General features: G+C 42.7%; 1 protein-coding gene across 1 annotated transcript; it reads right to left on the minus strand.

The window, feature by feature from the left end:
* Nucleotides 1–11,464: 11,464 nt before the first annotated feature.
* LOC126260682 (transcriptional regulator ATRX homolog) lies at nucleotides 11,465–44,253 on the minus strand. The gene is made up of 6 exons (XM_049958017.1): nucleotides 44,167–44,253; nucleotides 18,331–18,431; nucleotides 17,516–18,236; nucleotides 15,999–17,419; nucleotides 11,562–11,668; nucleotides 11,465–11,511 (listed from the first exon to the last, which is right to left on the minus strand). The coding sequence occupies exons 1-6, from the start codon at nucleotides 44,251–44,253 to the stop codon at nucleotides 11,465–11,467; spliced, it is 2,484 nt and encodes an 827-aa protein (XP_049813974.1).
* Between the last annotated feature and the right edge of the window lie 27,836 nt (nucleotides 44,254–72,089).

Consider the following 72,089-nt stretch of genomic DNA (forward strand, 5'->3'; position numbering starts at 1 on the left):
AACCCTGTTGAATGCAAAAACACATTGCACCGGGACACTAAGGGTAAATAGGAAAAATACCCCTAAAGACGTGGTATGCGCCAAGCTGGGGAAAGGGGACACCATAGCACGATATTCGGACGGGGTAATGATCGGCAAATGGAAGGATAGACGAGAGATCTCCTATATTTCCACAGAATACCCCAATACAATGGAACGTGTGCAGAATGCACGCCAGCAAATAGTCGCGAAACCACTGCCAATTATCAGATATAATAGTTGTATGTCTGGGACCGATAGGCAGGACCAGATGTTGTCTTATTATTTATGTGAACGAAAGACAATCCGCTGGCCAAAGAAACTGTTCTTCCATGTAGTTGACATGCTAATGTTCAATGCACATTACCTATATAATAAATACTCAGGGCATAATATGACTTTGTATGATTATAGAATACAAATAATAAAGGGACTACTTCCACCAATGGACGTTACAAAAGGTGTGCGTAACAAATGTAAAGACACACATGTTGTGCAAAAGCGGGACGCAACGGAAGGGACGAAGCAAGTTATGCGGAAGCGATGTAAAACGTGCGCGGCACGGGGCAAGCGTACGGATACACCATACGTGTGTATAACGTGTCCAAACCAACCTGGATTCTGTTTGAACTGCTGCACAATTACACATCCATAATGTAATGGGACGTCGTATCTACAGAGGAAGATCTGTTTGTGTTTGATTTGTAAAGTGTTTGTTTTATTTGATAGCCATGTAAATATAGTTACATTGGTTGCTCAGAATATGATGTTTCTGTACAGTACCGTATGTGGACTTATTTGTGGTTTGCTATAAAAACATCACCTCTACACCTTGAAAACGTATTTGTTGCTAGCTGCAGTGCCCGGCGTTGCCCGGGTGTGTATTCATTCCTGTCTTATTTTAGTCCATCTGCTTCTTCTCTCTCTGTCCATCGCCTCCTGTTCTATCGCTATCTATTTTCCATTCATCTCAGTTCCGTTTTCACACAGGTCAATCTTCATGACATAATATTTCCTGTACTATGTGTCCCACAAGAATATAATTTTCCATGTTCCCCGGGAAGAATATTAGGAAACTGCAAAATGAGTTGCGAATGGAGTTGGTATTACAGACGTAATACATTACAACCACATGCATAGTGGGACGGATTTTCGTGCGTTTCATAGCTTTGACGTCATATCTCCTGTACTACGTGTCATACTATGATATAATTTCAAAGCTACATTTAGTGGTATATATGCATATCCTCTGCAAAATTCGTCGCGAATAGCTTTAGTAGTAATGACATAATAAATAGAAATTACAAACCTGATGTTGCGGTTATTCAAGAACAGAATTGTTTATGACGTCATATCTCCTGAACTATATATCGTAAGTAGTTTTTGCTACCATAGCAAATGATTCATTACCTTAGAGAAGATTTGTACCACATTTGATTGAAATCGGTGTACTAGTTTAGGAGCAGATGTGGAATATCGTCACATGATGCGGCCGTTTTTGACGAATTACATTGTTCATGACGTCATATCTCCTGACGTATGTGTCGTATGTGGTTCTTACCCCTACAGTGATAGTTTTCCGATAATAGGAATATGTGTACCAAGTTTCGTTGAAATCGGTCCAGTAGGAGGAGATGTGGAACATACATACATACACATACAGTCATTTTTATAATATGTATATATTTGTGATTGGGTTTCCATAGCACCACATTGCAGACGAGTCCTGTTTCTTTTTCTTCGTTTTATAAATCTTTTGGTGTTTTCCGACTAATTCTTTTTCAATGGAGTGGATTTGTCACTTGTGTGAATTGCATTTTCTGTCCAGTTAGCAATACAATAAATAAATAAGGGGCTTTGTTAGAATTGTTTGCAATAAATGCATGTAACGCTTATAAGCGACAGACAGCAGGCAGCATTTATCACATGATCGGCATGCAGCTAAAGTGTACTTGTATTTCTATATCTAGCACCTCTTCCGCAGACGTTATATTCGTTGCCAATATTACGTTCGTGCACAACATGAATTTGTCGCAAAACTAGACATTAGTCTTGCGATCAAAATTTAGGCGTGTTCATAATTTGTATTCAGCCAGGTATGGATTACGAAATATAAATTCCAGCAGTATCTTATTATAACTTGAAACTCCTGACTTCCCTTGCAGAACAAAGTTTTATTCATCCATAAGAATTATGAAAAGATACAGTGGCGAGCTAAGTCGGTAACTATGTAAAGTTATTTCCTCGAAATAAAAATCATAGAAGGCCGTGCGGCTGCAAAGAGAAGTGATTGCAGCGCTCCTGGCAGCTAGCCCCGAACTGTTTTGACTGAGTGGAACGCTGCGCCTCTGGTAGCCAGCGTACGAACTCCAAACGAATCAGCTGGCGGCATCTAGTTTATTCGCCACAAACTTACAGGTTTCGCAGGGCTATGATTTCAGCTCTCAGCGCACGTGCGCTTACAAGCGTCTGCCTCGCGCGTTAGCGGCTCGCACTGGCGACCGCAGCGAACGTGTTAATCTTTCTTCTAAGATAAGTCGTAAGGTTAGTATTGCCTCACGTGTTCCAACATTTCTACGGAATCCAAACTGATCTTCCCCGAGGTCCGCTTCTACCAGTTTTTCCATTCGTCTGTAAAGAATTCGCGTTAGTATTTTGCAGCTGTGACTTATTAAACTGATAGTTCGGTAATTTTCACATCTGTCAACACCTGCTTTCTTTGGTATTGGAATTATTATATTCTTCTTGAAGTCTGTGGGTATTTCGTCTGTCTCATACATCTTGCTCACCAGATGGTAGAGTTTTGTCATGACTGGCTCTCCCAAGGCCATCAGTAGTTCTAATGGAATGTTGTCTACTCCTGGGGCCTTGTTTCGACTCAGGTCTTTCAGTGCTCTGTCAAACTCTTCACGCAGTATCTTATCTCCCATTTCATCTTCATCTACATCCTCTTCCATTTCCACAATATTGTCCTCAAGTACATCGCCCTTGTATAAACCCTCTATATACTCCTTCCACCTTTCTGCCTTCCCTTCTTTGCTTAGAACTGGGTTGCCATCTGAGCTCTTTATATTCATACAAGTGGTTTTCTTCTCTCCAAAGGTCTCTTTAATTTTCGTGTAGGCAGTATCTATCTTACCCCTCGTGAGACAAGCCTCTACATCCTTACATTTGTCCTCTAGCCATCCCTGCTTAGCCATTTTGCACTTTCTGTCGATCTCATTTTTGAGACGTTTGTATTCCCTTTTGCCTGCTTCATTTACTGCATTTTTATATTTTCTCCTTTCATCAATTAAATTCAATATTTCTTCTGTTACCCAAGGATTTCTATTAGCCCTCGTCTTTTTACCTACTTGATCGTCTGCTGCCTTCACTACTTCATCCCTCAGAGCTACCCATTCTTCTTCTACTGTATTTCTTTCCCCCATTCCTGTCAATTGTTCCCTTATGCTCTCCCTGAAACTCTCTACAACCTCTGGTTGTTTCAGTTTATCCAGGTCCCATCTCCTTAAATTCCCACCATTTTGCAGTTTCTTCAGTTTCAATCTGCAGTTCATAACCAATAGATTGTGGTCAGAATCCACATCTGCCCCTGGAAATGTCTTACAATTTAAAACCTGGTTCCTAAATCTCTGTCTTACCATTATATAATCTGTCTGATACCTATTAGTATCTCCAGGATTCTTCCAGGTATACAACCTTCTTTTATGATTCTTGAACCAAGTGTTAGCTATGATTAAGTTTTGCTCTGTGCAAAATTCTACAAGGCGGCTTCCTCTTTCATTTCTTCCCCCCAATCCATATTCACCTACCATGTTTCCTTCTCTCCCTTTTCCTACTGACGAATTCCAGTCACCCATGACTATTAAATTTTCGTCTCCTTTCACTACCTGAATAATTTCTTTTATCTCGTCATACATTTCATCTATTTCTTCATCATCTGCAGAGCTAGTTGGCATATAAACTTGTACTACTGTAGTAGGCATGGGCTTTGTGTCTATCTTGGCCACAATAATGCGTTCACTATGCTGTTTGTAGTAGCTAACCCGCACTCCTATTTTTTTATTCATTATTAAACCTACTCCTGCATTACCCCTATTTGATTTTGTATTTATAACCCTGTAATCACCTGACCAAAAGTCTTGTTCCTCCTGCCACCGAACTTCACTAACTCCCACTATATCTAACTTTAACCTATCCATTTCCCTTTTTAAATTTTCTAACCTACCTGCCCGATTAAGGGATCTGACATTCCACGCTCCAATCCGTAGAATGCCAGTTTTCTTTCTCCTGATAACGACGTCCTCTTGAGTAGTCCCCGCCCGGAGATCCGAATGGGGGACTATTTTACCTCCGGAATGTTTTACCCAAGAGGACGCCATCATCATTTAATCATACAGTAAAGCTGCATGTCCTTGGGAAAAATTACGGCTGTAGTTTCCCCTTGCTTTCAGCCGTTCGCAGGATACGTTCATGAAAGAATTACTTTCGAAGTTTTGAGCATCTGCAGAGCCAACAATGTCAACCGAGAAGCTGATGCAAGAGGGCTCCCAACATCGAGTCAAGACCCCTATGACCCTGAACCAACTGTCGAACGCCATCACCAGAATCATCTGACACTAATAGCAGGAAGTACTTAATAGTGTTACAACATATCAAGAAAACTTTGTAAAATTCATTTAGTCTTTGTTAATATGTCCTTACACTGGTGTACTTCACCAAACCAAATTTTAAGACAGTTGTCATAGAAAACTTGGTTGTATCGAAATTGAACAATTTTAAAGTTACCATGGGATTAAATTGTTATAATTCCATCCATAGCGCAATACAGTTGGAACTGTAAGGGGTTATTATAACATCATGGCTATGTTATTGGTAGATTCAATAAAACTTTCAAACTTATCTTTACAATCTGTTCAAACCGTTCACACAATATCTCGACAGATAACATCTGTAGACACCCTAGAAGTTGTATAAACAAGAAATACAATATGGATTTACAGCATACCGAAAATTACTTTCAGTGTAGGTTTACAACCAAATTTGCAACTACACAATTATCAAGAAAACATACATTTTGAAAAAGACAAAACGCATAATACATGTAAACAAACCTCTGCCCACTAACATCGTAGAAGTAGCTATTTTAATTTCAGTAACAAACCAAAAGACGAAAATTACAAATTGTTCAATTATGTTAAAATATTAATTAAACTATCTTCTGGAACTTTATGTCTCAACTGAAAAAATTAGGAGACACAAGACACTGAAATGCTTCATAGTCTTTGTCAATTCCATCCCAAAACAGAAAACAGATGAATTTGAAATATGAAAACTGTTTAATAATTTTGAACTCGAAAGTGTAGTTGATTCTCAAAACTGTTCACACCAAAATGATTTTTATTATTTGTAAAGCCTCGTACAGAACATAAAATGGATGTAACCAATTTGCAGTAAAACACAGAACTGCAAAAATCTGTTTGACAATCAGAGTGGAAAACACACGCAAATCAAGTGAAGTATACCATTGTCAACACAATATATACATCACCTTTCTATAAATAGTTACCTATAGTTACTATAAGAATTATTCCCAACCTGTACATTTCACATTAATCTACTTTCTTAACCTGTGTCAAAATCGTGTGAACAAAACCCAGAATAACAACTCCAGCCTCAACCTGGAGGTTTTGTAAGGTCTTTGATGTATCGATGCAGATGACGCACTTGGTTGTCAGGGATGCTAGGAAGTGGACATATGTTGAGTGTAGCTCTATAAACTATTGTCATCACCAACATATGTTACTGTATCAGAATCTGGAATTAAAACTTTTGGTAGGAAATGACATCATGGCCAAGACTATTTATGTACAGATGAATGTCAACTTAAAACCTACTACAAGAACCTACTTTTACAAGCTTGCACTAGAAGAAGAAGCAGTAGCCTAGGAGACTACCATCAAAACTTCAACATCAAAAATCTAAGTTATATTAATTCAGCTTCGCCGTATTTATTTCATCCAAATTCAGCTACTTTAGGGTAGAAGACAAGATCTAGAATTTGGTCACACTCAAAAAGTATTAGGATAGTTATATGAAGTGACGCTAGAAACTATGAAAGAAAAATAGTGTAAGTCATATAATGTTACAGATATGTGCATACTATAGCGTCTTGAACAGTATTGCCCAAGAGGTAAGGACAATTGTTATCCCTTCAGTAATAGTATTTACTAAGGAATTAAAATAGTTACCACCATATGTCATTGTTCTGAGGGTGGGATCTGGGATGACACAGGGTTTTTTTATAGCATCAGTTAGTGCAGCAACAACATATGGGAAGTGTCTGCCTGAATTTGTTATGTTAAGTACGATATAATACAGACAATGTTTGTATAAATTACGTTAATTTTTGTTTTTAAAATTACAAATGTGCTTGTTGTTTCTTATGTCTCATGAGTGGCGCAGCAACAAAGTGGCAGTGGAATGGATATTCCACCTGGACCATAATACTGAAGTCGGCGGATGTACACGTCAGAGACTAGATGTCCGTGTGCAGGATGATGATGCCGGAAGCTTCCTTAGATGTTGTGGCTTATGTTTTTAACAATGAAATTATGTTTTGTGAACGTAACTAGAATATTGTAACTTCAGTCCTATGTCAGAGTTCGATGTTAGCCGATCTGAAAGAGCCACACTTGATGGAAGATATACACTGAAATACTCATGTAGCAGTAATCTGTGTTTGGTGTTATGAAAAAAAGTTTTGTCTCTTCTAAAAAGAAAAGTGTCAAATAATTAATTATTTTGGAAACTGATGACTCCTGTTTACTTACAAGTGTGTGAAGATCAGGAAGAGTGGTGACTTTTACTGAACGAAAATTTATTTACCTTGGACACTAAATGAAAGTGGTGTTTAATTTCTGACTTATGAAGTTTACAAGAAATGATATACACTGTGAATCTAGGAATGATTTTCAAAGCATAGTGATCTGATAGTGTATGTCAGGGAAACATTTTTAGTTTTATTATTCAGGAGGTGTCTAAACTGAACACAAGTTACAAAATTAAAGATTTCCTGGATTTGAGAATTTTAATACTTTAACCAGAGACAATTGTGCACACGGATCTTTGTCTTAACAGTAATCCTTCGTTCACATAGTAATGGATAAACGAATAGAATTACTCACGTAATTACGCTAAAAGGTAATTTTTCTGAAGCACTTATGCTATTCAGAGCCCACAATTCGACCGCAAAAGTGCAGTGAACATGTCTAAATAGTAATTTTACTAATAGAGGTGTGGTTAGGTAGGATCTCTGTGAATAAGGTAGTGGAACTGACTTGGCCTACGAGTTATGTAAGATGAGCTCAGCCACAAGAGTCTTTAAGCTTCTGTCACTAATATACCTATAGAGAGAGTGCGATACGACCTATCCTGTAATAGTAACATCTCAAGCTGCTGAGACAAGCCCCAGATTAATGTATCACAGAAGTGACACGAAAGTTGATGGCGAGTCGCTACAAAAACCAGGTACAGCCTCTTCACTTTCTTTTATGAATGATATTAACAATTACTACGCACAACACGTTGCACGGATCAATACTACAATCACAAAGGCTTCTTATTGTTATGGCGCACAATACTGTTACATAGCTAACGTGGGCAGCGACCCTAAACATTTCGGAGTGGCACGAAGTGAGCTGACTTCCTCCTATCACAGAGGGGTCAAGTAAAAGTGCACGATCAGTAATTTAACTTTACAGCCACTACGGACGAGAACGTGTGAAAATTGGTGACTAATCTAAAAAACTTTATTTTAATAACTTCAATTCTGAAATTAAGTAATATAGGAACAAAGAGGCTCCAGTTCTCATAATGTGTAAAGAGCCACTTACATTTAATCATCTGTTTTTCTGAGAGAAGAAAGACATTATTTTTGAAACTCGTTTCATGGCTCACAAAACTGAAAAACTAGACGCAGTAAATACGAACTGTTCAGACAGGCTACTGAATTCTGGGCGAGCCGTCTAACAATGATAGCGATGGCAACAAAGGGGCAAAACAGTTAGTGTCGTACGGACGACACGAAGTACACACTGTTGTCGCGGACTGGGAAGCCATGATATTTGGTTGCATACAGGTCTAGAGCCGAGCTGGAGGGGGAGTATATAACACTGGTACAGGGCACACAAAGTGTGGTGGCGTCAGGAATATGGAACAAACTGAAGCTACTGACCTGGGCTATAAATTTGTGCACAGATTACAAAAAAAAAATTGCATTTTGATTTTAATTTAGTTACACCTCTCTGGGAGGCTGATACCCCCCCCCCCCTCTTCCTGTATTCCATACTTGACACTGACTTCCTGCAGCTTTGATAGTGTGACGACTAGGGCAGGAGTGGAGGTCACTGCAGCCAGCTGGTTTGAAGGTGACATCACATTAGTGATAATATCGCGGTCGTCAGCCACAATCTAGGCCACAGCAGCGGCCTGTGTTGTCATATTATGTCTACCACATTTAGCTGAATTGCTCCAAATGTTGAAGAAGTAACATGTGAACACACACACACACACACACACACACACACAGTGTTCTTCATAATGACCCCGGGGTTCCCAAAGAAGATGCATGCAAACAACAAGACGTACAGAAAAAGATGCATATCAGTGGATAGAGCATGTCTCGAAGTTTTGAATCAGATTGTCACATCAGCCAGAAAATTATGACCACCGGCGTATTACTGATATAAACTGTCCAGGCGATAGCATAGACACATGCTGAGGAATGACTGCTAGTCAGACACACACACAGTGCATGTAGTATCAATGAGTGTTGTCCATGTGCAGAATGGGGAAAGGGCTCGATCTAACTGTGTTTGATCAAGGGTAGATTGTGATCGCCCAGAGGCTTGGCACAAGCATTTCGGAAACTGCTTGACTTATCAGGTGTTCGAGGAGTGCTATGGTGAGTGTCTTAAACACATGCAAAACCAAGATGAAACCATTCCCAGACGTTGTGGGGTTAGGCGGCCAACCCTGATTACAGATGTCAGGCGTTGTAGGCGGGGCAGACGTAAAACAGGACAGGCGGTGAACTGTGGCAGAACTAAAATCAGACTATGCTGGGCGAGTACAAGAGTGTCTAAACACACAGTGTACTAAACACTCCTAATGATGGGCCTCTGCAGCCAACGACCCATGCATGTCCCAATGTTAACACCATGTCATCAGGAAGTACAATTGAAATAGACATGTGACCATTGGCACTGGATGTTGGCGCAGTGGCAGAGCATTGCATAGTCTGATGAATCCTGAACAGCTCCTTAACAGCTGTACTGCAGGATGGAGACAAACTGGCGGCAGCCCCGTTATGCTGTGGGGAACATTCACATGGGAATCTTGAAAACGTCAAAAGTGCGCTTGTTGAATCACCCATATTACATCATCCGGTTATGGGCGATTCATTTAAAATTTCAACAGATATATCCGATTACAGTATTGTTGCAGAACTTTTCCAAGGGGGATCTAAATAACGTAGAAGACCGAACCATAGCTATTGCTAGCCATAGTCTAAATAAGCATGAATTAAATTATACGCCTACTGAAAAAGAACTGTTGGCAATTGTATGGAGTATCCAAAAATTTCAAACACTAGTATGGGGCTTGGAAATCCGCGTTCATACAGATCCTCAACCTCTATCCTTTCTAATGAGTAGTCGATTGTTACACAGTAGATTAATGCAATGGATGCTTTTCTTACAGGAATATAATATTAGCATAAATATGTAAAAGGTTCCGAGAATATTGTACTCAATGCTTTGTGTAGGTTACCCATAGGAATGGAAGAATTAAAACGTGCGGAAGGAACCAGCGTAATTTTTTGCAATTAATTTTGTCAGTAGAATATCCGAATGTCAGGGCACAAGAGATGGCTCAAAGAATAACAGAAAATATCCAACATTATCCCTATTTTACAGAAATGTTTTCTATGTGTATCCGGAATTCCTTACCTCCTAATCACGTAGGAAAATGGAAAATTATAGGTCATTATTTGTTTTGGAGAGACAGCGTAACATCGAACGTTGGCGCTTATGCATTCTGAAGGTAATGGAAGACGCACTTGTGTGGTATGTTCATACAGGATATGGATATTTCGGAATCAAAGAGTGTGTAACCCATATGAATAAGTTCTATTACAAGTTTAAGAGAGCATCTTTGATTAGAACTTGTGAAATCTGGCAGAAGGTGAAAGAGAATAATACTCCTGTGAAATACAAAATGTGTCCAATTATTCCTAAGTCGTTACACGATCTCACAGCAGCAAATTTTTTGGACAAGTTCCAAAAGGAAAGGGAGGACTGTCATACATTTTGGCCATCATAGAGTGTTGGTCAAAATATGTTAAACTATATCCAATCAAAAGAACCAACACGCAGACAATTATACACTGTTTACAACAATGCTTTCTGGAAGTAGGTAAACCAAAACGGTTTCTTATGGATAATGGCCCCCAACTCGTGAGTAACGAATTTAAAGAATTTCTAGCGTGGGAAGGTATTCGTCAAGTGTTAATATCCAACTATAACCAGTCCTCGAGTACGTGTGAACGAGTTTAATTACTTGGAAAACTTTGCCGTACCTACCGCCATGAAAAACATACTTTATGGGCAACTAAAGACTTTGAATTTATTCTAAATGAATTACCACATTTATCGACTGGGTTGACACCTTGAGAAGTAATAGGCAAACCCTTTGTAGGAGAACCTCTGATTAAATGTTTTAATTGGCGTGAACAACCTACTGTCGATTACGAACTGAATCAGGAAATATCTTCAAAGAATTTAATTGAAAAAGCACAACAAAGAGCAAGTAAACATAATGAAAAAAGCTGTTAACCTCAGTACAAGGTCGATGACCTAGTTCAAGTAAAACAACATCTTCAGAGCTCTGTCCTGAAGAAAGAGACACATAAATTTTTCCAAAAATATGAAAGACCATACTGGGTGCAAACGGTAATCAATCCTAAGACATTATTTTTAGTAGACCCTGCAACTCGAGTGTGTGTGTGTGTTGGGGTTTATGGGCGCTCAACATCGAGGTCATCAGCGCCCTGCAACTCGATCAGAGAAGGGAAAGTACAATGTAAAATATGTAAAGCTGTACATCCCACCCAGGGACGTTAACGTTCTGAGTTAACGGGCAGAGTGACAACCGTCAGATCCCGAGTTGTTTTCGGTGTTTCTTCTATAAGTTATCCTGCACCGAATTCCCTTCCTTCAGATGTTAAACTACTCTATCATTCCATACTCAGAGATTCTATGAAAAAAATCGTACCAGCTACGATTTGTGATTATGTCGTCCACAATTGATCCTGGTGGGGGATTTCCTTGTTCCATTCAGTTAGACTACTAACAACCTCTGGCTCCCTATATGATCTCTCGTGGAGCTAAGGAAGCTTCTTCATACGTGCTTCTAGTACCACTCTTATTTGCCCTGCAAGAGCACACATGAGGTAGAGATTTGCCCAGCGTATTCACACCTACCTGTCACCAGGCCCTTCTGATCCGACTTGTCCCAACTTTGCTCGGCTGGAGCATGAGGTGGAAATTTGTACACATGTTGTCTCTGATCCCCGTCATTTGGCACAGCTCTGGGACAAGATATATTAAATCTGCCTGGTCAGCTCTTCTCTCCCTCTGTTTCGATCGGCGCAGTTTCCACATATGTTTAGTCATGTTTTTGCTTGAAATGGCCTTTGTATGTAATCTCTTCACCAGTTTCTTTGCAAACCTGTGTGTAGATGTCTTTGTGAGATCAAGGTCATCAGTTGTGTATGTTATATTGGTATATGGTGTCATTACGATGACTCCAACACTGGTTTTCTTGAAAGCTGCCTGGTAAGCCCTTTATTTGTCACATATTTCTGTGTAAATATGGAGAACTGTGTCCTGGCGCATAACTTTCAAAATAATTTCTGAATTCATGAGAATACTATTCTCATACTGAATGTAATATAATCGGGCCAAAGTTCCAATTTATACTTCTTGACACATATTTTTCTTGGTGAACTGAAGGAAATATTAAGTTAGCAGAAGATATAATTAAACAACTGCATCATATACACTCCTGGAAATTGAAATAAGAACACCGTGAATTCATTGTCCCAGGAAGGGGAAACTTTATTGACACATTCCTGGGGTCAGATACATCACATGATCACACTGACAGAACCACAGGCACATAGACACAGGCAACAGAGCATGCACAATGTCGGCACTAGTACAGTGTATATCCACCTTTCGCAGCAATGCAGGCTGCTATTCTCCCATGGAGACGATCGTAGAGATGCTGGATGTAGTCCTATGGAACGGCTTGCCATGCCATTTCCACCTGGCGCCTCAGTTGGACCAGCGTTCGTGCTGGACGTGCAGACCGCGTGAGACGACGCTTCATCCAGTCCCAAACATGCTCAATGGGGGACAGATCCGGAGATCTTGCTGGCCAGGGTAGTTGACTTACACCTTCTAGAGCACGTTGGGTGGCACGGGATACATGCGGACGTGCATTGTCCTGTTGGAACAGCAAGTTCCCTTGCCGGTCTAGGAATGGTAGAACGATGGGTTCGATGACGGTTTGGATGTACCGTGCACTATTCAGTGTCCCCTCGACGATCACCAGTGGTGTACGGTCAGTGTAGGTGATCGCTCCCCACACCATGATGCCGGGTGTTGGCCCTGTGTGCCTCGGTCGTATGCAGTCCTGATTGTGGCGCTCACTTGCACGGTGCCAAACACGCAAACGACCATCATTGGCACCAAGGCAGAAGCGACTCTCATCGCTGAAGACGACACGTCTCCATTCGTCCCTCCATTCACGCCTGTCGCGACACCACTGGAGGCGGGCTGCACGATGTTGGGGCGTGAGCGGAAGACGGCCTAACGGTGTGCGGGACCGTAGCCCAGCTTCATGGAGACGGTTGCGAATGGTCCTCGCCGATACCCCAGGAGCAACAGTGTCCCTAATTTGCTGGGAAGTGGCGGTGCGGTCCCCTACGGCACTGCGTAGGATCCTACGGTCTTGGCGTGCATCCGTGCGTCGCTGCGGTCCGGTCCCAGGTCGACGGGCACGTGCACCTTCCGCCGACCACTGGCGACAACATCGATGTACTGTGGAGACCTCACGCCCCACGTGTTGAGCAATTCGGCGGTACGTCCACCCGGCCTCCCGCATGCCCACTATACGCCCTCGCTCAAAGTCCGTCAACTGCACATACGGTTCACGTCCACGCTGTCGCGGCATGCTACCAGTGTTAAAGACTGCGATGGAGCTCCGTATGCCACGGCAAACTGGCTGACACTGACGGCGGCGGTGCACAAATGCTGCGCAGCTAGCGCCATTCGACGGCCAACACCGCGGTTCCTGGTGTGTCCGCTGTGCCGTGCGTGTGATCATTGCTTGTACAGCCCTCTCGCAGTGTCCGGAGCAAGTATGGTGGGTCTGACACACCGGTGTCAATGTGTTCTTTTTTCCATTTCCAGGAGTGTAGATCAGAATATTTTATACTTTTATGAGATGTGATGTAGATGGGAGGGTTTGTATCAGTTTATATAAAGTATCACACCATATATATATATATATATATATATATATATATATATATATATATATGCATTAAAACTGTGATGATTTTACATTGAGTATACATAAGGAGGAGGTGTGAGTAATTAAAGAGAACATAGACCGGAGAGGAATTAATTGTGATAAACATTAAGGAATGTCAGTTTAATAAATACTCTGATGCACTGTAGGATAGTAGGACTTGAATTATAGGTAGACTAAGAGTATAGAAGTTGAAAAGTAGGGGAGGACTCTAGCGATTAAATGAAGTATTAAGGAGTGTCCAAAGTGTAGAGTATATTTGTAGCTTTACCAGAAAATTTTTAATTATAGTATACATAGGAACGTATACTGGGGTAATGAACCATGAGACCCACTCAGAAAGGATAAGCAGGGCGTACCCGGCATTTGCTAAGCATATAGGGCAGGCGTACCTACATGGAGATAGGACGACTTGTGGCCTAAAAAATAGAAATGTTTTATAAAGGGGAATAGAAAGAGGAAGTGCACTCATATGGTCAACCCACAGGCAAAGTATAGGTACTGATCCTAGCAGAAGGGGACAGTATCGTGACAGAAGTCACACATTTTATAGGAATTGTTGTAGAAAGTATGAATTCTATGCACAACGAGCATTATTACGTTTTATGTAAGTTTACAAGTGTCAAAAAGAACACTTTCATGTTGCCCAGAGTTCCTCCAAACTACAAGAGATAATAAATGAGTACATACTTAGGAAAGGTAGTACAAAAGGTGAGAACAGAAAGTAGGTTACTCATGTGTCATGAACACCTGGTGTTTACGATTGGAAAGACAGCAGAAAAAAAGAAAAGGACAATATAGCCCTCACGATTCCTATATATTAAAAGAGCTGACTAAAACCTTCAGTGAAATGCTCACTTTTTACTATCAAAGTAAAATGAGAAAAGAATAGCTAAACAGTAAGCAAAAGGTTATTCACGGTAATTGAAAGAAAAGAAATGTATACTGTTAAAATGTGAGTTGTTATTATGTGTGATGTTAATGTACGTAATGATTATGAATAAAATGTGGTGTGTTCGATCTGGAAGGGGGGGGGGGAGGGGGTATATGTAGTGATTCGAGAATTTCTGCGTAAATTCTAGAACCACTCGGCCTTCCACCGTCTCGAACACACGATATTTTAGATGTGAGTGGGAAAAAGGAACTCTTTCTACTGTACGCCACATGTCTGTGTATGCAAGTCTGAAGTTTGTCGTGAGAAAACTGTAGACATAGCGGTCGAACGGCACCGACAACTCCTTGTCGGTCGATCTATGGAAGTCGTAGTGAAAGCACACGGAAGAACCAAGGAACTTCTGTGTTATCCTGTGCTGTTTTGTAGTGGTGACTGTTGTTAGTGACAAAGCAACAGTTGAGTTGAGAAGACTTTTTAGAGATTCTTAACTTGGACTTGCTAGAGGCAAGACATGTTTCGTGTAGCAGATACGTGACTGTTAAACTAACTCCGTTGTAAATGTAACTTAATGGTGTCTAATAGGAGACGACACGGACGACTTTCAAGAAGTCAAATATTTATGTAATTAATGACAAGTTGTTCTTTATGGAAGTTGAAGAATACCGAGACTGAACTAAAAGTATTGCTTCGAGCACCTACTTATTTCACAAGTAGAGAGAGAGAGAGAGAGAGGGAGAGAGAGAGAGAGAGAGTCTTATGTGTTCCTTTAACTAGCATCATTCTTCAGAGGAGGAGTTTTTAGAGATTCCAGTAGCCATCTAACCAGCGAAGAAGATTGACTGCACATTCATAAATAAGTCGATTCGTGTAAAAGAAGTGGGAAAGTTGCACACATACTTCACCACTTTAACTCGTCCAAACCGTTAGAACTGGCCACCTAAATGCGCCAGACCTGAATGCAATGAAACACATCTGGGACATGATGGAACATGGCGTCAGAGCTCATTGCCCCTCCCTGGAATTTATGGTAATTAAGATGAGTTGTGTGTGCACATGTAGTGCGTCCCCCCTCCAGCGACCTACTAAGGCCTCATTGCTTCCATGCCATGATGTATCGCCGCTGTTATCTGTGCCAAAGTTGGACAGCTATTGCGTAGGTGGACATAACCTTCTGGCTGATCAGTGTACGTACACATACGCACAAGATCAATTTTATATACACAGAAGCGAGAAGTTCGTGGAATTTATTTCAGTTTTCGCGGAGCACTCAAAACATGTAATGACAAGACTAGGTTACTGAGACACAAAGCAATTTTAGTCCTCCTCCTCCTCCTCATCCTCTTCGTCATCCTCGTCATCCTCCTCGTCCTCGTCCTCTTCGCTGCTCCCACTCTCGTCCTCTTCGCTCTCCTCCTCGGAGCCAGACTCCTCCTCCTCTTGCTGCTGGACAGCCTCCAGCCGGCCCTTCCAGACGGCAGCTGCTGCTGCTATGTCCTCCTCAGTCTTGCACCAGCTGTAGGCTCCGCGACGCATCGTCTCCATGAAGGCACACCACTCGGCGCGCTCCAGGTCGGCCGCCTCGCCCTCTTGGACTTCGGCATTGCGTTTGGAGATGTCGCACACGGCGTCTACCGAATCGCCGATCCAGCGGGCCCATTCCTGCGCCAGTGAGACGCAGCCGTCCAGCCACTGGGTGTATTCAGTGGCATCTAGCACAGGTGGTGGTTCAGGCTGCGGGATGTCCAGTTCTGGCTGCAGGTCGGCTGCCACAGCTTTGGACAGAGCGACGATGGCGTCCCGCGTCTCCTGCTGCAGTGGAATGCCGTCCTCTAATTCGGCCATCCGGCGCAGCTTACGTGCTACTGCCGCCTCCACCTTTCTACGATCTTCCGACACCTCCTCCCCGTCTCCGTCGGCGGACAAAACATCCGTAGTTGGAGCACGCAATGTGAGCTTTTGCAGTACTTTGCATAATGGGACTTTGGGCATTGCCTGTTGGGGATACAGCGAGACTAGAGCACTGAGCACCGACACCCGCTTCTCGACTACAGGTTCTGGAGGAGGTGGCTCCTCGATTGGTTCCACTCTGAATCCGTCTCCTTCTGCTGTCACCACGTATGTAGTTTCAGACCCCTCTCTCTTTCCTTCTCCCTCTATAATTTCTCCCTCGTCTTCTTCTTCTTCTCCTTCTTCACCTTCTTCCTCTTCGCCTTCCTCTCCAGGCTCGCCTTCTTCCCCACCTTCTCCCTCTTCTCCCTCTGACGATTCGTCCGGAGGGCCTTCTGGGGGCTCGTCTGGGGGTCCAGTGGCATCTCCCTCTTGAGGGCCATCTGGCGGTTCATCTGCCGGTTCGTCTGAAGTTTCATCTGGCTGGTCGTCTGGTGGCTCTTCTTCTGGTTCTTCTGCAGTTTCCTGCTGTTGGCCTTCATCATCCACTGGTTCTTCACTTTTGGTTTTCTTTGCCTGTTTTCCTTTCTTATCTTCTGCTTCCACTTCCTCTGCACCTTTATCTTTCTTCTTTCCTTTCTTAGCTTCTGTTCCTCCTTCATCTTTTTCTATAACTTTCTGCTTACTTTTCCCTTTCTTATCTTCCACTTCTACTATGTCTTCATCTGTACCTTTCTTCTTCTTTTTTGCGTTCTTATCTTCCTGTTCTTCTACCTCTTCTTCTGCACCTTTTTTCTTCTTTTTCCCTTTCTTATCTTTCTCTTCTTCTACTACTACTTCTTCTTCTTCTTCAGCTTTCTTCTTCTTTTTTCCTTTCTTTTCTTCCACTTCTTCTCCCTCATCTTCTACACCTTTCTTCTTCTTTTTACCTTTCTTATCTTCCTCTTCTTCTTCCTCTTCCTCCGCAACTTTCTTTTTCTTCTTTGCTTTTTTACCTTCTGCTTCCTCTTCTTCGTCTCCAGCACCTTTCTTCTTCTTCCCTTTCTTCTCTTTTACTTCCACTTCCTCCTCTGATTCTTCTTCCAGTTCCTCTTCTTTCTTATCTTTCTTTTTCTTCGCTGTAGGCTTTGCTTCCTTTCCTTTCTTGCCTTTCTTCGTTGCTACCTCCTCTTCAGGTTCTTCTTCCTCCTCTTTCTGCTTGGCTTTCTCTTTTGGCTTGGCCTTCCCCTTCTCTTTTGCTTTCTCTTTTGCCTTACCTTTCTTCTTAGATACCCCCTCGTCCGATTCTTCTTCTTCTTCGTCCTCCTCTTTCTGCTCTGGTTTCCCTTTTGGTTTAGCCTTACCTTTCTCTTTCGGTTTCTCCGCTGGCTTGGCCTTTCCCTTCGCTGGTTCTTTTTTCCCTGGCTTCTTGCCTTTCTTGATGGGTTTCTCCTCCTCAGATTCTTCCTCACTGGACTCAGAGGAGGAGCCTGAGACGCTCTGCGCGTCTTTGACGACGAGGTCGACCCAGACAGCAAGACGCTCAGAGAGCGCAACGAGCAGCTTGGCGACGCGCTGACGCTCATCGGGCTTCTTGGGTGGTTTGCCTGCGGCAGCTGCCAGCCGCTGCAGGATGGCCTTCGCCAGTTGGCGTTCGCGCTGTGTCTGCGGCCGGCCTGCCCCCACCTGCGAGCTCAGGAAACGTGAGATGTGCGCTGCAAACTTGGCCGCAAATTCCCTGCTCCATTTCTCGTTGGCTCTCGCGCCCGCTGCCCTGGCTCCACTTGGCGGCTTCTTGCTGGTGACCACTTTAGGCCGCCCCTTGCCCTTTTGTTTCCTTCTGCCCCTGCCCTTCCCTTTGCGCTTGCGCTTGCCCTTTCCCTTGCCCTTACCCTTGCCTCTTCGGCGACTGCCATCTATACGGCACCGGCACTGTTCCCGCATCTCGAGTTGCTCTCGGAGCCTTGCACGGGACACCGCTGTCATCGCCCGCCTGTCAGCAAAACAACAAGTTTAGTGCTATAAGATGCCAGACACGTATAATATGCTACAAGTAGAGTTACCACATATATTCGTGTCTTTACGGAATCTTTAAGATACAGGGAAAATGTACAGTATATTGCTAATCGGATAACTTGCATTGTTCATGGGTTCTGTACGATATATGTACATAATGCGCTTCAAAATACTTTTCAGAGACTTGTCCATTATCTAACATACGTTTCCTGAATTTACCTCGCGGAGCGGTTTTCGCTTTAATGACGACAATATGTTAAATATGGCATGAACGTACACATTATTCTGTACTGCAAGTCAGTCCATTATCTAGACCTATATTTAAAATTCACATTACTTGGCTGCGCCAACTCACAAACCGTGTTATTATCCTGAACACAACTTCGATTACGCGCCACGCTACAAATCGGGCTACAGATGTAAACAAGGTTAGAGGGGCCGCGGGAGGTGGATGACCAATATTAAACTCTAGCTGTAAAAGTCATTTCATACTTAGTAGTGGCGGGACAATGACACAAGCAATTACGAGTCTGATTAATGTTTCTGGAATAGACCATATGGACAGTGGTTACGGTACTGCAGAAAAGGGGAATTAGTAGCGGCTCCCGAACAAGGTTCTTTTGTGCTTCAGTCTACTTCACATGTTGTATGAATAATTGCAATTTATTCTGCTGTAATACACAACGCCAATATATATAAAATGTTAGGAGTAGAGTAATTTTTACTACAGATCTAGCATATGTGCTCGTGTCCCTAAGGTACAGTGTTCAACACAGAACCTGGGCACCGGCCAGCCACTGCCCTCGCCCCCACCCTGCAGCGCTCCCAACACCTTCTCCAGTCCCATCTTGACCGATTCACCACTTGGTGCAACCAGTGGTTGCTTAAGGTCAATCCTTCCAAAACCCAGGCGATCATAGTAGGCAAAACCACCCCTTCCTTCCGCCTCCTCTATTTCTATGTCACCATCTATGGCCGTCCTATCGCCCTCACCCCCACCCTTAAGTACCTTGGCGTCACCCTTGGCAGTCGCCTCTCCTGGACCACCCACCTCCGGACAATCCAAGCCAAGGCACGCTCCCGACTCCGTCTCCTCAAGCTCCTTTCAGGCCGTACATGGGGTCTGGACCCTTCCACCATCTTCCATACCTATAAATTCCTCATCCATCCTATCCTCTGCTACACCCACCCTGCCTGTATCTCCGCTCCCCCTACGTTTCACAAATCCCTTCAGATCCTAGAACGCCATGCTCTTCGCCTCGCCTATCGCATCCGTCTCCCCTCCCCCATGCGGATCCTGTACGACCTTATCCAATTCCCCCACCTCCTCCTTTTCGTCGAACGGATACGGATCCTCTACACCTCCCGTAAACTCAGTCCTCCTCACCCTCTTGTCTCTCCCATCCTCTCCCACCCTCGTCCACTGCCATGTCTGTATTTCCACGTCCCACCTGCTCTCCATCTCTCCACTCTCCATACCCTCTACCAAGGTGGCTTCCGCCAGCTCCCCCTCCCTGATGATGCCCTCCTCCCCTCTATCTACCCCTCCTACCAACTATGATACTCCCTCCCTCTTCCTGTGTTTGTTCCTATGGGCACCCTCTCTCCCTTCTCTCCCCCTTCCCTCCCTCCTCCCTTTCTCCCCACTCCTCCCCCGGGCTTCCCCTATCCCCATACCTTCATTCCTCCTACCATCTCCTCTGCCATTGGCATCTTTGCTCTCCCCTCTCCCTCCCCCACCCCCTTCTTCCCCTCTTGGCAGGTCCCCGGATTCGCACACGTTAAGTGGACATTCGCGCGCCGGAGATCATCGCCATCAGTTTCTCGTGTGTGTGCCATCGTGTTTCTGGTTTAGTGTTTTTCGCCGTCAGGCTCCGTTCACCTGTACCGTCTAAGTCGTCAGTGTTTTACGCAGTGCCGACAGTTTTTCGTGTTTTTTTCGTCGAGTGTGAACGGCTTCGTGTTATTTGTTTGTGTGTCTACTGTTTTTTGCCCCCACTTTGTTCTGTATCTTCTGTGTCTCCATTGTATTTTCTCTGTAAAACTTGTGGCTGAAGAGCAGCGTAGTGTGCTGCTGCCTGCCCACCTTATTGTAAGGAGTCAAATAACAATAAAGAAAAAAAAAAACGGGCCACTGGAGAGACTAAGTTCGACTAAAGCCAGCCATTCCTCAGAATTCTAAGTCCCGACATATGCACGATTTCGCACCATTGTAGAATGCTAAAGAGTCTGGAGGAGGTGTTGTCCCCATCTAGAGCTGTTCCAGTAGCGTTATCAGCTGGTGGTCTTGTGATAAAGACCACGAAGTGTAGCCGCGAAGTCGCGAGTTCGAGTCCACATGTTTCCCTAGTTTTTAAAGCGCACTTCTGCTAAAGTTATCAGTCTGATGGAACCTCAAACATAATATTCTTCACTTTCTAGCCCACCAGTAAGAGCAAAAATTCCAGAAACAATTTTGCGAATCTGCTCGTGGCTACATCAAGACCAGAGCAGTATACGCTGGGCAGTTTACCCGCCGCACCGCGGCCACAGGCTGCCAACAACCAGTGACAAGCCACTCACCACTTCATGTCGATCGCTGTCCGACCAGGTGACCGGGGGCCGGCGCTATGAGTGCATTTATCAATTGCAATTTTGTTGGTTGGGTTGGGTTCTTTGGGAGAAGAGACCAAACAGCAAGGTCATCGGTCTCATCGGATTAGGGAAGGACGGGGAAGGAAGTCGGCCGTGCCCTTTCAAAGGAAATGGCATTTGCCTGGAGCGATTTAGAGAAATCACGGAAAACCTAAATCAGGATGGCCAGATGTGGGATTGAACCGTCATCCTCCCGAATGCGAGTCCAGTGTGTTAACCACTGTGCCATCGCATACCAAAGCAAAAATTTCGAAGATCTTGAAAAAACATTGAATGCGGACCTTGAAGCGCTGAATACATACTACCTTAAGTGGCATTTGCATCCCAACCCCAATAAAACGACCAGTACCATAATGCACCTTAATAACAGAGCTTCAAGCAGGAAACTACAGTTTTCCCTGAATGACCGGCATATCAGACATGAAGATAAGCCCAAATATCTGGGAGTAAAATTAGACCGTACACTAACGTTTAGCTCCCATCTGGAAGACACCAAACAAAAATTAAAATCTCGAAATGCCATTATGTCTAAACTGGAGGGAACATCATGGGGGTGCGGAGCTAATACACTAAGGACGTCAGCATTAGCCCTCGTGTACAGCGTGGCTGAATATTGTTCACCAGTCTGGGCGAAAAGTGCGCATGTAAATAAAGTAGACACCCAATTGAAAGAGACGATGAAAATTATCTCAGGCACACTTAGGGCAACCCCATGTGACTGGCTCCCAGTCCTTGCCAACATAGAACCCCCTGATATAAGGCGCTCCATGGCGACCTCAAGAATATACAGGAAGATCGTACACAATCGAGAACTCCCTATACACCAAGACTTATCACCCATCAAAAAGCTAAAATCTAGGTCCCCCTTTTGGAAGATTGGCAGGGAATTACAGGACTTCGACCCAAAGCTAGCCTGGGGGGAATCATGGCGCAAAGGGACACACAAGAACCAGAAAGAAGATAAATGGTTTTGATCTCCCTCGGAAGCTCTGGGTTGCCTTAAATCGCCTTAGAACAAGCGTGGGAAGATGCAAACATCTAATGAATAAGTGGGGACTTGCGGAGAGTCCCGTGTGTGAATGTGGTGAAATCCAGACAATGGACCACCTACTGGTGTGTGAAGTGGTAGGATATAGTGGCGAACTGAAGGACATACATTACTTGCCTGACCTAGCCATAGATTGGCTCAAAACTATAAGTAGCATTGTGTAGTGTTGTAATTTCCTGGTGGATTGTAATGACACTGTAATATTTGCCTTGTACATGCCGAACGAATAAATAAACCACTGTGCCACCTCGCTCGGTTGCAATTTCATTGTTTGAAGTTCTAGTATTTAGCTTGCAATTACGTAGTGGATTTTTTTAATACTTGGAACATAGGAACGTTGAATAAGCGTTGTAAAACAGAGTGACAACTGGAATGAAGTCAGTGACAATTTGCCGTTTATTGACTGTTGTGGCATTCCTTGCTGCGGTGCGATATGAGCTGGACTGTGACCATTTAACCCTCGTGCAATGTTTGCATTCAATAGGCAAGGTTCAGAAGTCGGGTTTAAGAGTACTACATGCTCTAATTCAAAGATACCAAAATTAAACGGCTGAATATTACTGCACATTTTCCTGGACAGCATCACTTCGCTCATTTGCAATCGTATTTAATGTTATTACTGGTGACGAGTTATGATGAGCTTATGTTAACTTCTTAAGAAGACGTTAACGTCCGAGCGCTAACAATAAGAAAAATGGTTCAAATGGCTCTGAGCACTATGGGACTCAACTGCTGAGGTCATTAGTCCCCTAGAACTTAGAACTAGTTAAACCTAACTAACCTAAGGACACCACAAACATCCATTCCCGAGGCAGGATTCGAACCTGCGACCGTAGCGGTCTTGCGGTTCCAGACTGCAGCGCCTTTAACCGCACGGCCACTTCGGCCGGCTAACAATAAGACATACTCGAGCAAAGGGCAGTGTCAACATAATATATTTCGACATCTTGAGGTGGCGGGTATCATTCCGGATATCAACGCAGCTCTTGGACGATATTTCGACAACTTAACTTGTTGTCTTGCCGAAACATTGTGCAAGAATGACGCTGATATCCAGCAGAATACCCGAGACCTCAAGAATAAACAGATCGCCGGGAAATCTGAAGAATTAAATAATATATTTCATATGGTGGCTGAAAAAGTATGTTGTGTGCTACGAACACCTTCCCAAGAGTGTTTTCAATGGCAGCTCGTATTACTTGTCAACATTGAGACACATCTCGGCGCAGTGTAAGGAAAACGACCGACAGAAATGCCCCGTATGTTGGTACTACACGATAATGCACTCTGCTGACGTCACGAACAAAAATATCCAGGAATTTGTTTGGAAAGTCATACCTCACGCACTTATTCTTCTGATCTTATGCCCTGAAATGTTTATCCTTCCCGGTCCTTATCGAGCAATCGTCAAGAAAATTACTTTCCGGAGGAAAATGCGGTTCTAACCTAATTTGACGATACGTTAAATCAAGCAGTAGTTTTCTACAGGCGTGGAATCTGTAATCTACCTGAGCATTGTCGGACTGCTTTTGATGATGTGGAAGAATATATAGGGTGCCCAGGAGAAATGGTAAGCATTCAGGGACACGACAAGAAACGATCAGTCAAAGCAAAAAAGTCTAGTAGACGTGGGCTCTAAGATGCAGACTTTAAGAGCTATGAGTACTTTTTTATATTCGATGCTGTGAAAGAAATCTCTTCTACTGTAAGCCCTTTGTTTCCGGATTTTTGAATGAGGTGATGTGGTCAAAAACAAGAAATAGTTGTCTAGCAGTCGTAGGCTCTAAAATGAAAACCTTGACTAGTTAATTAGAAGAGATACATCAGCGAAGAGAAAGAAGACCTCAGAGCTCTTGAAAAATGCATCTTACAGTCCATGCCTACTAGGCTTTTTTGCTTCGAATGATGGCTGTTGTCATGTCCCTGAATATTGTCAGTTTCTCACTGGGCACCCTGTATTATTGACAATTAATTTGTCTCTGACTATTAACATTTAATTTAATAAACTAATGCAAAATGCTATGAAAATATGAACTATACTAAAAGAAATCAGTTACAACTTAACCACCCTAACTTTATGACAAAAGATTAATTTCATAAAACCTGAAGTATATGTACCTTTATTGGCACGAATTAGTAGGATATTACACATTTTTTACTTCGAAACGGTCTATGTTTACTTGCTGTCATATGTCATACTCAGGTAGAATGAAAAATTGCTAGTTCGTAAATAAACTCGTGAATTCACAGTTACTAAAAATTATGTTGGCAGATTTGGAAACACGCATTTTCAGTGGCAGTATCGACGTTTCTTGCGCCTTTGAGATGATTTTTGATGGAGAAGATTTCTTAAGATTTCCTTATAATTTTTCGATGTGGCTGCTTGCAGCTCTGTCACAGAAAGAATAAAATTCTGAGCTTCAGGGAGACTGGAACCACGAGACAGCTGTCTTCGCTCTATACCCGACCACATTGCCTCAGAGCTAGAGATGAACAGTGGTATGCGTCTCCCCCTTATTGTCCCAGTGCTGTCTAGAACAGATAAATCGCAATGTAAAATACGGGATTAGTTGCACTTTTGTCGTGGAACGACTTTCCAGGACTCAAAACCATAAATTGTCAACCTTATGTCACACTTTCAGTGAAACTCACTCTGGTTATTCCATAGAAATGTCACTCGCATTCCTGTAACTATGTTGAGGAACTACAGTGTTGTTACTAATAATACTCACATGCACCAACTGCAAAATAAAGATCATAAGTCGATAGCTGTCACAGTTATTTGTGCTTTACTGTCTTGGGCGTACTGAAAACTAAAAAGCTCAATCACCAGGAGGGATTCCCTTTTTTTGGAGTGTTCCAGTGACGATACTGTAACATTTAAGAGAAGGTCACACAACGAAAAGAGCACGTCAAATTTAAAAGAACGCAAAATCCCCAAGATTGGCAAAGTTTTTTGCAGAAGTTCGAAATATAGCGCGTGCTTCAATGCGAGGTCTTTTAATAATTTCCACAACGAAACTCTCTCTCGGAATCTGGCAGAAAACCCAATGACGTTTTGGTCATATATAAAGCACACCAGTGGCAAGACGCAGCAATACCTTCCCTGTGCGATAACAACGGTGAAGTCACTGAAGACAGTGCCACTAAAGCAGAGTTATTAAACACGGTTTTCCGAAATTCCTTCACCAAAGAAGAGGAAGTAAACATTCCTGAATTCCAATCAAGAACAACTGCGAAGATGAGAAACATAGAAGTAGATATCCTCGGTGCCGCAAAGCAGCTTAAATCACTTAATAAAGGCAAGGCCTCCAGTCCAGATTGTATACGAGTCAGGTTCCTTTCAGAGTATGCTGATAAAATAGCTCCATATTTAACAATTATAATGCTCGCTCATAGAAAGATCCGTACCTAAAGACACCATTTTTTTTTCCTTTATTGAGTTTCGATTCCCCCCGAAAGGGGCGGGCTGGCAGTAGCGCAGTACGCCGCTCTTCAGCCTACAGAATTTGTTTTAAGAAGAGGAAGATAATAAATAATAAAAACAGGCGATAAAATCGGAGACTTAAATGGTAAAATGGCGGAAAAAAATTGTGGAACTTAAAACATAGAAACAAAGGGATGATGATGCTAATAAAATACATATGAAGCAGACACGTAAAATAACAGACAGACAATTAAAAAACACGGCGACAGTCTGGTTTCTGTTCGCAAGAGACATAAAATTCACACCCAGCGACAGCATGATTTCTGTTCGCAACACTTAGGAAAGACGAAAAACACTGAACATTCACTTGAACGCTGCACTAAAAAGTTGGCAAATATGACATATCACAGTCGAGGGCAGGTGGGGGGAACCTGGACAGATGATGGGAAAATAAAAGGGGGAAGGAGAGGAAAAACGAAAGCGGGGGGCAAAGAAACCATATTTAGCAATTATATACAAACGATCGCTCACAGAAAGTTCCGAACCTGAAGACTGGAAAACTGCTCAAGTCACATCAATACCCAAAAAGGGATATAGGAGTAATCCGCTGAATTACAGGCCCATATCACTAACGTCGATATGCAGTAGGGTTTTGGAACATATACTCTGTTCGAACATTATGAATTACAAGGTTCATTCAAATGAAACCTGGTCAGTGCGTCTATCTTAGCCTTACACACATAAGGTGGCACCACGTAACTGCGGGTTTGGTGGCGCCATCTATTGGTAGAGAGACTGACGCGTGCGCACCGTTTGATGTATTGCATAGCGCCAATGTGGTTTCACGCCGAAGAGAAGGTGGTCACACAAGTTGTCGTCCACTACCGAGCATGCAGGCGAGTAAGCAGGAACAACGAGGAGTGATTCGATTTTTGACGGCAGAGGGAGTTGGAGGCCGTCAAATGTATAGACGGATGAAGTTGTGTACAGTGTGTACAGGCTGAGTCGGTCAAGTGTTGTGGAATGGCGCACGCGATTCCTAGAACGGCGCGAGTCACTGGAAGACGATGCTCGTCCTGGACAATCTCATCGCGTCATCACATCGGAAATGGTTGCGGAAATGAATGCTTTAGTCTTGGACAACTGCAGAATCATCTTGGACGAGATCCATCGGTTACTGGATGTTAGCGTGGGCACCGCCCACACCACAATGCATAAACACTGGAACTTTCGAAAAATCTGTGAAGAGGGGTTCCGCACCAACCGACCTTCGAACAGACCTATACTCGAATGGCGCTGTGTTTGAGTCATCTGCAACGTTATCATGAGGAGGAATACGGCTTTCTGTCGCGTGTGCCAACAAATGCACACTCGTATTATAGATACATCATGTTTTATTAAAGTAGACTTTCATTACAAAGTTATAGAGTTATGTTGTATTTCATTTGTATTAGTACAGTTCATATTTTAATATAATTTTGCATCAATTTATTGAACTCAGTGCTAGAAGTTAGAAAGCTATTAATCATCAACAATACAGTGTGTCGTAAGAGGATGGTCAATATTCAGGGATATGGCAGGAACGATCATTTGAAGAAAAAAAAAAGTCTAGTAGGCACAAGCTGTAACATACAGGGTGTTTCAAAAATGACCGGTATATTTGAAACGGCAATAAAAACTAAACGAGCAGCGATAGAAATACACCGTTTGTTGCAATATGCTTGGGGCAACAGTACATTTTCAGGCGGACAAACTTTCGAAATTACAGTAGTTACAATTTTCAACAACAGATGGCGCTGCGGTCTGGGAAACTCTATAGTACGATATTTTCCACATATCCACCACGCGTAGCAATAATATGGCGTAGTCTCTGAATGAAATTACCCGAAACCTTTGACAACGTGTCTGGCGGAATGGCTTCACATGCAGATGAGATGTACTGCTTCAGCTGTTCAATTGTTTCTGGATTCTGGCGGTACACCTGGTCTTTCACGTGTCCCCACAGAAAGAAGTCACAGGGGTTCATGTCTGGCGAATAGGGAGGCCAATCCACGCCGCCTCCTGTATGTTTCGGATAGCCCAAAGCAATCACACGATCATCGAAATATTCATTCAGGAAATTAAAGACGTCGGCCGTGCGATGTGGCCGGGCAGTCGTCTAAGGCAGTTTGTACCGCCACAAATTCACGAAGAATGTCCAGATAGCGTGATGCAGTAATCGTTTCGGATCTGAAAAATGGGCCAATGATTCCTTTGGAAGAAATGGCGGCCCAGACCAGTACTTTTTGAGGATGCAGGTTGTAGTATGGATCCATACAAGAAAAAAGACCAGAAAACATGAGCTCTAAAGAGCATACGCTAAGGGCTATGAGCACTTGCTCAGCTTCACTACTGTGGAACACATCTCTTCTACTAAACAAACGTTCATCGGTCTTAAGGTAAGCAACTTTGAGCCCATATTTACTAGACATTTTTGCTTTGAATGATCGTTCCTGTTATATCCCTAAATATTTACCACTCCTACTTGTACACCTGTATAATGTTTCACATTATCTAAAACAGTATGAAAATGCTCAGGTAGTTTACCGATTTTGCACCAGTAGAAACCTACTGCTTCTGAATAAAAGAGGTCATCAAACTAGGTTTGAACTCCTTTTCGTCTGGAAAGAAAGTTTCTTCACGGTTATTCGATAAGTAGAGAGAAAGATAAACATTTGTGGGCATAAGGTCAGAAGATTAAGTGCGTGAGGTATGACTTCACAATCAAACTCCTGGATAGTTTTGTTTGTGACATCAGGAAAGCGCATTATCGTGTAGTACCAAAATACGGGGCATTTCTGTCGGTCGTTTTTCTTACACTGCGCCGAGATGTACGTCAATGTGGACAACTAATACGAGCTGCCATTGAAAAAACTCTTGGGAAGGTGTTCGCAGCACACAAAACACTTTTTCAGCCACCATATGAAATATATTATTTAATTCTTCATAGTTTCCCGGCGATCTGTTTACATCCTGAGGTGTCAGGTATTCTGATGGATATCAGCGTTGCTCTTGCAAGATGTTTTTGCAAGACAACAAAATAAGTTGTCGAAATATCGTGCAAGAGCTGCGTTGATATCCGGAAAGATACCCGACGCCTCAAGAGGTCGAAAAATGTTATGTTGACAGTGTCCTTTGCTCGAGTAGATGTCTTTTGTTAGGACTCAGACGTTCACGTCTTCTTAAGAAGTTAACATAAGCTCATCATAACTCGTCACCAGTAATAATACTGCCGGCCGGAGTGGCCAAGCGGTTCTAGGCGCTTCAGTCTGGAACCGCGCGACCGCTATGGTCGCAGGTTCGAATCCTCCCTCGGGCATGGATGTGTGTGATGTCCTTAGGTTAGTTGGATTTAAGTAGTTCTAAGTTCTAGGGGACTGATGATCTCAGATGTTAAGTCCCATAGTGCTCAGAGCCATTTGAACCATTTTGGGTAATAATACTGAATAGGAATGCAAATGAGCGAAGTGATGCTGTTCAGGAAAATGTGCAGTAATATTCAGCTGTTTAATTTTGGTATCTTTGAATTAAGAGCATGTAGTACTCCTAAATCCGACTTCTGAACCTTGCCTATTGAATGCAAATGTTGCACGACGGTTAAATGGTCACAGTTCACCTCATGTCGCACCGCGGCAAGGAAATGCGACAACAGTCAATAAACGGCAATTTGTCACTGAATAATACTTGAGCAGTGACCCAGCTCCTCGAAAAATGTAATAGAATGTACCGCCAAGAGTACTTATTTGAAATTTAAAGCAAGCTTATACTATTTCAGTATAAGTTTTATAGAACGAATTCTGTAAGTTGATCTTTCTCTCAAGTTTTGCATATTTGAGTTTTGTCACTGTTCTTGCCAGGGCGCGATGTTGAAACACATTTATTACAGGACAATCTTTCTTGAAACAAGAAAATCCTTTCCTTACCTGTTTTGTCTGAAATCACTCGCCCACGCAATCAATACATAGGATTCTAGCTGCCACCAATGCCTTCGCCTCCTCTATTAAACCCAAAGCGAAAAGTATGTCGCAAATGTGAGACTTCATTCCAGTTGTGGCTACAACGTTTATTCAACGTTCATAAGTTCTAAGTGTAAAAAAAAACCAATACATAACTGCAAGCTAAATACTAGAACTTCAAACAACAAAATTACAATTGATAAATGCACTCATAGCGCCGGCCCCCGGTCACCTGGTCGGACAGCGATCGACATGAAGTGGTGAGTGGCTTGTCTCTGGTTGTCGGCAGCCTGTGGCCGTGGTGCGGCGGGTAAACTGCCCGGCGTATACTGCTCTGGTCTTGACGTAACCACGAGCAGATTCGCAAAATTGTTTCTGGAATTTTTGCTCTTACTGGTTGGTTAGAAAGTGAAACATATTATGTTTGGGGTTCCCTCAGACTGATAACTTTAGCAGAAATGCGGTTTACAATCTAGGGAAACATGTGGAGTCGAACTCGCGACTTCGTGGTTTCATTTCGCGAGTCTTATCGCTAGACCAGGAGCTCATACACCATGGCAACAGCTTTAGATAGAGACAACATTTCCTCCAGACTCTTACATATTCTACAATATTGCCAAATCGTGCATATGACCGAAATATGAATTCTAAGGGGTGACCGATTTGTTGGTTACTTTAAGTGATTGATTCGGTCTTGCGGTGGCCGGCTGGCGGCCATGTTTTGTGTCTAAGACTGTAGCTTTCAGTTTCAGGAAAAACAATGTGTCGTAAAATGCTGTGCAAACCAGGCTGTGACAGGAGAACAAAACTTGTAAGTGCGAGGCTGCTGAATTTCCTTGTGGGCAATGGCTGTGGTATCATGGAAAACGGAGTAGGTGCTGTCTTCCAGGAGGTTTCCGTCTGTGCATCAAACTAATCTACACACTACGAGATGTAATGCTACATACCATCCCAGAGGACAACCATAAAACAAGTCGTTGCAGATAATAAGATTTGTTATCTTATTTACACGTCGAATAAGAAAGCATGTCTTCAATATGGGACAAAAGTCGCAGTAACTTTGCTACTAGCATCGCCAGCTTACTTTAGAGAAGCACGAAGTCCTCGGAGAATACTGAACTCAAATTAAATGTCATCCATATTCTTTCGTTCTTTGGGTAGACTTGTATGTAAAGTAATGATGGACGTTTTATTTGGCAGAAGCTTGACATTTTGTTGTATGATTGACGGACGATACATGGAGAATATACGAAAAGTGTTCGCATATTAATCAAAAAAAAAGTGAAGTTACATTTTTATATTTCCTTGTGGCAATAATCAAGCAATGAAGAGACGAAGCCTTTCAGTGCAGCATCCAAGACGTTAGTCGAGCAACGAAGAGGTAAAGAAGAGGAATACGAATCTTCATTGAATGAATTACGTCCAACCCAACCAGGACCATGGAGAGAATAATTACGATTTGTCCTACAGACAGGACTATATGGCATTGTCCCTTCACCTGCTTGCAGAAGGTTCGTGTTTTGTATCTTTGATGGCAATGGCTTTCTCGATGACCGTGGCGTACAATGAAAACGAACATCTCCACAAAGTGCGTCAGCACAATTTTATCCGAGAGAGGGGCAAGGTATTGAGATTTCCGTTTTTTATATAACTGATTGGATGAATTTAAAAACTTGTCTTGCCCCAAGAACTAAATTTGACAGGGAACATGCAAAACTTATCGCATCTAAACTTATTGAATCACAAGTGACAAAGTTATCTATTATTACTTTTAAGGAAGATTACTTTGATACGCAAACGCTACGCACATTTCAATACTATATGCAAAGTTCATCATATTATATCATTAAGATGAATATGGATGTCATCTGTTTGGTTCAACGATCTAAAATTATATCCTCGTATGATTAAGTCCATAGTAAACAATGAGTAATGAAAACAGCTAGAAAATATTCACATAAAATTTATTCATATTCCAGAAATTTTTGGTTGACACTAACTATTAAAAATCTTATACACACAAAAAGTTGGAACGATTGAGAAAATCCTTTTGCTTACCAACAAAAATTGCCATGTTAATGCTGTCTGAAATGGAGAAATAAGGAACAGACAAAAAAACTTATTCAATTTTGATGATGTGTGCAACACGTTTTGCATACAAAACGTCACATATGATAATGTTTATGGATTTACTGCATGAGTTTCATACTTTATATTTTTTAATATTTACTGGCATAACTAAAGTTGAATAAAATACGTATTGGAAGCTACGGTTTTTTGGGTTGGTGGGAGAAAGTGTATCGCCAGGTCAGCATTGCACTAGTGTGTGGGAACTCCCCCAAACCACACCAAACTGGTCGGTAGCAGCGACTTTTTAACAGCCTACTACTGAACCAAGGAAGTCGTCGTCTTCCCTTTTTCACGTTATTATGCAGCCATATCAACTGGACTGCAGAATTCTCAGCTCTACAGCTGCATATGGCACACCATATAACTTGAAGAGGCCTCTATGCCTCGAGAGGATTTCTTTTCGACCTTGAAATTTCACACTTTTTTTCTTCTCTTCTAGTGCAGAAAATGGTACTTTCTTTTTGCAGTGACGTACTTGACTCTATAAAGTACGTGTGGATTTGCACACCAAGAGTAAAGCATGGCCGTATTGTTCGACAGACAAATAGCAAACTTCTGTTGTGAATCCATTGTGCAGTAAATGGAGGGTCATCTTACAAGGGTACCACATGGCAATTCAACTTTTTGTAGTTTTTTATATTTACGGTATGTGAAGTTCGGAACTCAAGTATACCCCTCCCAAAGCATTTCGATGCAACTCTCTAAAACTCTAGAGAAAATCGACTTTGAAGTATTCCAACCACGTTTAATATGCTAAAATAAGGTACATATTTTTCGACGAGCGGTGTGCCTCTGTGGTAGAGTGCCGCTGGCAGTGTGGGGTGGGGGGCCTTCGGTTCGGTTCCAGGTGGAATCAATTTTGTAAACAAAGATGCTTTCCAAGAAGCGTAGAATATATAAAGCGCACGAGACTTATAATAGGTAGATCGGGTGACGTTCCGATCATTATTTTTTCGTTTTTTCCGTTCAGTTCGAATATCTCCATCATTTAAATATCAAACTCATCAAACATACATTAATACAGCTAATTGTCATTTTTATGAGAAATTCACGTCTTCCTATTTCTAATTATAGAATTAAAACACAAAAATCAAGTTTGCATTGTAAACAAAAATTCTTAATTACTGATCTAAGATAAAAGATTGTCAATGAAGATAGTTTAATTGAAACAAATTAAGAATTACACATTTTTATCTTTTTTTTGTTTCACGCATATGCTCCTAGAACATGTACTTATGTTCGCAAATGTGGTTTCACCATGATTCGAACCTAGGTCCCACACAATAAGCGACCACTGTAACATGTAGCCTAACTGCCTGTCTAAAAAACACCATCCTTACTTTAGCGTATTGAAAGTGATCAGGATACTTAAAGTCGATTTTCTGCGAACTGCTTTGGGAGAGGTGTATTTGAGTTGTGAACTTCACGTACCTTGAATATAAAAAATTACTAAAGTCTGATTGCCGTGTAGTCGCCTTGATACTCTATGAAATGTAAATTTGTAGGGCATCCGGCCATCCTCCATCGTTAATATTGCCAGTCCCAAAAGTCAACATGCTGACTGCGCGACGATACGGGATATGAAGAAAAATATGAAGTGCAGATTTGTGTCAATCTTGGAAATTAATGGCCTTTCACTACACTAGAGATAATCAGTGGTATAATCATCTACATGAAACAATGCTTGTGGATTTGAAATGCACCGATGACTTACAATCGCTTGTAGGTGAAACAATAGCGGAAATGCATGGTAATACAAAAAATAATGATGCACCATGAAGGGATTACCCGAGAAATCGGCAGATGTGAGTACATGTGCAGACATACAAATGACTACCATTTCAGAAAAATTACATGGTTTATTCAAGAGAAAGACTTTCACAAACTGGGAAAGTCAGTAACGCCTTGATCCAGCTCCGGCCTTTATACAAACAGTTCCTCAGCTTGGCATTGATTGGCAGTGCTGTTGAATGTCTTCCTGACGGATATCGTGCCAAATTCTGTCCAGCTGGAGCTAAGACCTTAAAAACCCGAGATGGTTGGAGGATCCTGCTCTGGATCTTCTCGGTTGGAAAGAAATCGGCGACGATGCTGAACAAGGTAGGGTTTGGCAAGCACAAAGACAAGCAGTAGAAACTCTGGCGTGTGCTGGCTGACATTATTGAAATGTAAGCCCACAATGGCTTGCCATGAAGGGCAAGAAAACGTGCGTAGAATATCGTCGTCGTTCTTCTGTGCTGTAAGGGTGCCACGTATGACAACCAAAGGGGTCATGCTATGAAATGAGTTGGCAACCCAGACCATTACTCGCGGCTGTGGTGCCGTATGGCGGGCGACATTCAGGTTGGTATCCCATCGCTGTCTGGGGCGACTCCAGACACGTCTTCGGCCTGGAATCTCATTGTGTGGTGGAGAACTGTCTCCAGTGATGAGTTCCGCTTCGAACTGAGCCCCGGCGACCCCTTGGACAGCAGTGGGACACTAATTAGACTGTCGCCCGCCGTATGGTCCGACAGCCACGAGTGACGGCCTGGGCTGGCCTTTTGTTTTCACAGCTGGACCCCTTTGGTTCGCATCCTCGGTACCCTTACAGCACAATGGTACATCGACGCTATTCTACGGCCAGTTTTGTTGCCCTTCATGGCAAGCCACCCTGGGCTTACATTTCAGCAAGATAGTGCCCACTCACAAATGACGCGAGTTTCTATTGTTTGTCTTCATGCTTGCCAAACGTTGCCTTGGCTAACGAGGTCGCCGGACCTCCCCACAATTGAGAACGTCAGGAGGATTTTGGGTGGGTCCCACGACGATCTAACGCCCTAATTGGACAGAATTTGGCACGATTTCCGTCAAGAGGACATCCAACAGCTCTGCCAATTGCACACAGTAGTACAAGTTTATATGCCAACTAGCTCTGCAGATGGTGAAGAGTTGAAGAAATGTATGATGCGATAAAAGACATTATTCAGATCGTTAAGGGAGATGAATATTTAATAATCATGGGGGACTTGAATTCGATAGTAGGGAAAGTAAGAGAAGGAAAAGTAGTAGGTGAACATGCACTGGAGGTAAGGAATGAAAGAGGAAGCCGCCTGGTAGAATTTTGCACAGAGCTTAACTTAATCGTAGCCAACATTTGGTTTAAGAATCGTGAAAGAAGGTTGTACACGTGGAAGAGGCCTGGAGAAACTGGATGATTTAAGATAGATTACGTAATGGTAAGACAGAGATTTAGGAACCAGGTTTTAAATTGTTAAGAAATTTCCAGGGGCAGATGTGGACTCTGACCAGAATTTATTGGTTATGAACTGTGGATTAAAACTGAAGAAACTGCAAAAAGGCAGGAATTTAACGAGATGGGACCTGGATAAACTGAAAGAACCAGAGGCTGTAGAGAGTTTGAGAGAGAGCATTGGGGGCAAATACAGGGGAAAGAAATACAGTAGGAGAAGAATGGATAGCTTTGAGAGATGAAATAGTGAAAGCAGCAGAGGATCAAATAGGTAAAAAGACGAGGGCTAATAGAAATCCTTGGTTAACAGAACTGCTTGCATAAGGACCAGAAGGGGGCCAACTCGTTACTGACTTGCTCAATGGTGAAGCTCTTTCTTTTGAATAAGTCATCTATTTTTGCTGAAACTGTAATAATTTGTGTGTCTGTAGATGAACGGGACAACCAGTTTTTCTGAAATTGTAATCATTTGTTTGCCTCTACATGTACCTCACACATGCCGATTTCCGTCGTTCCCGTATAATTCCTTCGTGGTGAGTCCCTTCTTTTTGCGTGTAGTTAGTAAGGTGGTGCAAAACTGTTCCTTCGAAAGAGTCTTCTTGTAAAGAAGTTACACCCGCTATTCTAGGGTAACGCTGGAGTATGTAAAACTATGCCAGGTAAAAATAGGGAGCAAAAGAGAGTACACAAAGAAGTGCAGCGGGACGGAATACGTTAACAGAAATGAAGAGATGTCGTATGATCTGTCTGACAGATACTGGAGGAAAAATGCAGTTGATACACAAACTCACATTGAACGTGTAGCGCAGTAGGTAGTATAATGGAATGTAAAACAAACGCGGTTTTTCGTGCGTTTGTTCAAATTTCCTCAGTATCATTTTTTTCTTCACGTTCAATTTGAAATACCTACATCTCGTAATTATGAAACTCCTCATTATTTTTTATGAAAAATACACGTCTTGTTGTTTCTAATTACATATTGGACGCGAAATTCCTTTTTCCATCTGAAATGTTGTTGTTGCTGTGGTCTTCAGTCCTGAGACTGGTTTGATGCAGCTCTCCATGCTACCCTATCCTGTGCAAGCTTCTTCATCTCCCAGTACTTACTGCAACCTACATCCTTTTGAATCTGCTTAGTGTATTCATCTCTTGGTCTCCCTCTACGATTTTTACCCTCCACGCTGCCCTCCAATGCTAAATTTGAGATCCCTTGATGCCTCAGAACATGTCCTACCAACCGGTTCCTTCTTCTTGTCAAGTTGTGCCACAAACTCCTCTTCTCCCCAATTCTATTCAATACTTCCTCATTAGTTGTGTGATCTACCCATCTAATCTTCAGCATTCTTCTGTAGCACAACATTACGAAAGCTTCTATTCTCTTCTTGTCCAAACTATTTATCGTCCATGTTTCACTTCCATACATGGCTACACTCCATACAAATACTTTCAGAAACGACTTCCTGACACTTAAATCTATACTCGAAGTTAACAAATTTCTCTTCTTCCGAAACGCTTTCCTTGCCATTGACAGTCTACATTTTATATTCTCTCTACTTCGACCATCATCATCCCCAAATAGCAAAACTCCTTTACTACTTTAAGTGTCTCATTTCCCAATCTAATTCCCTCAGCATTCCCCGACTTAATTCGATTACATTCCATTATCCTCGTTTTGCTTTCTTGATGTTCATCTTATATCCTCCTTTCAAGACACTGTCCATTCCGTTCAACTGCTCTTCCAAGTCCTTTGCTGTCTCTGACAGAATTACAATGTCATCGGCGAACCTCAAAGTTTTAATTTCCTCTCCATGGATTTTAATACCTACTCCAAATTTTTCTTTTGTTTCCTTTACTGCTTGCTCAATATACAGATTGAATAACATCGGGGATAGGCTACAACCCTGTCTCACTCCCTTCCCAACCACTGCTTCCCTTTCATGCCCCTCGACTCTTATAACTGCCATCTGGTTTCTGTACAAATTGTAAATAGCCCTTCGTTCCCTGTATTTTACCCCTGCCAACTTTAGAACTTGAAAGAGAGTATTCCAAGTCAACATTGTCAAAAACTTTCTCTAAGTCTACAAATGCTAGAAACGTAGGTTTGCCTTTCCTTAATCTTTCTTCTAAGATAAGTTGTAGGGTCAGTATTGCCTCACGCGTTCCAATATTTCTACGGAATCCAAACTGATCTTCCTAGAGGTCGGCTTCTACCAGTTTTTCCATTCGTCTGTAAAGAATTCGTGTTAGTATTTTACAGCTGTGAACTGATAGTTCGGTAATTTTCACATCTGTCAACACCTGCTTTCTTTGGGATTGGAATTATTATGCTCTTCTTGAAGTTTGAGGGTATTTCGCCTGTCTCATACATCTTGCTCACCAGATGGTAGAGTTTTGTCAGCACTGGCTCTCCCAAGGCCATCAGTAGTTCTAATGGAATGTTGTCTACTTCTGGGGCCTTGTTTCGACTCAGGTCTTTCAGTGCTCTGTCAAACTCTTCAAGCAGTATCGTATCTCCCATTTCGTCTTCATCTACATTCTCTTCCATTTCCATAATATTGACCTCAAGTACATTGTCCTTGTATAGACACTCTATATACTCCTTCCACCTTTCTGCTTTCCCTTCTTTGCTTAGAACTGGGTTTCCATCTGAGCTCTTGACATTCATACAAGTGGTTCTCTTTTCTCCAAAGGTCTCTTTAATTTTCCTGTAGTCTGTTATCTACCTTGTACCTCTGCATCCTTACATTTGTCCTCTAGCCATCCCTGCTTAGCCATTTTGCACTTCCTGTCGATCTCATCTTTGAGACGTTTGTATTCCTTTTTGCCTGCTTCAATTACTTCATTTTTATATTTTCTCCTTTCATCAATTAAATTCAATATTTCTTCTGTTATCCAAGGATTTCTACTAGCCCTCGTCTTTTTACCTACTTGATCCTCTGCTGCCTTCACTACTTCATCCCTCAGAGCTACCCATTCTTCTTCTACTGTATTTCTTTCCCCCATTCCTGTCAATTGTTCCCTTATGCTCTCCCTGAAACTCTGTACAACCTCTGGTTTAGTCAGTTTATCCAGGTCACAGCTCCTCAAATTCCCACCTTTTTGCAGTTTCTTCAGTTTTAATCTACAGTTCATAACCAATAGATTGTGGTCAGAGTCAACATCTGCCCCTGGAAATGTCTTACAATTTAAAACAAGGTTCCTAAATCTCTGTCTTACCATTATTTAATCTATCTGATGCCTTCTAGTATCTCCAGGATTCTTCCATGTATACAACCTTCTTTTATGATTCTTCAACCAAGTGTTAGCTATGATTAAGTTATGCTCAGTGCAAAATTCTACTAGACGGCGTCCTCTTTCATTTCTTACCCCCAATACATATTCCCATATTATGTTTCCGTCTCTTCCCTTTCCTACTCTCGAGTTCCATTCACCCATGGCTATTAAATTTTCGTCTCCCTTCACTACCTGAATAATTTCTTTTATCTCATCATACATTTCATCAATTTCTTCATCATCTGCAGAGCTAGTTGGCATATAAACTTGTACTACTGTAGTAGGCGTGGGCTTCGTGCCTATCTTGGCCACAATAATGCGTTAATTGTGCTGTTTGTAGTAGCTTACCCGCGCTCCTATTTTTTTTAATACAAATTCTTAATTATCGATGTTTTATGAAACACTGTTCATAAAAGTTGTTTAAATTAATATAACATAACAATTTAACTTTCAAGGCAAAAATGAAAAACCAAATCCTCTTTATTTGGACTATGTCCATCGTTTTATAACACAGAGGTAGATAAGTACCGTAGAAACATGAAAAACAATCATTTTTACAGCATCGAGCACATCATACCGATGCTGCATTTTTACATTTGCTCTGCACCATCACAATATGAACCCAACAGAACTGATCTGGAGCCAAGGTGCGGGATTTGGCCCGAGAAGTAGCAAGACTGTTGCGCTGCCACACGTAATGGAACTAAAGCACGCAGCTTTTTCACACTTCACTGCCGAACACTGGCGAGATATAGAACGGATCGTCATGTAAGAAGAAGAGAAAATGCTGCGCCTGGTTGGCCTCGTGGATTCTGTTGTTGATAGGCTCGGTATTCACGTAGCAGGTGACGCTTCCAGAATTGAAATGTATTTCTCGGATTCGGATAAGGAAAGAGCTAAAAGATTACCAGACGACTGAGTGTAAGTAATACCTTCAGTGGCTTCAATATTTAACTATACGGCGAAATCCTTGAATACTCTCTTACGTTACACACAGCTTATGCAGAAAAATTACACTGTGTTTAAGTCAGGAATTTCCATCATTCTTGTTTTTAGTTACAATTGCACGTTAGCTAAAAACGATAACGTGTTGTGGTTTTCCTGTAGTCGTCTAAGGAGCGTATTGTGGGAGATTTGCAGTGTATTATTTCATGCTGCTTAAAAATTAAATGACATTCGAAGCTGTATTGCTTCTCTCCTCGTCTCGTTTTACGTGTGAGCTGCAGCTGGCCACGTCACTGCAGGCTAGCTGTATCAGCTGACCGGCCAGTACTAGTTAAATGCGCCGGTAAAGCTGTTGTCCCGTATTATCGCCAAGTCGATGTGCAGGTAACGCACAGCAGAAAATGTACCCTTATTATCGTACTTGACACTACTCGAAACAGCTTGGCTGCAACCCCCATGTGAAAAAAGAGGTTCCAGCACACGCGGAAGAATACATAGTGCAATGTTTACATCAGGTTTATTCTTATGATTAGAGCTAGGATTTTTGCATATTTGCATGATAGTGCATATAAATGCACATTTAAGGCGTTATTGCATATGTAAATAACTTTTGCATATTTATGCATATATTTTACTTTTTCAGCAATGATTCTTGAAATACAAGTATTTCACCACAATAGTTTAAGAAGAAGAGTAAGACCTGAGCAAATTTCTCTTTTATTGCTCTGTTTGTGTAGAATTACTTCTCTCTCATATTTACAAATCCATAAAAGGGCGCCTAAAAATGAGGCGAACATAGCAATCAGCAATGAGCGCTTCCTGTACTACAAAAATGTCTCTCGACAGCTTAACAAAAACTAAATAGCGATCAACACTCATGCGGCAAACCTTTAAAGTTCGGTCGGCCATCGCGTCATAAAAGACAGTACAGTTTGTATTGTGTAACAAACGAAGCCGGCGGCGGCATCAATGACATTTCCAAGTATGAAAACTTTTCCATTGTCAGCTACCTCTAAGTCAGTAACTAGTGTGCTGTTCTTCGTGATTTCTGAAGTGTGCGCAGGAGGAGGCCATATTACCACAATGCCGAAGGAGAAGAACAGTAAAGCTTATTTACTTCGACAGTGGATTGATGGAAATCCTACTCTAACAACAGATGGAAATGTAGTATTGTACCAAGTGTGTGAGGAGCACGTAAGTTCTATTTTTGCTTTCTCAAAGTTAAAAATCAATGTGATTTTCGAGTTAGTTTTTTACTTAATGAAAATAAACTCACTTTATTTTTATATAATTGTTATAGGTGCCCTTTGATAAAAAAATTCCAGATTACACAACATTTACAAACAGCTGCTCATAGAAATGCTACTAATAAAAATATCTCCAACATCCAGACAACCTTACCAGGAGCATTTTCTGCAAGCAGAAGTGGAAATGATGGCAATGATAATTTTTCGAAAGATCTCTGCAAAGCTTTAGTTTCAGCCAACATCCCTTTCAATAAATTAAATAATGTAGAATTTCAAGCGTTTCTCGAAAAATATACCAAACGAAAAGTTCATGATGAATCAACAATAAGGAAAAACTATCTTGGCAAAGTTTACGAAGAGAAGTTTAAACATTTATTTAATGAAATTAGTTTGCATGTCAGCTACCCCCATTTAAGTTTCATTAAAACTTTTCAATTTTTTTAAGAATGTTAAATCTATTACACAAAATATTTTAAAATCGAAACATAAAATTTCGTATGGCCTGTAGTGTCAACGAGTTTACGATCAAGAAACATTTTCAATATTTTTTTGTTACACTTATCCTCCCCCCCCCCATTTTATACTTGTGCTTCCCCCTCCCCTCCCCCCCACAAAAAAAGTGAGACCCATATTACCATGGCTATTCTTTACAAATTTTCAATAAAACAATTCTTTTCAGGTAATACAAGAGATCAGAGATGATATTGGAGATTCAAACGTGGTTATCTGTAGATGAAACGACTGACTTATGTGGGAGATATATTGCCAACGTTGTCGTCGGAAAAATGGCGGAATCTGAACCAGGAACACCTCATCTCATTGTCTCCAGAGTACTGAAAAATAAACATTCTACTATTGCTAGGGTTGTTCGTGATGCATTACGCGTTTTGTGGCCGCTAAAGAAAACGCGGAAAAACTCCTGGTGATAGTTACAGATGCAGCAGCATATATGATTAAGGCTGCTAAAGGTTTGCAGGCATTTTATCCCAAGGCAGTTCACATAACTTGTTTAGCACATGCTCTTCACCGACTGGCTGAAGAAATTCGAGCGTATTTTCCAGAAGTAAATGCCTTAATTTCCTCTGTGAAAAAAGTGTTTGTGAAGGCGCCATCAAGAGTAAAATTATTTACTGAAATGATACCAGGTATTCGTTAATCACACAGCCGATCATCACGAGGCGGGGAACATGGATAGAAGCAGTGAGCATTTAGAAGACGTGAAAAGGGTGCTGGACGTGATGGACAGAAACGAAGCAGCTGCAATTAGTGCTTGCAATGAGGAGAGTCTCCAGAGTAAATGAGTGTTTATTAGGATCTATTTCAGTAAACTCCCAGCCACAATCACACGTTTGGAAGAAAACGCAATGCCTTTATTTTCTGCCCTTGAGGTCTACGAAACAGCTGTCATCGGAGACATACCAGGAGAAATAGGAAAGTGTCTTCGCAACAGATTTGAGAAAACTGAAGCAAGGAATCAAGGTTTAATGTTTCTTCGGGATGTGAATAAGGAGTTACAAGGAGAATTTGAAAAACAGCTTAATGGTTATTCTGTAAGTGACATATCCTCTTTTCGGTACTGTCCTGTGACTTCCTGTGATGTACAGAGATCTTTCTCTTTGCATAAAAACATTGTAAGTGACAGAAGGAAATCATTTCTTCCAGTAAACTGTGAAAAATATTTAAATGTTTATTGCAATAGAAGCAACTGATGCTAAAGTAGACTAAGAGAAAGAGACAAACAGACAGTTATAAATATTAACTTTGTTAGTTAGTGTTTTAAGAATAATTGTATGATCAGATTACTTTAGGATGATTAAAAGATGTGAGAAAGTTGAAACAATGAATTTTATTTATTATGCATATTTTAAAGTTTTTAGAGCACATTTATCAGATTTTTTTAATGCATAGATGCATGCATATATTCATACTTTTCAGTGCATATAAATCCGAGCACTACTTATGATGAACGGATTATAGTGACTCATTTGTCACGGTCATCGGCGGTCGGATAGCGTTCTGTCGCCTTCAGTGATTAAAGTAGTTTCTGTTTGTGGGTGATGGACATTCACGCATACTGCGTTGACTTGGTGAGTTGCCTATTTGGGGGTGCATTCGCTCACGACTCATGGGTCCCATCCCAGGCTTCATAGTGCGGTAGGCCATCCGTTACAACTTACAATCACATTTGGTTTTTCTGCAGGATATGGCAACCAGTGTCTGCTAAACTTCACAGGCTGCTATCCCTGCGCTACTGCCATTTCTTCGACAGGAAAGTGATGTTCTCTTTAAGCAAGACAATGCGCGTCCACACACGGCTCTTCGTGGTGTACAAGAACTGCCCTGGCCAGGAAGATCGCCAGATTTCACTCCAATTGAACACGAGGGATTAGCCGAGCGTGCGGCTGGTCAAATGGTTCAAATGGCTCTGAGCACTATGGGACTTAACATCTTAGGTCATCAGTCCCCTAGAACTTAGAACTAGTTAAACCTAACTAACCTAAGGACATCATCACACACATCCATGCCCGAGGCAGGATTCGAACCTGCGACCGTAGCAGTCGCGCGGTTCCGGACTGCGCGCCTAGAACCGCGAGACCACCGCGGCCGGCTGCGGCTGGTCCCGCGGAGGTTCGAGTCCTCCCTCGGGCATGGGTGTATGTGTTTGTCCTTAGGATAATTTAGGTTAAGTAGTGTGTAAGCTTAGGGACTGATGACCTTAGCAGTCAAGTCCCATAAGATTTCACACACATTTGAACACGTATGGGACAGGATGAAGTGGGAAATTACTCGTCCTCTAGGGCCTGCATGACCCCTGGCCGAATTGTAACAAAAGGTGCAAAGTGCTTAGGACAATCTAGCTGAGGATGTCATTCGGCACTTTTGCCGTCAGAGAGGGGTACGCTGCGTACTGATGCAACTATGTGAGCACTCGTTACTGCGACATGTGTGTTTCATTTGGTCTGAATTTGTTATCATATACTCCTCCAATGATGAAATACCATTCAACTCACTTATCAATAAAATGGACTTGTCCATGAGGGTGTTGCATTTTTTCCAGCAGTATATAATCTTTCAGACGAAAATGTTTACTAACAGAACGGAGTTATCTTTCTCCCAAGTTCTACGTCGCACATCGCACATCGCACTGGCCACTTTAGATGCTCGCCAACAGACTGCCGTACGTTTTATGTATTCCAATCGTCCAACAAACGTTGTACACTAATCATGCTCACCAACGTAGATGGTGTTTAACAATATTTCACGATCCTTTGTACAAACTGTCAGCTCTCATACTCTCGGACCCATCAGATACAAAGCTTACACAGGATGGTCAGAAACAGGATGTTGCAAGGCTGGTTGTGCTGAGAAATGATTGTTAAGAAAAATTCGATACGTTGCCCCGTTTCAAAATTAATCAGTAATGAAGTTAGTCAATCGGGCTGTTGCGCGCTCATATTCAAGAGGTTCGCCAGATACAAGAATACTGTCAGTTGTTCTCATATCGCAGATGATAGCGCACGAGACTGCTCAGCCTTTGGCCCGGTTGGATCGTTGTTACCGCATCATGTCCAATGTTTGTGTCGCTCTCTTGTACGGTTTTAGGAAATCAAACGAAAAACATCTCCGGCGAACTTCAATGCTAATTAACTGGTAAACGAATTTCTTTGTAACAGTAATTTCTCAGTACAACCTCCCCTGCAACACCTTTACAAGCTTTACAGACTGTTTCTGAACACCCGACCTGTGTATGGAGCAATGGAGCAATCGTGGCAGTACTTACGATCTCGACATTGATAAGTGCCTTCCGAGCATCTTCCACAGCAGCCGGAGCCTCTGCGGGCTGAGAACTGCCGCCAACTCTTCGCATTGCGCCTCCACATACCTGCGAATCACGTGTGTTACATTTGCAATACACTCACTATATATTACCAAAAACTATTATTGCAACTGTGATTTCTAGGGTAACTGAGGCAAGATATAGCTACCGCTACACAGTCGGGGCTAACTCTCAGTTTTTTGCATAATAATTTCCGTTTCTTCAATAACATTCGCCTTCTGAAAAAACTAAAATCATCTTCTCCAAAATAAAAAAAAGTTATTCTCTTGCGGTTAACTAGACGTACGTAGGTAAAATGTGTACTGCTTGTTGAGAACGTGTTCCGAATCTATTTCTTAACAGATAGTCTCTGAAATCACTTACGCTATTGTATGTGAGAATCTATTTCTAAATGTACACTACTGGCCATTAAAATTGCTGCACCACGAAAATGACGTGCTACAGACGCGAAATTTAACCGACAGGAAGAAGATGCTGTGATATGCAAATGATCAGCTTTTCAGAGAATTCACACAAGGCTGGCGCCGGTGGCGACACCTACAACGTGCTGACATGAGGAAAATTTCCAACCGATTTCTCATACACAAACAGCAGTTGACCGGCGTTGCCTGGTGAAACGTTGTTGTGATGCCTCGTGTAAGGAGGAGAAATGCGTACCATAACATTGCCGACTTTAATAAAGGTCGGATTGTAGCCTATCGCGATTGCGGTTTATCGTATCGCGACATTGCTGCTCGCGTCCGTCGAGATCCGATGACTTTTAGCAGAATATGGAATCGGTGGGTTCAGGAGGGTAATATGGAACGCCGTCCTGGATCCCAACGGCCTCGTATCACTAGAGTCGAGATGACAGGCTTCTTATCCGCATGGCTGTAACGGATCGTGCAGCCACGTCTCGATCCCTGAGTCAAGAGATGGGGACGTTTGCAAGACAACAACCATCTGCACGAACAGTTCGACGACGTTTGCAGCAGCATGGACTATCAGCTCGGAGACCATGGCTGCGGTTACCCTTGACGCTGCATCACAGACAAGAGCGCCGACGAACCTGGGTGCACGAATGGCAAAGCGGCATTTTTTCGGACGAATCCAGGTTCTGTTTACGGCATCATGATGGTCGCATCCGTGTTTGGTGACATCACGGTGAACGCACAATGGAAGCGTGTATTTGTCATCGCCATACTGGCGTATCGCCCGGCGTGATGGTATGGGGTGCCATTGGTTACACGTCTTGGACACCTCTTGTTCACATTGACGGCACTTTGAACAGTGGACGTTACATTTCAGATGTGTTACGACCCGTGGCTCTACCCTTCATTCGATCCCTGCGAAACACTACATTTCAGCAGGATAATGCACTACCGCATGTCCTGTACGGCCCTTGCTGGATACAGAAAATGTTCGACTGCTGCCCTGGCCAGTACATTCTCCAGATCTATCACCAATTCAAAACGTCTGGTCAATGGTGGCCGAGCAACTAGCTCGTCACAATACGCCAGTCACTACTCTTGATGAACTGTGGTATCGTGTTGAAGCTGCATGGGCAGCTGCACCTGTACACGCCATCCAAGCTCTGTTTGACTCAATGCCCAGGCGTATCAAGGCCGTTATTACGGCCAGAAGTGGTTGTTCTGGGTTCTCAGGATCTATGCACCGAAATTGCATGAAATTTTAATCACATGTCAGTTCTAGTATAATATATTTGTCCAATGAATACCCGTTTATCATCTGCATTTCTTCTTGGTGTAGCAATTTTAATGGCCAGTATTGTATATCGACCGAAAATGACTTCGAATTATCTGTCGTTCTCTGCCACGTGAAACTGAAGCCGGAGTTGTCCCTTATATATGTATTAAGAATGAATACAAGTACAAAGAATTGACACCTTAGATTTTGCAGTGATCTGGGGATTTGTGAAACAAGTAGATTCATTATTAAAGTTTTTAACTTCTAGCCGGAATGAGGTAAGTGGTCATTTTAATTTAAATGTTTAGGGCTTACTTATTCTGCAGCTATACTGAAGTCTTATTTCGCGTAATCTCACATTCGCTCACACAATTTACAAGAGTTATGTCAACCAGTAGTGCTGCATTTGGTAACATTTCTGTAGACACAGATGTCAAAACCACTGTGTACATATTTGAACTTAAATTAAAAGACTAATAAATACCGGGTGATCAAAAAGTCGGTATAAATTTGAAAACTTAATTAACCACGGAATAATGTAGATAGAGAGGTAAAAATTGGCATACATGCTTGGAATGACATGGGGTTTTATTAGAACAAAAAAAAAAACAAAGTTCACAAAATGTCCGACAGATGGCGCTGGACAGCAAAACGTCAGTGACTGCGCATGACAATCGTGTATAAAAGGAGCTCTAATGAGAGATAGAATCAGATGCGCCAGCAGTCGCAGCATGTTGACGTTACCTGAAAAGTCGCTTTTAGTGAAGCTGGATTATCAGATGGGGAATGTGCTAGTTCAGCGCTACGATCCTATCGCCATAAGAAGGGAATTCGAACGGGTAAAGGTCCGTTGACAAATGCAGCTGTGGTGAGAATGATTTCGAAGTTCGAAGCCACGGGTTGTTTAGACGATAGACGTCGTAGTGGCCGACCGAGCACAAGGCGTAATGCTGCTGAGACAGTTCAGGAAGAAATGGAGACTGTAGCGGGTTCGTCTTTGCACGGGAAAGTCAGCGCTCGTGCAGTCGCACCGGCATTCCATACACTACTGTTTGGTTGGCACTTAGGAGTACCCTCCGATGCTATCCGTACAAAATCCATCGGCATCATGAACTGTTACCTGGCGATTTAGTGAAGCGGAGGGCATTTGCGGTGTGGGCGATTCAAAAGATGGCGGAAGTTGACGATTGGCTGAGTAACGTGTTGTGGACCGACGAAGCTCATTTCACGCTCCGAGGGTCTGTCAACGCCCACAACTGCAGAATTTGGGCTACCGAAAGTCCTAGAACTGTCGTGGAAACTCCACTGCACGATGAGAAAGTCACGGTATGGGTTGGATTTACCACATCTACCGTTATCGGGCCCTTTTTCTTCGAGGAAATGCGTGATTTTGGTTTTGTAACCGCTACCGTGACGGGTGAGAGGTACGCCGATATGTTACAGAATCGCATCATCCCCAGCCTGGCTGATAAACACCTGCTCGAACGTACGATGTTTATGCAGTTTGGCGCTCCACCCCATATTGCTAGACGCGTGAAAGATCTCTTGCGCGCGTCGTTTGCTGATGATCGTGTGCTCAGCCGCCACTTTCGTCATGCTTGGCCTGCCAGGTCCCCAAACCTCAGTTCGTGCGATTATTGGCTTTGGGGTTACCTGAAGTCGCAAGTGTATCGTGATCGACTGACATCTCTAGGGATGCTGAAAGACAACATCCGACGCCAGTGCCTCACCATAACTCCGGACATGCTTTAGAGCGCTGTTCACAACACTATTCCTCGACTACAGCTATTGTTGAGGAATGATGGTGGACATATTGAGCATTTCCTGTAAAGAACATCATCATTGCTTTGTCTTACTTTGTTATGCTACTTATTGCTATTCTGATCAGATGAAGCGCCATCTGTCGGACATTTTTTGAAGTTTTGTATTTTTTTGGTTCTAATAAAACCCCATGTCATTCCAAGCATGTGTGTCAATTTGTACCTCTGTATCTACATTATTCCGTGATTTATTCAGGTTCCAAATTTATACTGACTTTTTGATCACCCGGTAAATAAAGAATTGGCGACTTTAATAATTATTTGCATGCATACAGGAAAGATGTACACAACACACTTGGCGACAATGAAAACTGTTACGTATTGTGTAACATAGGCTACAATTCACAGGAAAAGTGTCTCAAAACAAATTTAATAAATTACCGTTCCCATTTTTAACTCATTTCTTTTCGCAAGTATTAGAGGATAAACGGAAATGAACTACCACTGCTGCTAAATACAGCAACTCGTTTTGCACAGCAGACATTCACGTGAGTGATGTTCAAAGTACTGGATGGAATTGCTTGTAGGGTGAAATGTCGACATTTCTGGCTGCAATGTCGGCAGAGTCGACACGCCTACAAGTCGCTACGAGTTCTACTGGCTCGAGTATAGTGCGCCTGAGCTATGTGCTTTTCTGACAGTTGTTCACGTTTTTCTGTGTAGGTGTTATTCCGCTGATGACCACATAGTTGTGGTACATTTCTGATTGTAGATGGGTAATATTGTTGTGACTTTATGAAGTGAATTTCGTTTTGGTTGATACAGTATTGAAAACCTCGTACATTTTTGTTTAAAGATGGCTTTGACTGGATTGTACCCTCGTAAGCGAGACTTGATGTTTGGTGTTGTGGAGGTTACATGTTCCATGGGTTCCATGACGTTGCACAGATGGTGTATCCCGACTTTTGTAGTGACTCGAGAATTTCGGTGCAAATTCTAGAGACACTCGGCCTTCCACCGTCTCGAACACCCGATATTTTAAAAGTAAGTAAGAGAGCGGAAACGTATCTACTGCGCCGCCAGTTTCTGTGTGCAGGTTGGAAGTTTGTAATGAGAAGACTATAAGCGGGGCAGTCGAACGACGCCGACAAGTGTTTGCCGCAAGAGCCACGGACGTTGTGTGAGAGGGCACAGAGTAATTAAATGCTTTTCTTTGTTGTGTTGGTGAATGTGATTGTTGAAAAAAAAGAAAAACGAACATCTGACTATAAACTTTTAACTTACTTCATGTCTTACCTCTGAACGAAGTAAGGTCACATGGGGCGTCTATAAATTACTCGTATTTGGTTGTTGTTTTGCATTTGTGGTGGTTAAAACCTCGAAGTACGAGTGGAATACAAGAAGACGGAGATATTTATGGCTAAGAAGAGAATTCTATGGTTTATAAATACATCGTGAATAACCTACTTACGAGGGTAATCCCAAAAGTAAGGTCTCCTATTTTTTTATAAGTACATACACCTGTTTATTTCTACAATGGCTTACATCAGTTTACAGCTTGAACATTTAGCTATTTTTCGACATAATCACCATTCCTGTCGACGCATTTTTGTAGACGCTGTGGCAGTTTTTGTATGGCCATGTCATACCAGCTCGCCGCCATGCTGTTCAGAAAGTTAAGAACCTCTTCTTTCTCCTCGTCGTCGGAGCTGAATCGCTTTCCGGCCAAGTGTTCTTTTAACCTAGGGAACAGGTGATAGTCACTGGGTGCCAAGTCAAGATGTAAACCATTGTAGAAATAATGAGTGGGTGATTGTGTTCCACTGAAACTGTTGCAGGAGAGCAACGGTTTGCCGAGCGATGTGTGGGCGAGCGTTGCCATGGAGAATGTGTACACCCTTGCTCAACATTCCTCTTCTCGGGTTCTGAATTGCCCTTCTGAGTTTTTTCAGAGTCTCACAGTACCTGTCAGCGTTAATTGTGGTCCCAGCGATTCAGCTCCGACGGCGAGGAGAAAGAAGAGGTTCATAACTTTCTGAACAGCATGGCGGCGAGCTGATATGACATGGGCATACAAAAACTGCCACAGCGTCTGCAAAAATGCATCAACAGAAATGGTGATTATGTCGAAAAATAGCTAAATGTTCAAGCTGTAAACTGATGTAAACCATTGTAGAAATAAACAGGTCTATGTACTTATAAAAAATGGGAGACCTTACTTTTGGGATTATCCTTGTATTTAACAAGGACGACAATCCGACTTTACACGTTCTGTCGCCGAAACCGTAAGAACGTGGCGACCGACGTGATCAGGGCTCGAAGGAAGAGGAATTTTCAAAAGAAATCAAGATAAAAAGATATTGTGAGTTGCTATAGCAACCAATAGTAACAAGGCAGGGAAATAGTTTCGCAGAGTTGGATTCTGCACAAACAGTAAAAAGGGGTGAAAATTAATACGTACCATACAAAAAAAGACGCAAGGAAAATCTCAACAGTTTAGACTAAGAAGAGTTACGACGAGATCTATTCGACGACGAAGATCCAGTGTGGAGAGTAAGCAGCCCTCACACACATCGCGGGGGCGTAGACCCCGTAACCAGTAACCGACTGCCAAGGGCGCCAGCCGCTGCTCACCGGTGCTGACTATAAATCCGTTCCCCGACACCGACGCTGAAACCAACCTTTGACGCCGACGGCGCCCGTGCTGTTCACCGGCGCTGATTCCACACCTGCTCACCAACGCAGCCTTAAACTCTACGCCGGTTGAGCGAAAGATAATTAACTGAGTGTTAAGTTAAGGACACTGTTCAATAATATGCTGTTAGTATAGTTATTATACTCAGAGGTGAATTTTTTAAAATGATAACAAGATCTGAAAGTAAGAAAAATATGGATAATACTCAAAAAACCGGGGAAACATCAGAACCAGCCATGGCCATGACAGTGAGAAAAGAAATGCCAGACTGGACAGAGGTAGCAAATTTAATTAAAGCACTAAGTCTTAAATTAGACTCAATGAATACTCAACTAAATGCTAGATTAGATGACCAAAGTGCAGCTGCAAATGCTCACATTGCAACTTTAAGTGAAAAATTAGGTGCACAGAGTGCAAATTCAGGTACTTTAAGACAAGAACTAAGTATTAAGTTAGATTCGGTAAACACTCAGTTAAATGTTAGATTAGATGAACAGAAGGCGGATTCAGCTGCTGTAAGAAAGGAACTAAGTGCTACTTTAAATGAAAAACTAGAAGCAAAGTGTGAGGTTTTAAATGCTAAGTTCAATGCCTTAAATGATAAAGTGGAGAGTTTGCAATTAGATTTAAGGAATGAATTAAGAATTTCTTTAGTATCCATGTGAACCAACTGTTCACTGACTTTAGTCAGACCCAGAGTAACCTATTTGAGGACTTAGCTAAAAAATTAGAATTTGATATTGTAGATAAATGTAATAATGTAGAATCTGAATTTAGTGAAAAATTAGGATTATTTCAAAACGTGTGCGATGTTACATTCGACGCGGTAAAGCAGAGGTTGCACACCTTAAAAGAGAGTTTGAAAAAACAAGATAAATAAATACCTATGGTCCAATCACAAATTGCAGGCGTGAGCATTCGAGTAGATGACGTGGTACGAAATGTTAAAGAGGAACTAGCCACTTCAGAGATAGTAAATATAAGTAATCTGGAGGAACAGGTAGAGGAAATAATCGACCGAAAAGTTGCCGAGAGGGTAGCTCTCGACAACGTTTCTTCAAATTTAGCTTCAGGACTTAATGATAGTGGTAAGGTTATGGACGACTTGGCGAAGAATTCAAATTTATCCAGGATAGAGTACAAAATAGAATAACTTTACCTAATGTAGTGTTACCGAGTAAAGTGGTGACTGTTCTGTCGTGGGGAGACTTTCACACAAGATTTAACGAGAAGTCCTGGTTTGCAGTTGCTCAAGTGAGGTTAAGGCCGGATCCTTGGGATCCGGGCGGAGTCACATCTGTTCTCCCAGGGACGTTAACGTTCTGTGTTAACGGACGGAGTGACGACCGTCGGATCCCTAGTTGTCTTCGGTGTTTCTTCTGCAATAAAATTTTCCTTCACCGAATTCCCCCAATTTCTTACACTATCCCCCCTACTTCTTACGCTATCACTCTACTTCTTATACTATCCTATCATCCAACACTAGGAGAAGTCGTCCTCGGTTGTTAGAGGATTGTGCCTGTTCAGTCGCCTTCACGCTCCGCTCTAGTCAGCGGTGGTCTCGATTGTAATGCTGACAGCAGCCGACGCTCTCCACGTACAGTTACGTCTTATTTTTTGCCTAATCTGCTCTTTGAAAGTAATCTCTTATCCTGCTGGTCTTTGCAAACCATGGTGCAGATTAATAAACTGCAACGAATGTTAGACTAATAGAAAATATGATTTTGTATGAATTATTACATAATTGTGATAATATGATACATAATTTTATACGTAATGCAGAATTTTTTTGCCTTTTATGAGATGTGATGTATAGGGGAGGGTTTATATTAGTTTTTGGAGGGGTGGGTAGTGTAAGTATAAATACACACCACACCTCCCAAACTACCCACGCAAACAAGTGTGACTGATTCTTCACAATTTGCCGTTCCATAATTCAGGGTCCTCAAGCGTGAAGGTGAGAATGTCCGGTCTGCAGGAGACGATTAACACCAAACCTCCTCCGGCTTCTCATTCAAGTATCTGTGAGGTAGGGATCCTGGGGAAGGGGGGTGGGAAGGGTTTCCCGTCTTTGGGGCTATCTTCTTTCTCTTCTTGGATCTTAGCAACCATTTGTACTTTTTCCTCTCTTACTTATCATTTGAGTGCCTGTCTATCTTTCCCTCTTCACATATTCATATATTTCAATCGCAGAAGCCCTTCTCATTTGCCGTGGTTTCCAATAACCTTCAACTTATTTTATATAAGTAGACCGAAGAATCAGGCTACACAAACACACTTACGCATGCACACAAAAGATACGATTACGCTAGCAAAAATCTTACACACGGAAAGGGGAGAACCGTCAAGGGTTGTAGGGGGAAAGGAATGTGTACATCGGGAAAGGATGCACACATTGTCGTTTACTGTGGCGGTTCTACATTGCACGCATGGCTATATAGGGACACTTTAGGATAATATGCACACATTGTCGTTCACTATGACGGCTCTACATTGATTAGGTACGTGAAAGAAACTTTCATATATTATATATATATATATATATATATATATATATATATATATATATATATATATATATATATATGAAAATATATGTACAAGAACAATGAAGATTCTATATCGCATATGTACATAAGAATATATACATAGAAAATTATGATAATTCTACATCAGGGATACATAAGAAGGAAGTGTGAGTAATTAGGGAGATCATAAGCCAAGGAGGAATTAATGAGCATAGCCAGGGAGGAACTAATTCTGATAATTATTCAAGAATGCCAGTGGAACATTTATTCTGATGATTTTTAGGAAAGTGGGACAAGAATAGCATAAGTAACTGTATTATATACTGAATAGTGTATATAAATGTGGCGTCTACTGGAAGCTTAGCAGTGGAAGAGTGGTAGAGGACTCTAGGGGATTAAGTAAAGTATTAGGAAGTGAGTGTTAAGCGTGAAATAGATTTTATTTTCCAGAGGATATTTAATGGTCAATAGATTGCAGTGCAATAAAGCAGCTGGGGTGGATGAAATTAAGTTGGAACTCATCAAATACAGTGGAATGTCAGGTCTTAAATGGCTACACAGGATAATTGAAATGGCCTGGGAGCTGGGGCAGGTTCCATCAGACTGGACAAAAGCAGTAATCACACCAATCTTTAAACATGGAAACAGAAAAGATTGTAACAACTACAGAGGTATCTCTTTAATCAGCGTTGTGGGTAAAATCTTCTCAGGTATTGTTGAAAGGAAAGTGCGAGTATTAGTTGAGGACCAATTGGATGAAAATCAGGGTGGGTTTAGGCCTCTTAGAGGTTGTCAGGACCAGATCTTTAGATTACGGCAAATAATGGAGAAGTGTTATGAGTGGAACAGGGAATTGTATCTATGCTTTATAGATCTAGAAAAGGCATATGACCGGGTTCCTAGGAGGAAGTTATTGTCTGTTCTACGAGATTATGGAATAGGAGGCAAACTTTTGCAAGCAATTAAAGGTCTTTACATGGATAGTCAGGCAGCAGTTAGAGTTGACGGTAAATTGAGTTTATGGTTCAGAGTAATTTCAGGGGTAAGACAAGGCTGCAACCTGTCTCCACTGTTGTTCATATTATTTATGGATCATATGTTGAAAACAGTAGACTGGCTGGGTAAGATTAAGATATGTGAACACAAAATAAGCAGTCTTGCATATGCGGATGACTTAGTTGTGATGGCAGATTCGATTGAAAGTTTGCAAAGTAATATTTCAGAGCTAGATAAGAACTGTAAGGACTATGGTATGAAGATTAGCATCTACAAAACGAAAGTAATGTCAGTGGGAAAGAGATATAAACGGATTGAGTGCCAAATAGGAGGAACAAAGTTAGAACAGGTGGACGGTTTCAAGTACTTAGGATGCATATTCTCACAGGATGGCAACATAGTGAAAGAACTGGAAGCGAGGTGTAGCAAAGCTAATGCAGTGAGCGCTCGGCTACGATCTACTCTCTTCTGCAAGAAGGAAGTCAGTACCAAGACTAAGTTATCTGTGCACCGTTCAGTCTTTCGACCAACCTTGTTGTATGGGAGCGAAAGCTGGGTGGATTCAGGTTACCTTATCAACAAGGTTGAGGTTACGGGTATGAAAGTAGCTAGGATGATTGCAGGTACTAGTATATGGGAACAATGGCAGGAGGGTGTCCACAATGAGGAAATCAAAGAAAAACTTGGAATGAACTCTATAGATGTAGCAGTCAGGGCGAACAGGCTTAGATGGTGGGGTCATGTTACACGCATGGGAGAAGCAAGGTTACCCAAGAGACTCATGGGTTCAGCAGTAGAGGGTAGGAGGAGTCGGGGAGACCAAGGAGAAGGTACCTGGATTCGGTTAAGAATGATTTTGAAGTAATAGGCTTAACATCAGAAGAAGCACCAATGTTAGCACTGAATAGGGGATCATGGAGGAATTTTATAAGGGGGACTATGCTCCAGACTGAACGCTGAAAGGCATAATCAGTCTTAAATGATGACGATGAGGAGGAGGAGGAGGAGGAGGATATTTAATTAAAGTGTACATAAAGATGTATACTTGGGAAATGAACCATGAGTCCTACTCAGGAAGGATAAAGGGGGGGGGGGGGCATCCAGCATTTACTGGATATGAAGGGCAGATGGGGAGACCTGAGAAAGGCTGACCTATACTGTGTGGACAGGGGCACCAAGAAGAGGATTGACCTGTACCATAGGAAAACAGGAATTAAGGGGGGCGTACCTACTGAAACAGTATGTGGAGGAATTGATCTGGTAAATTTAAATTCTATATTCCACTAGCATCATTATGTTTTATGTTTATGAGTGTTGGAAAGAAAAATTTCATTTGCCCAGAGTTCCTCCAAACTACAAGCTACTGTAGGTAATGAAACTATTATGTACTAAAGAAAAAATAGTACAAAGAATTAGAATGAAGAAAGAAATAGTTAAGTGTCTATGACACCTGGAGTTTGTGATCGGAAATCAAGAATGTTGTCCGCACGATTCCTAGATATAAAAGTACTTACTCCAACATTAGGTGAAATGGTCAGATAGCTATTAACAAAACGAAAAAAGAAGAGCTAGGTATTAAGTACACGATTACTAAAAGAAATATAATGTATACTTATTAAAATGCAAATTAACGTTACGTGGGATATTAAAGTACATAATGAATATGTATAAAATATCGCGTCTTTGAACAAAGGGGAGGGATATGTAGTGACTCGAGAATTTAGGTGTAAATTCTAGAGACACTCGGCCTTTCACTGTCTCGAACACCCGATATTTTAAAAGTAAGTAAGAGAGCGGGAAAGTATCTACTTCGCCGCCGGTTTCTGTGTGCAGGTTGGAAGTTTGTATGAGAAGACGATAAGCGGGACAGTCGAACGACGCCGACAAGTGTTTGCCGCAAGAGCCACAGAGGCTATGTGAGAGGACATGAAGTAATTAAATGCTATTCTTTGCTCTGTTAGTGAATGTGATTGTTGAAAAAACAAGTAAAATAAACATTTGGCTGTAGACTTTTAACTAGCTGCATGTCTTAGCTCTGAACGAAGCAATGCGCATGGGACGTCTGTAAATTATTTGGTTGTTAAATATATATAATATATAACAATATTTAATTGTGCCCAATGGGTACCGGTGTAGATGACTTGCAAGAGATTGTATGTTTATATGAAACTTGTGGAAAGGGAAATACACATTGGCTGAACTGAAAGTGTGAGAGTACCGAGTTATTTCAAGTGAGAGAGATAATTTTTTGGTTCCTCTAACCAGCATTATTTCTTCGGCCCGGGGCGTGAGTCGTGCTTGGGTAGCTCAGTTGGTAGGGCACTTGCCCGCGAAAGGCAAACGTCCCGAGTTCGAGTCTCGGTCCAGCACACAGTTTTAATCTGCCAGGAAGTATCAAGACCTGTCATGTCTGGTATAAAAGGGGCCACAAGGCCAGGCGAGATGTCGGTCTTCGAATCGACGTCTGCTGTGTGTTGATTGCCGCTGTGAGGCTGCTAACGTTCTTCTTGCAGTAGGCTGCCTCCGCCAAGGGTCGAACCGATGCCTTCCTAGAAACCGAGTCGCGTGTTCCTGCCAGAGTTCGTCACTCACCTCCCGTGAGCGGGACAACATATGACCACTGCATTTGGCGCAACGCTCCCGAGGTATGCCTTCCAGGCAAGGCCTTGGCACTACTGGGACAGCAGCTACCACATCCTCGTGAAACCGCTTCTCGGCATCGTGGGCCGCGAAACCGACGCCTGATCTTTCCTGTGGTACGTGGATGCCGTGGGTCGATGCTGGGCCGCGTCACCGGACGAGTGCGCACACCTGTAACCGCTGCAGTTTGTTGGAGTAATAAAGGGTTTACATTCGCGCCGTCTGTCTTCCTGCAGCCAGCTTCATCTCCGACGGTACTCCCGTAGCCATTACCCTGCCCATTGAACCCACAATGCCCCTCGGTAGCGTCCATTGAAATCCCCAAATTCTGCATTTTGGCGCCCGACGGGGTACATGCGACCGTCCATCCTGCTGCACCGCTACAGTAGTAAGCTTGTATCTTTCTTTAGATGGCTGTTGATATACTTTTCGGGATGTGAGGTCGTGGTCCAAGAACTTTCCTGCTCCTTACGTTTCGTCCAGAACTGCGCTGGACTTCCTCAGAGGCGCTGCTCTGCTGAGTCTTGCCGACTGACTGGTCGGGTGTCTGAGAGCGACTTATATATTGTGAGAAAGGGGGCGTGGTTCAGGTGACATGTGATGAGCAGTGATAATCCATAGCAAAGATGAGGTTGACTATCGATTACCACCTTTGACAAGGTGGTAATCGATAGTCAACCTCATCTTTGCTATGGATTATCACTGCTCATCACATGTCACCTGAAGAGGTTGACTATCGATTACCACCTTTGACAAGGTGGTAATCGATAGTCAACCTCATCTTTGCTATGGATTATCACTGCTCATCACATGTCACCTGAACCACGCCCCCTTTCTCACAATATATAAGTCGCTCTCAGACACCCGACCAGTCAGTCGGCAAGACTCAGCGGAGCAGCGCCTCTGAGGAAGTCCAGCGCAGTTCTGGACGAAACGTAAGGAGCAGGAAAGTTCTTGGACCACGACCTCACATCCCGAAAAGTATATCAACAGCCATGTCACCCGGTCGTGAAGGCCTTCATTCTACAATCTTTCTTTAGATAATGCAGTTATCTACAGGGTGATTTCTTGATTATGTTACTAACTTTCAGGGGTGATGGAGAAGGTAAATGTATCGATTTGAGGTAAGCGATCCTAGTCCGGAGACGACCGCGTAGAAAGCTACAAACGAAAACCGTTCTGATGCCTCTGACGGTGAAATACTTGCATTGGTAGTGTTGTTGCTAAGACAGTAGGGGATTCAACTTTCAGAGGTGGTAGTACGGACAAAAAATGAAAAAAAGTTTAGTAAACATGGGCTCTAAAATGCATACCTTCAGAGCTATGAGCACTTGTTCATCTTCGCTTCTCTTCTAATCAACAAGAGCCCTTAGCTCTTAGTGTATGCGTTTTGGAGCTCACATTTACTGGACATATTTTCTCGTTTTCACCCATACTACCACCTCTGATAGTTGCTTACCCTACAGTCTTGGCAACAACAGTACTGGTACATGCATTACACTGTCACGTATTCCACTGTCGGAGGAATCAGAACAATTTTCGCTATAACTTTCGACTCTGTCGTTTGTTGACTACCGACCCTTATCTCAAATCGATACATTAACCCTCTCTATCATCCTTGAAAGTTTGTAACGTCGTCACGGAATCACTCTATATAAGAGTAGAGAATGATGCTAATCAGTTCGGAAATATACTCATGGATACTGACTAATGACGTACTATATCAGATATATGATACTCACGGTCTCCGTGGCAGTGAAAGTTCCTGCATCCTTGGTGTAAAAGGTCGCCGCTTGAATTTGACAAGTGTCATGTCTTGTTCCTGCCGCCATGGTTCCCTGAAAGGCAAAAGAGGACATCAGCAGGATGCTATTTCGCCAAATTATAATCGTAGGATTTGCCTTCGTATGTTTTTCGTCCTGACTTTCTCATGTCATCTGGGTTCAGTAAACATTTTATAAACGTGATCTTCATGCAATCGGAACCTTAATATAAGAGGAACTCCAAATTTTTTTCTGATGCACTGCATCTTGCTTGAAATTAGTCTTCATCGTAATCTGAAATTACTTAAAAGATGATTTCAATTAAAAAAAGCTTTTGTAACAATGATGTATAACTTGGATGACGCCATTGTCAACGACTACACAAACCATCACTGCAGTAGCAGCTGTCACAGGTGGATTTGGCTGGGGTACCGAGAGTGATGTTAAGTGACGGGACTCACAGCGATAGCGGAGGTGGATACACGTTTTATGACACTTTAGGTGGCACTGTAATTTCTTTATGGTAGCAATACCCATGTTGGAGTGATATATGTTTTTGCTTGTGCTGGAAATTAAAAAGAATCAAATACGTCGTAAATTGTTTGTTAGTCAACCAAACCTCAGAATTACCTCAGACATTAACGTAGACGGGAACCAGCAACCCTGGGTGAAGAGGCACCAATTAAGTTAAGGTTATGCACGATAAGTGTGGATCTGGGTCTCTAATAATGGAGGCGCCATAAAATACCACAAAATAAACGTAAGTGGATTTCATTAGCACAGTCAGCATAGAAAATACTGTAAGATTGAAATAGTCTGTGTTATATTAACGCTCTGTTCTATATTCTCAAGCAAAATTGTATTGTGTAATACTGAAAGAGGGAGTGAGTATGCATCGTCCCCTTAAGCTGCAATGTTCATATGTTTATTACATTTTCGGCTTGGAATTAATAACTTTGTAAAGACTGTTTTATATGTACATTTCATCCGATACTGCGTTTCTTATCCAGATTTCTTTTTCACGTTGTCTTCTGTGTACTCTAAACTACTGGGTAGTGCCACTACAAAATTCACGAATCGCTGCCTGTTGGGAGATGATTGTGATCTAGGAAAGGCTTCAGGTAAAGAACACAGGTCCCAGTAGATATCCATCGAAAGGTCCGGATAGAAAAATGGAAGAACAGAACTGGAGAGCCCAGAAATGCTCCCAAGAAAGTGCCTGTCTCTGGTGGTAACCTTCCCATCCTTGTGTGGTGAACTCTGGACAGGATGAGAATAGGAGTCCCACGTTGCAAGACCAACATATAGAAGAGGGGCCTCCTAGCACATTTTCTATGTGAATGTTGTGAGGGGCAAAATCTAGGCCACCTAGCCAACGCAGCCTAATGAATGAACGTCTCACACTAGAAGATCTAGGGAGTTTTGGACGCAGTTTTCTGGAAACAACTCGTTCAGACGAACACATGAAAGATAACGATGATATTGAATGCAGGGCACTCAGCGCCATGGTTATCGGCACCTTGTAGAATATTTACTAAATAATTGATGATAATAAACTCTTCTCTCGTAAAATATGGACCGTGGGTACGTATTCAAGATTTGAAAGATTATCTGGCAATGGTTGCTTATTAATATATTAAAATGGATAATACAAATTACAAATGAAAGTGTGCTTGTTTACATACACGTTCATGTCTCTTCCTTTCGCTTAAATAAAACTATGATATGGTAATGATCTAAAATACTAAATAGAATGAGGCTAAGCTGAATCAAGTGCTAAATGTTAATCCCTGGTACTGTGATAGGCGACTACTAATAAAAAGAAACGGAAAGAGCCAGCCACTGTGAGGAAAAGCAAATGTTGATAAACAATTCTATACACGTAAAAAATATATACATCAAAACCTGAGTCTCAGATTCAAAATATATATGAAAAGAAAAATCAACAAGCAGTCAATATTGTAAAACTATGATTCAGATGATGACAGGAGGCTTGACCACTGACTAACACTCTGAGATCCATTAAAATAACCTACCCAAAATATGGGCAGGAGTCCAGACAAAACATAGAACCTTAAAATATTTTTCCACTGTTCTCATTGTTACTGAAAACAATGAACAAACCGTTATCGGGAAAAATTGCTGTTCTCTTGTCACAATCAAACAAAATTTGCTGCACACCGGCCCTAGAACGCCGCAAGCATTAAACAATGGTGTTATGTTGTAATTCCAGCCACACATTATGCCACTGGCACATAAATCTTGTTCTCAATATCGAGATAATAGCCCTCGAGGGAGCTGCGTGGGTTAGTACCTTATTTTTCCTGCACGTGTCCCTTTATAGGCCAATGACCTTGTACCTTGCATGGAGAATGAACGTGTGGAACACGTAATTCGTGTGATGATCATAATGATATTGGATTTAGGTTGCTCAACAGCTTGGTCATAGTGGATTGGCCATTAGTGGATATCGAAATACACATCTCACGGTTTGATCAATGTCTGCTCTCATAAATAAAACTGCTGCGAAGATATCTCAAGTACACACATTAGTAGATTTTCAGAATGGCTATGTTGTTACAAATATGACGTTCGCATATATTAAAATCCGCAGTCGTCTGGAAAGACGTCTTACTGACACACTGCGTGTTATATGGATGACTGACCACTTAAACAAAAACCAGAAACACAACTATGAGTTCATTAGTTTCATCTCAATATATTAGGTAGGCTAACTGCCACTTCAAAATTTTAAAATGCGGGTTACACAGATACTGTTGGCAGGTGGAAGGTTACCATATGTCAGTGTAAGAAAAAAATGTTTTTAAGATACGTTGTATCGAAGTAGTATTCTACAAGCTTGACATATTGGTGGATGACCCAGTCTGAGAAAGGAATTGTGTCAATCGACAATGTCCTATTCGTGTCCTGGTGAGCATCACTCCCTTCCGTCGGTTCTGCTGGCATGAGGTAGTCGAATTGACTGACTATGGATTGTTTCTTGTCATTTCCATCTACTTGTCTTCCCCCTGATGCAAGATCTTCCTGTCCCACCAACGAGTACAGGAGGACTTAATATTTCGTCTCAATGCCCCCTCTAGATGTTTCTTTCTGCTTTGTTGATCACATCAGTTCCCGATATTTCAACATTTCCCTGTCCTCAGCAGAATACCACGTCCTTGCCTCGGTTTAGGAATCGCAGTAATGCATCTAGGGCAACCTAAGCCATTTTCTCCACTGGATTCATTTTTTGTACAGATTGCAAGGCACTGAAAAGTTAGAGCAGACGAGATATTTCCGCTGTGATGGCGCTTCACCTCCACCAGTGTCTTTTATGATGCCATATATTTGGTCATCGTAATTTATTAGTTGTGCAAGTAGACGAAGTCTGAAGACCGTATTGGGGATGACAGCTGATGAACTGTCTATTCTCCTGTACAGATCCATCCATGTACACATACACTGGAGGTATGAATTAAAAAACGCCTTCAGTCACAACTTTTCGTGTTTTATTAAGTACACGAAGCATTTCGGATCCTGTGGATCCATCATCAGGTGTAAATTGTGGTAATACATATTTTATTTCTTCTCTTGAATGAGGTGAAATGCATATTCCTCTATGAAAAGGTTTAATGTTAGGTTATGAATTTCGTAAGTCAAACACGGAAAATATGTGCGAAACAGTGAAATAGATGAACAGTATGAACGTCAACAAAATATTTGCATCACCTCTTCATTGCGAAATTCATGGCACAGGAAAAAAAAACATTGGCTCTGAGGTTTTTTCACAGCACTCCTGAGCGACATCATATACATCGTGAAAAGTCCCATTGCTCAGATGCAGGCTTGAATCAGTCGTGCAGCCCACACTGTCATCGATTAGATCATTAAACCAGTCCTGATCCAAATTGTCCTACTCTTCAATGGCGATTCTGCGTAAGTTACGCAGAGTACGGGGTCGCTACTGACGTTCAAAAAAAAGTTCGATTGTGTTCATGTCCGGAGAGCAGGCAAACAAAATCATTCTTGTGATTCTAGCGTTCTGAAGGGTCGTGTTCACAAGAACAGCACAATCATCACGCTTGTCCTCATCCATCAAGATGAAATTGTCACCAAAATTTTGGCGATACAGTTCCACTAATGGCTGCAGAGCATCATCCCTGTCTCGTAGAGCAGTGAGATAGCACTCAACAACCACGAGAGATGTAAGAGGCTCCATGTGATGCAACCCCAGAACATCACTCCACCACCAACTTGTAGTACACATGGGACACAGTGTTGGAGGCATTCGGTATTAACGGTTTGTCTTCAAAGACGTTGTCTGCGATTACCAGAGAATGTGCAGATCCGAACTTCGTCCGTAAACAACACATGAAGCGAATCCTGGGGCGCCCATTCTGCATGATTTCTTGCCAATTTGCAATGGAATCCATGGTGTTATGATGTACAAGTGGTGCTCGCCATGGTCGTCGGGAATGGAGATGTGCATCATGCAGTCATCTCCCTGACAGTTTGTCGTGATAAAAGACGTTCGATAGCGTCTTCGAATGCCGAATTCAATTCTGGAGCAATCAGTCCACAGTTCATTGACTCAAAATTCGGCGATACCGATTATCCTGTGCACCTACCTAAAGTGTATAGCCTGTGCGTTCATGTCTTCTATCTGTACCTGTCACCTGGAACCGGTTCCATGTCCACACCACATCACTTTTATTCTAGTACTCACGTTGGGCAACTTCCCTGACTGTGAAGCCTTCTGCCTGTAAAGCGATGATGCCTTCAAGGCATGTTGGATATTCACTCTACTGTTTCACCCCTACAGGTGCTTTACTTTCACTGAAATTCTGCTATCCATTCGAGAGCGACATTCTACCCGAGGTAACTGTGTGTATATTTATAAAAAACTTTGGGATGATCTTCCAACTGATATTGGAACAGTTAGAATAGTAACACAAACTTTGTGTCATATTGAGATGCTGCAAAACTTTTGTCTTTGTATGTACAATGAGGTGACAAAAGCCATGAAATATCTCCTAATATCATGTCGGACCTCCGTTTGTCCGGCAAAGTGTAGAAACTCAATATGACATGGACTCAACAAGTTGCTGAAAGTCTCGTGCAGAAATATTGAGCCTCACTGCCTCTATACCCGTCCATAATTGTAAAAGTGTTGCGAATGCAGGATTTTGTGCATGAAGTGACCTCTCGATTATGTCCCATAAACGTTCCACTGGATTCATGTCGGGCGATCAGGGTGGAAAAAAATTTTCTTAGACTGTCCGGAATGTTCCTCAAAACAGTCCCGAACAATTGTGGCCTGGTGGCATGACATCGTTGTCTTGGAACATGAAGACCGAGAATGGCTGCAAATGTTCTCCAAATAGCAGAACATAACCATTCCCGGTCAATGATCGGTTCAGCTGGGCCAGAGGACCCTGTCCATTCCATATGAACACAGCCCACACCAATATGAAGCCACCGTCAGCTTGCACAGTGTCATGGCTTCGTGGGGTCTGCACCACATTCGAATCCTAGCATCAGCTCTTACCATCTACATCTACATCTACACCCATACTCCGCAAGCCACCTGACGGTGTGTGGCGGAGGGTACCTTGAGTACCTCTATCGGTTCTCCCTTATATTCCAGTCTCGTATTGTTCGTGGAAAGGATTGTCGGTATGCCTCTGTGTGGGCTCTAATCTCTCTGATTTTTATCCTCATGGTCTCTTCGCGAGATATACGTAGGAGGTAGCAATATACTGCTTGACTCCTCGGTGAAGGTATGTTCTCGAAACTTCAACAAAAGCCCGTACCGAGCTACTGAGCGTCTTTCCTGCAGAGTCTTCCACTCGAGTTTATCTGTCATCTCCGTAACGCTTTCGCGATTACTAAATGATCCTGTAACGAAGCGCGCTGCTCTCCGTTGGATCTTCTCTATCTCTTCTATCAACCCTATCTGGTACGGATCCCACACTGCTGAGCAGTATTCAAGCAGTGGGCGAACAAGTGTACTGTATCCTACTTCCTTTGTTTTCGGATTGCATTTCCTTAGGATTCCTCCTATGAATCTCAGTCTGGCATCTGCTTCACCGACGATCAACTTTATATGATCATTCCATTTTAAATCACTCCTAATGCCTACTCCCAGATAATTTATGGAATTAACTGCTTCCAGTTGCTGACCTGCTATATTGTAGCTAAATGATAAGGGATCTTTCTCTCTATGTATTCGCAGCACATTACACGTGTCTACATTGTTCGGAAGACTTCTCTCCATTGAAAATGACAACTGAAATCGAGACTCATCTGAGTAGGTCATAGTTTTCCAGTCGTCTAGGCTTCAATGGATATGGTCAGGAGAGGCACTGCAGACGATGTCGTGCTCTTAACAAAGGCACTCGCGTCAGTCGTCTGTTGCCATAGCCCATTAACGCCAAATCTCGCCGCACTCTCCTAACGGATAAGTTCGTCGCACGCCCAGCATTGATTTCTGCGGTTATTTCAAGCAGCTTTGCTTGTCTTTTAACACTGACACAAACACTCTACGTAAAATCATTGAACGTATTTTGTGTTCAAACATAATGACCTTTCTAGACTCTGAGAAGCTCATCTGCAGAAACCAGCACGGTTTTAGGAAACAGCGGTCATACGAGACACAGCTGGCCCTCTTTGTGCATGATATACAACAGGCTCTAGATACCGGCTCCAAGGTTGAAGCCATATTTCTCGACTTTCGAGGGGCGTTCGACTCAGTTCCGCACTGTCGCTTGCTACAAAACGTGCGAGCTTACGGTCTATCCGATGACATATGCGGTTGGATAGAAAGTTTTCTAACAGACAGGGAGCAGTATGTCGTCCTGAACGGGGGGACTTCAACAGAAACAAGCGTAACTTCAGGTGTGCCCCAGGGCAGCGTAATAGGTCCTCTGCTTTTTACGATTTACATAAACGATCTGGTTGATGGTATTGACAGCGGCATTAGACTGTTTGCCGATGATGCTGTAGTCTAGAGGAAAGCAGTAACACACGAAAGTTGTGAAGAAATCAATGAGGATTTCCAGAAAGTAAATGCGTGGTGTAATGACTGGCTGTAATCTCTCAATATTAATAAGTGTAACCTACTGCGTATAACAAGGCGAGAACCGTCATTAATGTACGAGTACAAAAGAAACGCCCAGTCTTTGGAAACGGTAACGACGTCAAGTGTCTGGATGTGACTATTCGAAATGATCTCAAATGGAATGATCAGATTACACCAGTAACGCGTAAGGCGAACTCTAGATTGCGGTTTATTGGTAGAATCCTGAAGCGATGCAGTCCTTTAACAAAGGAAATAGCTTACAATACGTTATTTCGTCCAGTCTTGGAGTATTGTTCGTCTGTATGGGACCCTTACGAGTTGTGTCCGATTCAAGAGATTGAGAAGGTCCAAAGAAGAGCGGCAAAATTCGTGACTGGTACATATAGCCATCACGAGAGCGCTTCAAATCTCATAGAAAGTTTGAAGTGGGACACACTTGCAGTTAGACGGCGCGCTAAAGAGAAGGAGCTGCTCACTAAATTCCGAAATCCGATCTTCACCGAGGATGTAGAGCATATACTATTAGCACCAACTTTCAAATCGCGCAATGATCACCATTCAAAGATAAGGGAAATAAGAGCTCGTACTGAGGCGTTCAGACAGTCGTTTTTCCCTCACGCGACCCGCGAGTGGAATAGGGGGGGGGGGGGGGGAGGGGAATATGGCTTACGCGCGAATTGTGCCCTCCGCCACACAACGCTTGGTGGCTAGCGGAGTGTATATGTAGATGTAGATGTTGATGAAAAGCCGCTGCTCTCAGTCGTTAGCCGTCAGTCACTGCGTTGTTCGTAGTGAGAGGTAATGCCTCAAATGTGGTATTCTCGGCACACTCATAACACTCTGGATTTCGGAATACTGAATTCGCTAACGATTTCCGAATTGGAATATCTAAATCGTCTTGCTACAACTACAATTCCGCGTTCAAAGTCTGTTAATACCCGTCGTGGAACCATAATCATGTCATACGAGGGTATTTCGGAGAGTAAAGATACACCGTACGCCAGATGAACAGAAGAGTTTGGCGAGCAAGTTGGAAACACTGGTGTTAACCTTGAACCGTTAGTTTTCTCCTCGCGGTCGTTCGACAGTTGAACGTTGCTTCTGGTTGGAGTAGGTCGTGTTTAAAATGGCTGCGCCGATTCAGAATCCCGCCAAATGCGAAGTGCGCTCCGTCATACGTTTCCTTCATGCAAAAGGTCAGCGACCAGCGGATATTCACAAAGAAATTGTTTCTGTTTATGGGAACATTATGAATCGACAAAATGTAACGAAATGGCGTCGTCATTTCTCTGAAGGTAGGACCGATGTTCATGACGAATAAAGAACAGGTCGGCCATCTGTGATCTCTGATGCCCTTCTTCGGAGAACGGAGGAAGCAATTCGTGCGAATAGACGTCTCACATTGAAAGAATTGCTTCAGATCATACCGGACGTGTCAATGACAACTCTTTATGACGTTGTGACTCTCAAGTTAGGATACAGGAAATTGTGTGCACACTGGTTTCCAAAACTGTTAACGGAAGAACACAACAAGAAAAGGATGGGCTTTGCACTCGACTTCCCCACACGCTATGCCGAAGCAGGTGATGAGTTCCTTGATCACATTGTGACAGGTGGCGAGACGTGGGTTTACCACCATACACCTGTATCCAAGCAACAATAAATGTAATGGGGCCATTCGAATTCACCAAAATCCAAGTGATGCAAAACGTCGATTTCAGCGAAGAAAATCATGGCTTCTGTTTTTCGAGACAGACAAGGCATTCTTCTGTTGGAATTTATGCCTCCTGGAACGACAATTAATGCTGCTGCATATTGCCAGACTTTGAAACGTCTTCGAAGGGCAATTCAACACAAACGCAGGGGAATGCTGACAAGTGGAGTCCGCTTGCTTCACGACAACTCTCGGCCTCACACAGCGCTCGTAACCAAAGCACTACTCAAACAATTCAAATGGGACGTACTGGACCAACCGCCATACAGCCCGGACCTTGCGCCCACCGACTTCCATGTCTTCCCTTACCTGAAGTTACATCTTGGTGGAAAGTCATTCCACGACGATGAAGAGATCAGAGATGAAGTTGAAATGTGGTTCCGATAACAGGCGGCAACCTTCTATGACTGTGGGATACAAAAGCTTGTGCACCGACTTAACAAATGTTTGGTTAACGGGAGTGATTATGTCAAAAAATAACAAATAATCCAGTTAATAAGATGTAACAGACGTTTTCTAAATAAATGTTCTATTTAAGGACTGCGAGCCATTCTATCTTTACTCAGGGGGCCATAGACACGGGTTCCCAGGTAGATGCCGTGTTTCTTGACTTCCGCAAAACGTTCGATACAGTTCCCCACAGTTGTTTAATGAACAAAGTAAGAGCATATGGACTATCAGACCAATTGTGTGATTGGCTTGAAGAGTTCCTAGATAACAGAACGCAGCATGTCATTCTCAATGGAGAGAAGTCTTCCGAAGTAAGAGCGATTTCAGGTGTGCCGCAGGGGAGTGTCGTAGGACCGTTGCTATTCACAATATACATAAATGACCTTGTGGATGACATCGGAAGTTCACTGAGTCTTTTTGCGGATGATGCTGTGGTATATCGAGAGGTTGTAACAATGGAAAATTGTGCTGAAATGCAGGAGGATCTGCAACGAATTGATGCATGGTGCAGGGAATGGCAATTGAATCTCAATGTAGACACGTGTAATGTGCTGCGAATACATAGAGAGAAAGATCCCTTATCATTTAGCTACAATATAGCAGGTCAGCAACTGGAAGCAGTTAATTCCATAAATTATCTGGGAGTAGGCATTAGGAGTGATTTAAAATGGAATGATCATATAAAGATGATCGTCGGTAAAGCAGATGCCAGACTGAGATTCATTGGAAGAATCCTAAGGAAATACAATCCGAAAACAAAGGAAGTAGGTTACAGTACACTTGTTCGCCCACTGCTTGAATACTGCTCAGCACTGTGGGATCCGTACCAGATGGGGTTGATAGAAGAGATAGAGAAGATCCAACGGAGAGCAGCGCGCTTCGTTACAGGATCATTTAGTAATCGCGAAAGGTTACGGAGATGATAAACTCCAGTGGATGACTCTGCAAGAGAGACGCTCAGTAGCTGGGTACAGGCTTTTGTTGAAGTTTCGAGAACATACCTTCACCGAGGAGTCAAGCAGTATATTGCTCCCTCCTACGTATATCTCGCGAAGAGACCATGAGGATAAAATCAGAGAGATTAGAGTGCACACAGAGGCATACCGACAATCCTTCTTTCCCCGAACAATACGAGACTGGAATAGAAGGGAGAACCGATAGAGGTTTTCAAGGTACTCAAGGTACTGGCTTGCGAAGTATGGATGTAGATGTAGATGCGGACTTTTCGAAATGCCCTCGTACATCTTTTCATATGAGTCATCTGAGTGCAAATGACAGCTCCACCAGTGCACTACCCTTTTATACGTTGTGTTCGCGATACCACCGTCGTCTGTATATGTGAATGTCGCTATCCCGTGACTTTTGTCAGCTCACTGTATAACGACGAAGAGTTGATAGAGTCTCAAAATGGAAGGAAACAAACTTAAAAAAGTACTTACTGTCGAGGCTGCGCCAAGATGTCGATGTACTCGTCCCTGCTGAGGCCGTCTCGCGGGGCCACGGGCCTGCGGAAGTAGAGGTGCGGGCAGGGGCTGAAGGAGGGCGCCTTGCTGGGCAGCGGCCGCGGCAGCCACACGTACGACGGCGGCTTCGGCTTGGGCGGCTTCTTGGTCTTCAGCGCCTTGGGCTTCTTCTTCTCCTTGGTCGGCTTGGTCCGCTGCATCTGCACGCCCACCAGCTCGCCTTCGGGTTCCTCCTCTGCTTCTGCCAGATCGGCGGCTTCTTCCGCTCCTTCCTCTTCTTCTTCTTCTGCAGCCTCAGGTTCGCCATCTTCGGGCTTCGCGACATCGCCCACGTCTGCCGGTGGTGGTTCTTCCACTTCGGCCATGGTGTCAGGATACTTGTATTTCTACCTTAGAGATCTGCAAACGTATAAAACAAAAGAAAATTGTGGTTTCTGGAAATTTCCACCGTGTATCTGTCCGTACAATTTGGGATTTCGAGTCTGTAGTGAACTTTATTAAAAAAAATAGGGAAGGTTTTATGCTGTGGTAGATTTGTGTGTGTGTTGGGGTTTATAGGCGCTCAACGTCGAAGTCATCAGCGCCCTGACACACATTAAAGGGAACGAATGTGGACAGACCTAATAAAACTGAAACACACACGCAAAGAAAACAGGAAAAGAAGGAAAATGCTACATAAGAAAGTAGAATGTAAGGAAAGGGAAAACGTAGCAATAAGAATGCCACAGGAAATTGTCATTGGCTGGCCACTTACATAAAATATGGGCGAGCTTGTCACACAGAGAGCAAATTAAGATCCTCTCCCTAAAATCTTTGTAAAAACATTTGACATGGCACAGAACTTTAAAACTTTAACCACATTCGTCCGAGTGTTGCCTAAAAGAGATGGCACGTCCGCTGGCAAGTCAGCCGCGGCCCGCTGGTCAGAAAATAAAACGCAATCCAATAAAACGTGGCGCACAGTGACCTGGACGCCACAAGCACCACACATTGGAGGGTCCTCCAGCCGGAGCAGGAAGCCGTGCGTCATAGGGCTGGGGCCTATCCGAAGCCGAGTGAGGAGAACCTCGTCCCGACGACGGGGCTGAAAGGAAGTACACCACACACGCGTTGTGGGCTTGACTATACTGAGCTTACTGTCAGTCACTTCCAGCCACTCATCCTCCCACCGACGCATGACTGGTGAGCTCAACAGCGAGGTGAGTGCGTGCAGGGGTATAGCACACTGAGATACATGTGGATCGAGACACGCCTCCTTGGCTGCGAGATCTGCCCTTTCATTCCCAGCAATGCCGACATGCCCCGGAACCCAGCAGAAAGCCACCACCTTCCCCAATCGCTGTAGGTGGAGGAGGGCATCTTGGATGGTCTGGACTATTTTATCTGCTGGATACAAACGTTGCAAAGAGTGAAGGGCACTTAGTGAATCGGAACAGACAAGAAATTTAGGACAGGAAGAATGTCTCATCTGCTCCAGTGCCCGCAAGATCGCAAACAATTCTGCATCAAAGACAGTATAAGTATGAGGGAGTCGGACCTTGAGGACACGATCCGGAAAAACAACAGAGCAACCAACGGAATCCCCTTGTTTTGACCCATCTGTAAAAACAGCTACATAGTCGTGGTGCTCAGATAAAATGGAAGAAAATGCTGCATTAAAAACGGTGTCAGGAGTGCAATCTCTCTTGTACTGCAATAAATCTAAAATAACTCCGGGCATCTTCAGTAACCAGGGTGGCAGGCGGTTAAAACCCAGGATTTGGGGTTGTACAGACTCCACACCGAGGGACTCTAGCACATGTTGCACACGGATTCCAAACGGCAACGTAGCCCGGGGACGGTGGGAAAAAAGGCGGTCCAGAGGTGGATGAGCAACAAGATGGTGAGCAGGCGCGGTGGTAGATTTGTTATATGAGGATGAGTCAAATGAAAAATTTGTAATAACAAATCGAAATTACGCGCCGTTATCCTGTAAGTTGGTAAGCGTGCTACAAACAGCGTGCAGAATGGCCTGTAGGTGGCAGCATAGTGTAGATACACACTTACCGTCGCTGCATCAGTATAAAGATGGCCGCCCCACTAGCGACTTGCACCAGGGAAGAACAGCGTTCTGTTAATCGGTTTTTGCGTAGTGAAGGTGTGAAACCTATTGAAATTCATCGACGAATGAAGGTGCAGTACGGTGATGCATGTTTGTCACAGCAGCAAGTCTACAAATGGAGTAGGAAGTTCGCATGTGGTGTGACTTCAGTGGAAGATGCTCCTCGTCCAGGTCAGGCGCAACGAGTTGTGACTCCACAGAACATTGCAGCAATTGAAGCCATAATGAAGGAAAACCGCCGAGTGACACTGAATGACATTGCAGCATGTTTACAGATTAGTCATGGGCCAGCACACCACATTGTGCATGATGTGCTCCAGTTTCACAAAGTGTCTGCAAGATGGATGCCACGGCAGCTGACTCCTGAAATGAGAGAACGACGTGTTGACGCTTGTGAAGAACTTCTTCGGCGCTTTCAACGAGAAGGTGATGGCTTCCTTGCAAGAATGGTTAGTGGGGACGAAACCTGGGTTCACTTCCACCAATCGGAAACGAAGAGAGCGAGCAAGGAACGGCGCCATTCCTCATCTCCAAAACCAAAGAAATTTCGAACAGAATCATCAACAGGGAAGGTTATGCTGACTCTCTTTTGGGACGAAAAAGGCGTCATTTTGGAGCATTACATACCTAGAGGGACCACTGTAACCAGTGTATCATCTCCTAAAAAATCATCTGCTGCCTGTTATCAAATCAAAACGACGTGGATTGCTGTCAGCAGGTGTCCTTTTGCAACATGACATTGCAAGGCCTCACACTGCCCATACAACAGTCGCAACAATCACAGACCTGTATTTTGAGTGTCTTCCTCATCCCCCATACTCATCAGACCATGCCCCAAGTGATTTCCATATGTCTGGAACACTCAAAGACACAATGGGAGGAAAGAAGTTCCGTTCTGATGAAGAGGTACGCCACGCGGTGCATGAGTGGTTGCGCGGACTACCAAAAGAATTTTTTTCTAAAGAAATCTATGCACTTTGTAAGCGCTG

Source organism: Schistocerca nitens, chromosome 5 (genome assembly GCF_023898315.1).
Source record: "Schistocerca nitens isolate TAMUIC-IGC-003100 chromosome 5, iqSchNite1.1, whole genome shotgun sequence".
Classification (NCBI taxonomy): Eukaryota; Metazoa; Arthropoda; class Insecta; order Orthoptera; family Acrididae; genus Schistocerca; species Schistocerca nitens.

Excerpts from the sequence above, each read along its gene's own strand:
- LOC126260682 (XM_049958017.1), bottom strand. The coding sequence starts at position 44,253 with ATGCGAAGAGTTGGCGGCAGTTCTCAGCCCGCAGAGGCTCCGGCTGCT. Across the intron at positions 18,432-44,166 it reads CACTTATCAATGTCGAGATC|GCGGGCGATGACAGCGGTGT; the intron begins GTAAGTACTGCC and ends TTTTGCTGACAG. Across the intron at positions 11,512-11,561 it reads TCAGAAGGGCCTGGTGACAG|GGCAAATAAGAGTGGTACTA; the intron begins GTAGGTGTGAAT and ends GTGCTCTTGCAG.